The sequence below is a fragment of the Lolium perenne genome, chromosome 6 (assembly GCF_019359855.2).
Source record: "Lolium perenne isolate Kyuss_39 chromosome 6, Kyuss_2.0, whole genome shotgun sequence".
NCBI classification, from domain to species: Eukaryota; Viridiplantae; Streptophyta; class Magnoliopsida; order Poales; family Poaceae; genus Lolium; species Lolium perenne.
The window spans coordinates 2,373,647-2,445,735 of NC_067249.2; the positions used below are offsets into that span (position 1 = coordinate 2,373,647).

Here is a 72,089-nt window from a genome sequence, read left to right on the forward strand (position 1 = left end):
TTCAAGAGCGGCTCCCATGAATTTTATTTTTGGGTGGCACTCCTTCCAACCTTTCTTTCACAAACCATGGCTAACCGAATCCTCGGGTGCCTGCCAACAATCTCATACCATGAAGGAGTGCTTTTTTTATTTTTATTTTATTATGATGATGACACTCCCCCCAACCTTTGCTTACACAAGCCATGGCTAACCGAATCCTTCGGGTGCCTTCCATCAATCACATACCATGGAGGAGTGTCTATTTTTGTTAATTAGTTCGGGACTGGGAATCCCATTGCCAGCTCTTTTTGCAAAGTTATTGGATAAGCGGATGTGCCACTAGTCCATATGAGAGTCCGTCAAAAGTAAATGACAAGGTTGAAAGCTAAACACCACATACTTCCTCATGAGCTATAAAACATTGACACAAATTGAGAAGCATTTTGAATTGTTTAAAGGTAGCACTCAAGCAATTTACTTTGGAATGGCAGGAAATACCACATAGTAGGTAGGTATGGTGGACACAATTGGCATAGTGATTGGCTCAGGGATTTTGGATGCATGAGAAGTATTTCCTCTCGATACAAGGCTTAGGCTAGCAAGGTTGTTTGAAGCAAACACAAGTATGAACCGGTACAGCAAAACTTACATAAAAACATATCGCAAGCATTATAATACTCTACACTGTCTTCCTTGTTGCTCAAACACTTTTACCAGAAAATATCTAGACCTTAAGAGAGATCAATTATGCAAACCAATTTTAACAAGCTTTACGGTAGTTCTCCACTAATAGGTTTAAACTACATGCAAAAACTTATGATCTACTTGAGAGCTCAAAACAATTGCCAAGTGTCAAATTATTCACAACATACGAGGCATTTTCTGTTTCCAACCAAACAATAAGTATTGTAGCTTCCAACTTTTATCATTGAACATTAAAAGTAAAACGAAGAACAAGTGTTCATATGAAAAAGCGGAGCGTGTCTCTCTCCCAATCAAGGATTGCTAGGATCCGATCTTATTCAAGCAAAAACAAAAATAAAAGCACACAGACGCTCCAAGTAAAACACATATGATGTGACCGAATAAAAATATAGTTTCAGGGGAGGAACCTGATAAGTTGATGAAGAAGGGGATGCCTTGGGCATCCCCAAGCTTAGACGCTTGAGTCTTCTTGAAATATGCAGGGATGAACCACGGGGGCATCCCCAAGCTTAGACTTTTCACTCTTCTTGATCATATATCATCCTCCTCTCTTGACCCTTGAAAACTTCCTTCACAACAAACTTCTCATAAACTTCATTAGAGGGGTTAGTACTCAAAAAATTTGAATCCACCTTGGTCCTGTAGTGGCACATTGCAAGAACTCAATAAAACATTAGCTATAGCTCTCTACGTCTAGAAAACCTCGCTTAAAGTCACACAAGAGACAATGCAAAAAACAGAGACAGAATCTGCCAAAACAGAACAGCCAGTAAAGACGAATTTTAATAAAATACTTCTGTTGCTCAAATCAGAAAACTCAAAACTAATGAAAGTTGCGTACATATCTTAGGAACACGCACGTAAATTGGCATATTTTTCTGATTTTTCTACAGAGGAAACAGCCCAGATTCGTGACAGATAGAAATCTGTTTCTGCGCAGAAATCCAAATCTAGTATCAACCTTCGATTAGTGGCTTCACTTGGCACAAAACTAAGATAAGGAGAGGTTGCTACAGTAGTAAACAACTTCCAAGACACAAATATAAAACAAAGTACTGTAGCAAAATAACACATGGGTTATCTGCCAAGAAGTTCTTTTCTTTATAGCCATTAAGATGGGCTCAGCAGTTTTGATGATGCACTCGCAAGAAATAGTATTTGAAGCAAAAGATAGCATCAAAAGGCAAATCCATAACACATTTAAGTCTAACATGCTTCCTATGCATAGGAATCTTGTAAATAAACAAGTTCATGAAAAGCAAAGTAACAAGCATAGGAAGATAAAATAAGTGCAACTTCAAAATTTTGAGCGCATAGAGAGGTGTTTTAGTACCATGCAAATTTCTACAACCATATTTTCCTCTCTCATAATAGTTTTCAGTAGCTTCATGAACAAATTCAACAATATAACTATCACATGCAGCATACTTTTCATGATCCACAAACATATAATTTTTATCAAGTTCAAGAATAGTGGAATTAAAACTTTCAAACTTTCTTTTATTAATAATATAACAAGGTAGTTGATCAATCTCAAGAGATATGGGACACATAGATAAAGTCAATAACTCTCCAATCCCACTTTCATTAGTAGTACAATTAATAGTATCAAGTAACATAGGACCATCATCTAGAGCTTTATCATAAACATTTGCCAAGCAAAATTCTTTAGTACCATGCATTTCGACATCAGGCACAAACAAAGCATTATCATAAGATTTATCAAAGTAGCATGGATTATCATATATAACAGTAGCATAATTATTCTCACAAGTTTTACTTATAGGAAATATTTCAAGAGAGTCCACAGGAACATAACATTCAACCTCTTTTGGTAAGCATGGAGGACAATCAAATAATGTAAGAGATAAAGAGTTACTCTCATTAGAAGGTTGGCATGGGTAGCTAATCCATTCTTCCTCCTTTTGTTCGTCGCTCTCCTCTTCTTTTTCATCCAATGAGCTTTCAGGTTCATCAGTTTCTTCTTCCACAGGTTCCTGCAAATTGTGAGTGCATTCTTGTGCATTAATGTGTCTCTCTTTATAATCAAGGATATAAGGATTCCTACTGTAGCATTCTATGCAAGAATTAAGGATAGTAGAGACATAATCTTTAAGGTCCTTACAAATAGCACAAGTTTCATAATTCTCAACCATGAAGGATTCTATCTCGGAGGCTCCCATAAATAAGACAAATTGTTCTACCTCTTCGAACCCATAATGAATATAGCAATTCCGATTATAGCTCTTAATAAAATATTCCTCACTAAAGCCACATTGAAATTTAAGATGTTTAGTATCCTGTTGAGAGCAACAGTTTATATCATGGCGTCTAAGCAAGATTCTAGCAATTGTATTTAACTTTTCTATCATAGCACTCATTATTTTACCAGTTCTTGATTCTCTATAACAATTGTAACATTCCATAAGCTCCAAGTAGGTTGTTGGTTCTCCCATAACAGCAGTTTTTAATTTTTTGGTTTTTCAAATTTTTATGGATTTTTGGGTATATGAGGAAAAGTAAAACAAGACAAAAATAAACTAAGCAAAAGTAAACTACGCAAAATAATACTAGAAAGAAATAAGCTAAGCACAAATAAACTAGACAAAAGTAAACAAAGCAAAACAAAACAAAATAAAGCAGAGAGAGAGGTAGAGTGTACTCCCCAGGTGAACTTATGAGTAGAGCTATGCCTCCCCGGCAACGGCGCCAGAAAACAGTCTTGATGACCCACAAGTATAGGGGATCGCAACAGTCTTCGAGGGAAGTAAAACCCAATTTATTGATTCGACACAAGGGGAGGTAAAGAATACTTATAAGCCTTAACAACTGAGTTGTCAATTCAGCTGCACCTGGAAAAGCACTAGCAACAGGGGTGTTGTGAAAGTAGCAGTAATATGAGAGCAATAGTAACAGTAACACAGCAGCAGTAATAGCAATATGAGAGCGATGGCACCAGAAAATAGTTGATACTACTTCCAATGACATGTAGAACAAGTATATTATGATGAGAGATGGACCGGGGTTCCCAGCGATCTACACTAGTGGTAACTCTCCAATAAGTGACAAGTGTTGGGTGAACAAATTACAGTTGGGCAATTGATAGGAATCAAAGCATTAAGAAAGAACATCAGGCTTATTAATTATGTAGGCATGTTTTCCATATATAGTCGTACGTGCTCGCAATGAGAAACTTGCACAACATCTTTTGTCCTACCAGCCGGTGGCAGCCGGGCCTCAAGGGAAACTACTGGATATTAAGGTACTCCTTTTAATAGAGTACCGGAGCAAAGCATTAACACTCCGTGAAAACATGTGATCCTCACATCACCGCCATCCCCTCCGGTTGTCCCGATTTCTGTCACTTCGGGGCCTTTGGTTCCGGACAGTGACATGTGCATACAACTTGTAGATACAATCTAAGCAATAAGTATAGAGCTCAAATCTAAGATCATGCCACTCGGGCCCTAGTGACAAGCATTAAGCATAACAAGATTGCAGCAACAATAACTTCACAAACTTTATAGATAGACTAATCATAATGTATCATCCATCGGATCCCAACAAACACAACACCGATTACATCAGATGAATCTCAATCATGTAAGGCAGCTCATGAGACCATTGTATTGAAGTACATGGGGGAGAGTATACCGACATAGCTACTGCTAGAACCCGTAGTCCATGGGGGAACTACTCACGGAGCATGATGGAGGCGATGGCGTCGATGGAGATGGGTTCCGGGGGCACTTCCCCGTCCCGGCAGGGTGCCGGAACAGAGAGTTCTGTCCCCCGAATTGGAGTTTCGCGATGGCGGCGGCGCCCCTGGAGTCTTTCTGGAGTTTCGTCAATTCGTACTGCGTTTTTAGGTCGAAAGGGCTTTTATAGGCGAAGAGGCGGCGCAGGGGGGCACCTGGGGGCGCCACACCCTAGGCCGGCGCGGCCAGGGTCTGGCCCGCGCCGCCATGTGGTGTGGTGGCCCCCTGGCCCCTCTCCGACTCTTCTTCGGTGTTCTGGAGCCTTCCGGGAAAAATAGGAGGTTTGGCGTTGATTTTGTCCAATTCCGAGAATATTGCCCGAACAGCCTTTCTGGAACCAAAAACAGCAGAAAACAGGAACTGGCACTGTGGCATCTTGTTAATAGGTTAGTTCCGGAAAACGCATAAAAACATTATAAAGTGCAAGCAAAACATGTAAGTATTGTCATAAAACAAGCATGGAACGACAGAAATTATGGATACGTCGGGGACGTATCAACCATCTTGGTTGAAACCGATCATGGAATTTCTGGTCAATGGCGGTTTACCGGTTGAAGAAGATGTGGCCAGGAGAATCCAGCGGAGAGCAAAAGCTTACACCATCATCAATGGCAAGATGTACAAGAGAAGCGTTACAGGAGTGTTGCAGCGCTGTGTGGAGCCAGAAGAAGGCAAGGAAATACTACGAGAAATCCACCAAGGAGAATGTGGGCACCACGCCTCGTCAAGAGCTTTAGTCGCAAAGTCTTTCCGGCATGGGTTTTACTGGCCTAGTGCGTTGGAGGATGCGGAAGATATGGTGCGCACGTGCAATGGATGTCAAAGATACAGCAAGCAAACTCACACTCCAGCTTCCGGCTTAAAAACAATCCCAATAACTTGGCCGTTTGCCGTATGGTGCCTTGATATGGTTGGACCTTTCAAGCCGGCAAGAGGGAACATGACTCATATCTTAGACATGGTGGATAAGTTTACCATGTGGGTGGAAGTCAAGCCAATCCGGAAATGCGACAGCCACACATCGGTTAAGTTCTTGAAGGACATCATCTTGAAGTATGGATACCCGCATGGCATCATCACGAATAACGGAACGAACTTTGCCCAAGGAGAGTTTGCCAATTTCTGCCAGGACATGAACATCCGGCTTGATATTGCATCAGTAGCACACCCTCAGACAAATGGACAGGTGGAACGGACCAATGCCTTAGTGCTGTCCGGAATAAAACCATGGCTAATTGAGCCTCTGGAAAAAACGCCAGGATGTTGTCTTGATGAACTACCATCAGTATTGTGGAGCTTGAGAACCACGCCAAATCGGTCTACCGGATATACGCCATTTTCATGGTATATGGAGCAAAAGCGGTTATTCCAACCAACATCATCCATGACTCACCACGAGTGCAACTCTATACAGAGGAAGAAGTCAAAGAGACCCGAGAAAATGATGTCGATCTCCTCGAAGAAGGAAGAGAATTGGCGCTCGCCAGATCAGCTATTTACTAGCAAAACCTCTGACACTATCATAGCCGGAAGGTGAACCCGCGAGTGTTCCAAGAGGGGGACCTAGTGCTACGTCTGGTGCAACGCACTGCAGGACATCATAAACTCGCACCCCCATGGGAGGGACCGTTCATTGTGAGAAAAGCTTTGCACAATGATGCTTATTATCTTATAGATGCGCAGGAGGAAAAGAAAGATGTAGCAGATAAGTCGGGTGAGGAAACCAAACGCCCATGGAATGTAGCTCTCCTTCGCCCTTTCTATTCCTGAGGATGTAATGTAAGGTGTCCTTGTACCCTTTTCAATGTTGCTATAAATGAAATGCCGGCATCCCGAATGAAACCCGGGGACTGCCTTTGTCATACTCGCATGTTATATGTTTATTTTTTCTGTGTGTGCCGGTTGGCTTATTGGAAATTTTCTCTTCCGGTTTAGTAATGTGTTTAAACCAAAGGTAGATCTTCGACTTAGCTGCTGTCCACAATCCGGCTTCATGGCAAGCAAGAAAAGCCGGAGGAATTTGAACACATGAAAAACGAATAAGAAAACAAAAATAAGTGATCCGGAATAAAATTTAACTAACCCCGGTTGTACCGGTTTTTTGCAAAATTTTCGGCTTACTCAAAGCTTTTTTCTCTAAGTTCAAAGAAGTGCATGCTTCGCTCAATGATTTTGGAACTCATACGTTAAACGCCCAAAAGAGGTAGACAGAGCCAAATATCAGGAAAGCAAAATGGGCATGAAAACGAACTCGGGGACTGAGCCCAGAGCTTCAATTAAAACGTTTAAACGATATGTCTTAGCGGTATCAACGAGCCAAAAGGACTTAATTGTATCTTACATCATCAACCTAGCATATCGGGCTTTTAACGAATTTAACGTTTTGAGGCACCAGATAATAGTTTTTCAAGCCTCACCGGCTTCGGGGGCACCAGGAGGAGAGCTTCCGGAAACTTGGCTCGAGGAAGCCGGATCTTGAGGTGCAGGATCAACCGAAATGGCAGAAGGATCCTCGACGGCAATCTCTTCATCCACGGCTTCTTCATCAATCTCTTCTTCATTGCTCTCTTCGTCTTCCACGTCTGGCGGCGCCGGAATGAACTTGCTGACTGAAGCATACCGGGCGATCTGGTAGGCCCGGTGTTGGCGTCGCTCTTGGAGAACTGGATCAGTCATAGTCGGAGCAGAAGCGCGAAGCGTGGCCAGGGCGTCAAGGTCGATGCCCTCATACCAGGAGCACACAAATTAAAGCGCCATATCGGCCCCGGCACGTGCAGCAGAGCGCCGCCATTTGGCAAGCCGGGCACCGCTTTCCATTAAGCGGCCGGCAATGACCTCGACACGATCCGGTACCTTCTCGCCGGGCCACAAATTGGCAAATGCGCGAATGGCGGCGTCAGGCAGGAGCTTGCCGAGTTTACCCATGTATGAAACACGGACAGACAAAGCCGTCAGACGCTCCTCGGTAGTCCAGGCGCTGGCACTAGAATCCGGGTCTCCATGCCGGACCTTCGCGACGGCCTCAAGGGCTCGTGCTTGGGATTCTGGAAAGGTTGCTGCGGGAAATAACAAGTAAGGCCACTATGAGAAAAAGCCGGTATGACAAAGAAACTTAGAAAAGAAGACGGAAAAACTTACTCCGGACTTTCTCGTCCAAGTCAGCGATTATCTTTGCCTGGCTGTCCCGGACCTCCTGGAGGGCATCATTGCGCTTCTTCTCCAATTCGCGCAGGTCCTTCTCGGCTTTGAGCTCCCCATGCAGATGATCTTGTACCTCCTTCTCTTCGCGAGCATGCAATTCACCAAGTTCTTTCCGGGCGTGGTCCAGCTCAGATTTGCCGGCATCAACGGCTTGCTTCAATTCAGTGTTGTGCGTCAGCTTGAGCTGGATCAGCTCCTCCTTCAGGCGAGCGGTTTCATCCCTCTGCTTTTGCAATTCAGCCTGATGCTGAGAAGAGAGAGTTTCCTTTTCACCTGAACCGGAATAATCAATATGAGCACGCGTAAAATTGAGAAGTGCAAACACAAAGCACAACGAAACAAACCTTGGAGGGCTGACACACGGCCGACAAGTTCTTCCAGCTGGGAGGTGTCCTAGGGCTTAGCTGCACAAAGGTGAAACCGGTAAATCCTAAACCGGTATGAAAAAGATGCCGGTAAAAGAAAAGGATGAAAACAAAAGCTAACTGTGGGCAATCTGAAGTGCCTTGTGGGCGTTTGAAAGTTGTCGGTGTTCCCACAGCAGGTCCTCGAACAACTTCTTCCGGGACTCCAGCACCACCTGTGGAAGTTAAGCCGGAAAGACAGTTATACCGCAGAAAACTATAAGTAGTGAAGTTTCAAAGAGTTTTGGCTTAAGAGCTACGCGCTCAACCCGAAACTCGGGGGCTATGAGTTTTGGATTTTACAAAGATTCGCGCTAAGTGTTGCTCACTTAACCCGAACCTCGGGGACTATGAGTATATATATGAGAGTTCATGGATGAACCGGTAATGATTAAAATCATGCTATGTAAATGCAAAAGTTAACTCAGCAGAATGTAAACTGAGATGTTCTTGTCGACGTCGTACCACGCCATGCCATAATCTCACATGCAGCGTTTAAGCCGGTTCATCTGCTGGACCGTGCTGCAAAGCCCACGAGGATCTATGATGGGCTGGCCGTCCTTCCCCAGCCCGGAAGTCACTTCGGTCAAATCCGAGTTATTCCAATCATCGGCATACTTCTGCAGCGAGCCCAGGTCCTCATCATCTCGGCTCTTCTCAGTTATCCGGCCTAGCTGCATCATTAGCTTGTCGCCAAAAGAAGCAGCCACCCGGCTAGTGTGCAGTGTTATGGCCTGGGAGCTGGTTGGAGGGCCCAGAGAGGCTTGAAGAGCGCTGGAAAGCTGGTCAGCAGTGACCTCAGGAGCTTTCCGAGAGGAGAACTTCTTCTTCGTACCGGCGCTGGGAGCAACCGGAGGTTTGCTGGTAGAAGAAACCGTTGGTGGTGCAGTAGAGCTTTTAGCTGGCGATTTGACAGGTGGAGCTGGCGGAATAACAGAAGAGCTCGCCGGCCTTGAAGCTGCCGGCAGAGGGGAAGTCGAAACCGGTATTGAAGAAACCTGTGGTACATCAGAGGAGCTTTTGTCGGAGGCCGGCAGAACCACTAAGGGTTCCGACGACCCGGATTGGTCAAAACCGGAGCCCATGTTACCGGCGCCGGGGTCTTCATGTCTCTCGGGAGGCGATGTGAAATCCCTCTCATCACGGTGATCGTCAGTTCTGGGGGCCGTGTTCCCCTCACTAGTTATTCGCCCCTCGGGGGCGGGGCGGGACCCGCCAGCATCAAGCTCTGGCGAGGTAACCCGGGCAGCACTGTGTTTGCCCTTAGAAGGGCTGGGCATCTGGAGAGGCGCTTGTTCTTCTTCTTCGGCGTCATCTTGCGGTATGTTGGTGGTCTTGGGCGGCAGACGAATCCTACCGGAAGCGCTCCAGTTAACCTCGAGCGCAGGCCTGAAGAAACAAAGACAGAGTTAAAACACTGAAAGCAGAAAGATACCGAAAGTAGAGAAGTACCGGAAGAAGTCTTTAGTAAAGGCTCACCCGGTGGAGGTCGGGATAGCCCTTGACCTTTTCCTGTTTCCGGCTGGGCCTGTGCCTGAGGTTTTCCGGCGCTTGGCGGTTGGAGCAATGTTGGAGCTGGCATCCGGAAGAGCGGCTTTCCCGGCGCGAGAGGCCGGTGGCACTGTTGTCCTTACATCCGCGAGCGGAACAACGTCCTCCACCACCTGAGTTTCCGGATCAGCTGAAGCCGGATCCGCGGGATATGCGTAGGAGATGGGCACGGGGTCATATACCTCTAAGATTGTGCAGTCATCATCACTGCCGGTATCATCGGCTCGGGCTGGAGATGAGGAAGGCGCAGAAGTCTTACCGGAACCCGAGTCAAGGATGGCGTCCATCTCGTGCACTGGGGTGTTCTTCACGGAATCCGAATCCTCTTGATCCCACTCGGTCCGATCGGCGGTGAACTCGGCAGGAACCTCACGTGCCTGGCGGGTGAAGTTCTGAAAGAAAAATCATTAGTTAGACAAATGCATATATGAGCATTCCGGAAAAGGTATTCCGGAGCCCCGCAAAGCCCTTACATCGGGGGGCGGATTGGCGCGGGAGAAGGGTTCCAAGCCCCATTTCCAGTCAACCGGCATCTTGGTTTTCGCGATGGCCTTGACCTTGATGACCACATCCGGTTTCGATAGTTCGAAAGTTGAGATCCGGGTGGGGTCCAGTGGCCCGCTCATCTGGCAAATCTTGTGAACACGGCGCTGAAGCGGCAAAACCCGGCGCGTAATAAAAGTGCGCACGATGTCATCTGCCGTCGGCTCTTGATCCTTCTGGAGCCCCTCGATATACTGAACAATCCGGTTGGTCTCCATGTGGGAATCCTTGGGGTTGTATAGCCAGTTGGCCCGAGAAGGTTCACCAGGGACGTAGGCCGGAAGATTAATCAGATCGGCCTCGCCGGTGTTCTTGACATAGAAGAAAGTTCTCTGCCATTTCCGGCATGATTCCAAGCCAGACATCTTCACATGTGGGCTCTTCTGGCGAGGAACCACTATGCAGGCCCCGCACTGTACAACCGGCTTAGGAAGCGGTACATTGCAGTCCTGGATCGAATTAATCCGGAGGATGTATAAACGGGCCCAAAGCCGGAGAGAGGGCCAGAGTCCAACGTACCCTTCGCAGAAAGCCACGAAGGACAAGAGGATAAACACGGCGTTTGCCGAAAGATGGTGCGGTTGAAGTTCGTAAAAGTCAAGGAAATTCCGGAAGAAATCGCTAACCGGTAAACCTACGCCGCGGACAAAGTGGGCCGTAAAAACTACCATCTCGCCAGATTCCGGTATCGGCGTTAATTCCTCCCCGGGAATCCGGCATGCAACACCCTCCGGAATGCGCCGAGTCCGGTATAACCACTCTATCTCGGCCTCGGTGAGGTCGGAACCATCCGATCGGCCGCGGGAATAATCCGCAGAGCTAGGCCCGGCTTCTGCCTCCTCCGTGACCACTATCTCCTGCTCCTCGGGATCCATCTGAGTGAGGGGTGAATCCGGAAGGCGATAAACTACTTCCCCTCAACTCTAGGTGCAAGTGAAGATCTAAAAGAAGAAAAGAAAAGAACGATAAATGATAAGAAAATGGTTTGAGTTCTAACGGGACGCAACGATGAACACGAAGAACATAGAGAACCACAGGAAGATCAGAGGAAGAATACGGATCGGATCTACTGACCAAGGAGCGGTGGCGCCGGCGGAGAGACTGTACGCGGCGTCCGAGGGCTCGTCGGTGAGAAGGGAAAGGAATGAGCAGCGCTGGTGCAGCGGCGGCGCGCGGCGTCGGAGAAGCTCTCGGGAGCGGTGCGAGGAAGGAGAAATGAGGGGGAGGACGAAGAGGAACCGCCCCACACCCATTATAGCCACAAGGAGATCGTGGGCCGTGGAACCGCACGGCCCACTACGCGTGCAACTGCCCTCGTGGCACGAGGGTACACGCCAACCTACGGCCACATAGGTGGCCACACGGATCAAATGCACCGCAGTTAATGCGCACAGTAAACGGGGCGACGCGACCTTTGGTCTGACGGATTTGACCCCTGCTGACCGCTGCGCTGTCAGGAACAGTGGCGCATGTCTCTGACAGGTGCAAGTTTCAAAATATTCTCGACACTTCTGAGGATGTATTGATTAAGGGAGCCTACCGGTTAAAGATCGGATAAGTTATGGGTGTATCCAGTTTAGCGCAGTCCTGCGTTGGAGGTCTGCGAGCGGAGTTCGGACCGGCAAAAATGGAAACCGGGATAATTAATCCGGTACGAGGTTTGGGTGAACCTGGTATGGCCCATCAGCTAGCACCGCTGAGCCACACCAGCTTCGGGGACTAATGTCGGGGGGATGACCCCCGGTAGGTCAAGAGTACGGCAAACTTGCCTAAGTAAGGTGACCAGAAACCGGTTTACACAGGTAATCCGGACATGGTGAATACTTGTCAAAGATAAGGGTGACCGGATTAAAGGTCTCCTAGGTTGTGCGATCCGGTATACCGAAGGAGTATGCCGGAACTGGTGATACTGGCGCAAACTAAGCCGGTAATATAAAGATTGAGTCAAGCCCTTAGGGGCGACAGAAGGTCAGCCTCCGGTTTACTCCGGATAAAACTACAATGGGTCCGGTATGAGTCCAACGGCTACATGCCGGTCCAGGGTCAAAGATTCCTCCCTGGCGCTACAGGACATCGAGGAGATACGCAAGATCAACTTTATGATGAAGCCCCGCTAACATCCAACTGGGGGCAGAAGACAGAGATGACGAAGGTGCTACAGTGCGTAGACCAGCAGAGGTCAACGCACAGAGGACACAGGGAAAGGACTTCACGAGCTGGCGGTCGGAGCTACAATCCGAGATCAGCTGACCAAGGCCAAGATTCCCCCTTTTCCCTAGTTCCTTCCCTTGTAAGCCTCCTCTCCCCTATATAAGGAGAGGGGCAGCTCCCTTGTACAGGGGTTCCCCATTAGCTCTACAGTGCTTCTCTCTTAGGGTTTTCTCCCTCTAGCTTCATCTTCTACCTTTGGCCAAGAGCTGAAGAACACCATTGTAGTTCCCTGTTGAGCTCATATAGTACAGACATGCAGGAGTAGGGGTGTTACCTCCACACGAGGGCCCTGAACCTGGGTAGATCGGGTGTTTGTGTGCTTGTTTCTCTCATCTTTCCCTCCTCCGGGTCCCCTTCACTAGTGGAAAACAGGCCTTTAGTCCCGGTTTATTTGGGCCTTTAGTCCCAGTTTTGCAACCGGGACTACGACTTCGGGACTTAAGGCCCCCCCTTTAGTCCTGGTTCAAAAATAAACCGGGAATAAAGGGTCCTCCATGTGGTGCGGCCAGAGGGCTCGTGGTGGAGGCCCTTTGGTCCCGGTTCGTCATACGAAGCGGGATTAAAGGGTCTCTGCCGTGGCAGAGAAATGGCCGTTTCCCTGCCGCGGCAGAAGTTTAGGGTGGAGCAGCGTTTCTCTGCCGCGGTAGAGTTTCAGGGTTTTATGTTATTCATTCAAATCTGCAATGCATACATCATTCAAGAAACCACAACATCGTCATGAATATATAGACATCGTCATGAAATATGTACAATACACGTAACACATGTTTACAATATAAATTAAGTCGATCCCCTTTACCATATCTCTATTTTTTTTTATCTCTAATGTCATATATGATCTCCCGATGGTATGCTCCAGTTGGAGCTATGACCTCCCTAAGTAAGAATCCCGCAATTTCCTCTTGAATTGCTCGTATGCGATCCTCCGTTAGGAGAGAGTCCCGCACGCGTTCCATCTAATTTGAAAAAAAGGAGACCAATATATATGAATGGACCTCAATACAATTGGTGGTAATAAAATAAGATTGTGAAATATTGTTCACGTACATGAAGGGCATGTAAAATCTTTTCCGGCTCCCGGTGAACGGCCATCTCGCGAATGAACTCGCAGACGTAGTATCCACATAGGTTATTCCCAGGTTCCTGCTTCAAACACTTTACGAAAAATAGTTCGATCAAACTAATAATCAAGCATGATAATGCATGGTAATGAAACAAAAAACAAAGAGATTCGCGAACAGAGCTATATATAGTAGTACTTATAGGAGAATCTTTAAATGTAAGCTCCGGTTTCCATTCACCCCTAGCAGTCTTGATGAACCGTTTCCAAGCCCTGCCCGGCAAAGGAAAAAATGAGTAAATGATCGAGTTATTAATTAGTTGATATCATGAAATGAGAACAGAAGATGCCGAACAGAAGATACCTCTGGAGCATGGCACGCAGGTTCGCCCATTGCCCATGCTCTTTACATTTCGAGTCCATGACAAGTACTACTCCTTTGTCAAGCTGAATGATTAGGAGAATATAGTGGAAGCTGCACATGCATAACTCGCCGGATTAGTTAGACTTCACATCGAGTAAGCGAAATCGAATGTATGCAAGAGAGTTATAACACTCACTCAAAGTTGTAAGGAAAGAATATTTCCGATTTGTTTTCTTGCTTCTGTAAAAACCTTAGCAAGTTTTCCTCTGTGTCTTGGGGAATTTGTTTACCATAAGTTCATGAACGTTGTTTGGGTCAATGAACCCAATGTCATATAGTCCGCCTCTTCTGCATTCGAGCATCTTCATTCTACACAATATATAGCGTATAAAATAATATAGTGGGGATAATTAATTGTTAGTGCATTGAACGAGCTGAGCTAGAGACTTAATTACATAAATAAATCACTTACAGACAGTAGCAACTCATGAGACTTTTGTCGAGCACGTCTTGATTGAATAACTGAAATAGTTCTTCAAACTCAATGTTTATCTCCTCTTTTCCCCGGAAGTAATGCTCATCTTTAATTCCCACTACGAGGTAGCCCTCCGAGTTATGAGAGGCTTGCATGTATCAGTCATGCAATTTTCGCATTTGAGTTTGTAGAAGCGGGAGCTTGTCGTTACTGACGAGAGGCATACTGTATTTGTATTTGTATACGGGTTCAGCCATGGGGAAGTAGTCATCGTACTCAACGGTTGCTCCAAGATGTCTAGCCGACCATTCGATCAATTCTCTAGTCTCCGGATCATCATAGGAGTGCACGACCAAGGGGGCTATAGATTGGTTTTCCTGCTGTCCGAGCTGGGGAATTGTTCTCCCTGTTAAGGGTGTACTACCATACTTTCTCTCGTAATCCGCTCTAGAGGACTGTCCAAGAGAGCGGTCATAGTCAGTTGCCAACTCAGCTTGCTTTGCTCTCGTCTCGGCAAAGTGCCTCACTGTATTCGGTGGTATAAACAGCTTTGCCTGAGGCTTCTTCGGTGCAAAATGCTCCTTCATCTGGGCCTTTACGCATTCATCGGTTTGCTCATCAGTCATCTCGTACGGTAACAACTCAGGAGCTTTAGTCCTCTTCGGAGCTGATGATCTCTTATTCGGGGCAGTCTTCCTCTTTTGCTGATTCTGCTTAGTGTCCTGACGAGGAGGAGGCGGCGGAGTATGCTCATGCGGAGGAGACTGCTGAGGCGGTGGAGACGGCGGAGGTGGTGGAGACGGTGGAGGCGGCGTAGAATGAGATGGAGGTGGCCTGCTTGGCTTCGACCCTGGAAACACAATGTATTCCTTTCGCCATAGAACGGTGGTTCTAGCGGCTTCTCCCAGTTCAGTCAATTCCCGATCTTCACCTGCAGGATGGTCAAGCATCACCGGCTCATATCCTGGCATCACTTCATCCACCCCCACAATAGCATAGCCATCTGGAACCGGACCGGAATGGTAAGTTGTTGTAGGTGAGACATAGCCGACCGCCGCCTTCATGGACATGTTCACAACTTTTACATGCAGCTCACAAGGATGGCTCTCTGTGATATCATCCACGGGGTAGCGAGGAGCCAACATCACCTGATCATCACCTGCGTCGAGCTGCGTGGAAGCCACGCTGCTTTTTCGGTGCTGAGATTGCTGCGGGTCGATGGCAGGATCTTCATGCTGCCCTTGAGATCGCTGGGCGCTAAGAACTTCATGAATTTCGGCTCTAAGGGCGCTCACAGATTCCTCTAAGGACGATATGCGGTCTGCTTCCCTTGCCTTTCTCTTCTCATGGCTTTTATAAGGAAATCTCTTCCTTTCCTCGGGGAAGCCATACTTCCATGGAACGGAGCCTGTTGTGCCTCGTGTTCATCCGCCATGTTCTTTATTCCCAAGGGCGCATGTCAGCTCGTCGTTCTCTCTATCGGGATGGAACCTCCCCTCCCGCACGTCCTTATGTGCAGCTACAAGCTCTTCAACATGTTTTTTGAGATGTTCTTTTGTATAAATACACTTCCCTATTTTTGGGTCCAACTTTCCCCCAACCCCGTAGAACCACTCCTTCGCCCATTCGGCCCAACCCTCTGTCCCTAAACCGATCCCTTTGTTGATTAGTTCCGCCTCAGATTTCTCCCACTTAGGCCTGTTAGCCTTGTAGCCACCTGGACCCGTAACTTGGTGATATTTCTTCAACGCATCATTTTTTTTATTTGTTTCCGACCTTTTCTTAGCTTCATCTGAATGCTTGAACTTCACGAATTCGGGCCAGTGATCTTTTAACTTCTGATACGCTCCAGTGAAGTCCGGAGTCTTGTTTTGCTTGACAAACTGCCGGTACAATCTTTTCTTGTGGTTCATGAATAGTTTGGCCATCTTCTTTAGAGCAAACTCCTTGACTTTCTCCTCCATCTTTCTGGCTATATCGGGATTCTCCTCTGGAGGTAGGTTGAAATGTGCCATGAGTTGACGCCAAAGGTTGTTTTTGGCTACATCATCGACATAAGTACCTTCTACAACCTCTCCAGCCTTTGGCTTGTGCCAGTCTCGAACGGTGATCGGGATGCAGTCCCTAACAATCACTCCGCATTGAGTTACAAATAATTGTGCCACCTTCTCGGGAGCAATCGGTCGGCCATCGGTAGCGATTCCGACGATGTCGAACCTAGCACCATTGGTCAACTTTTTGGCCGGGCCTCTCTTCGACTTTACAGAAGATTGGCTCGATCCGGAGGGCTAAAAAAGAAAGAACTCATCGTTAATATATATGTATAAATCGGTTAATGCATCTAGTCAGCAGCGGCTTAATTTATATACCTTGGCGGACTTTGAAATAACTAAGGTCCCGGAGCCATTATCTTCTCCCACACCAGAGCCGTCATCTTCTCTTCGCTCATCCTCCACTACCTCACCGGAGTCATTGAAATACGTTGCGGTGACATCGGCATCTTCACCGGCTATGAGGTCCGCCATCAATTTTTCTTGTTCTTCGTCTCTGTGAGCGTCCATAGTTTCTGCAACGACTTGCAAGTTATAGAAACCATCATATAATCACATATATATATATTAATTAAGGATAATGTAGTGCTCAAAACATAGATTGCAGTTACATATATAGCTATTAATTAAGGATAATGTAGTGCTCAAAACAGAGATTGCAGTTACATATATAGCTCGATCGGGTCCATTTTTTATTTAACCCTAATACATCACTACAAACGACTCCCACGCATGAACCTATCAACGTCGACCGGGTGCTGAGCCGCAGGGTGCTGAGCCGCGGGCAGTGGACGACCACATATACGGAACAGCCACAGGATCATAGCTCACGTGAGATCCCTGCATAACCGCCCATCCGCTCCTATACATATTGTCGAACACATGCCAGTAACGGCGAACGTGCTCGTCCTCCTCTCTAATGCGCCGATGTACCACCTTCTCGGGGGCCGGCTCCCTCTGCACCGATCGTGGCCCACGCGACCGCCACCAAAGAAGATCCGGGTCGACGACGGGACCCGGATTCCGCACCAAGGTGCGCGCCCCGGAAGGTAACACCTCCCAGTGCCAGCCCGGCGGAGCCCAGTCTCGAACTTCGGTCATCATCATCTGGTCCAGTACGTTCCCAGAGCCAAGTCCACGACGCGGGTGGGGGCGCGGCATCGTGTAGCTATGAAAATATAACATACTACAAATATAACATACTACGAATATAATATTTACATACTAAAAATATTTACTAACCACTATATTTTACTAACTATTTCTAATTAACATATTATAGAGTTCTAACTAACATTATTTTTACTAACCACTATTTCTAAAAATATTTTACTAACTATTTTTACTAACATATATTATAGTAAATATTTACTAACTATTTCTAATTAACATTACTAACCACTATATTTTACTAACTATTTCTAATTAACATATTATAGAGTTCTAACTAACATTATTTTTACTAACCACTATTTCTAAAAATATTTTACTAACTATTTTTACTAACATATATTATAGTAAATATTTACTAACTATTTCTAATTAACATTACTAACCACTATATTTTACTAACTATTTCTAATTAACATATTATAGAGTTCTAACTAACATTATTTTTACTAACCACTATTATAGTAACAAATATTACTAACCACTATTATAGTACGAATATTACTAACATTACTAACATATATTATAGTAAAAATATTTTACTAACTATTTTTACTAACATAGTAAATATTTACTAACTATTTTTACTAAATATAATTACTAACATTTCTAAAAAAAATCTAACTATTTCAAACAATAGAGTTCTAACTAACAAATTATATATCTAACAAATTAAAAAAGTAAAAAAATAAAAAAAGGCAATGTGGCCGGCCGGTTGGCCGGCCGGAGGAGAGAAGAGGGCGTACCGAAGATGGCGGCCGGGGGCGCGCGCGCGAAGGGAGATGAAGCACCGGCGGCAACGGCGGTGGTCGGCGGCGGTCGGCGGCAACGGGAGGAAGCGGCCGGGGTCGTCGCACGCGCGGAGGGAGAGGAAGAAGCGTCCAGCGGCGCGGCGGCGAAAGGAGGCGGTCGTCGGCGGCGGCGACGGTGGGCGGCGCACGCGAATCGGCGGGCGGCGGCGCGGTGGATTTTTGGCAGCCTGGCGGCGTATGAACTGCTGTCTCCGCGGGATTGATCTCCGTGGAGACGAAGAGGAGAGGTTATAGGGGACGATCCTTTGGTCCCGGTTCGTCACATGATCCGAGACCAAAGGCCCCCCTTTGGTCCCGGATCATGCGATGAACCGGGACCAAAGGCCTTTTTTTGGCTGCCCCTGTTTCCTACGCGCGCAAAACACCCTTTGGTCCCGGTTCGTGCCACGAACCGGGACCAAAGGTCTATTTCTATGTGCCTTTTCAAATTATTTTGTTTCCCGCCTTATTTCAAATCAAAAAATACATATGGTATATCAAAATGTTCAGAAAAAAATTTCTATGTAATAAAAGTATAATTTATTCATTATGAACATTTAATTATTTAAATTCCTTATGAATATGAAATTGAATAACTTATGTATAATTTTGAATGTAACAAAACTATCAACATGAAAAGTGTTTTAATTTAGATAATTAATCTAAAACCATTTTATGTTTTTTTAAATAATTATTCTAACTATTCAAACTACTAACCATTTTGCCATTTTTAATTTAAAATGCATTAATTTATATCTTTTGCATAATTTCTATTACGATGATGATGAGGAGGAGGAAGAAGAGGAAGCCTAAGCTGGTGGCTTCATCATGGCTGATGCCGATGATGATGAGGAGGAGGAAGAAGAGGAAGCCAGAGCTGGTGGTGAGCAGAGGAGGAAGAAGAGGAAGCCATAGCTGGTGGTGAGCAGTGGAGAAAGAAGAGGAAGCCAGAGCTGGTGGTGAGCAGAGGAGGAAGAAGAGGAAGCCAGAGCTGGTGGTGAGCAGAGGAGGAAGAAGAGGAAGCCAGAGCTGGTGGTGAGCACAGGAGGAAGAAGAGGAAGCCAGAGCTGGTGGTGAGCACAGGAGGAAGAAGAGGAAGCCAGAGCTGGTGGTGAGCAAAGGAGGAAGAAGAGGAAGCCAGAGATGCTGGTGAGCAGAGGAGGAAGAAGAGGAAGCTAGAGCTGGTGCTGAGCAGAGGAGGAAGAAGAGGAAGCCAGAGCTGGTGCTGAGCAGAGGAGGAAGAAGAGGAAGCCAGAGCTGGTGGTGAGCAGAGGAGGAGGAAGAGGAAGCCAGAGCTGGTGGTGAGTAGAGGAGGAAGAAGAGGAAGCCAGATCTGGTGCTGAGCAGAGGAGGAAGAAGAGGAAGCCAGAGCTGGTGGTGAGCAGAGGAGGAAGAAGAGGAAGCCAGAGCTGGTGGTGAGCAGAGGAGGAAGAAGAGGAAGCCAGAGCTGGTGGTGAGCAGAGGAGGAGGAAGAGGAAGCCAAAGCTGGTGGTGAGCAGAGGAGGAAGAAGAGGAAGCCAGATCTGGTGCTAAGCAGAGGAGGAAGAAGAGGAAGCCAGAGCTGGTGGTGAGTAGAGGAGGAAGAAGAGGAAGCCAGAGCTGGTGGGTGCAACCAGGACTAAAGGTGGTTTTTTGTGTCATCTAACAAAACTGTCGGTGGGATAAGGACGTGTGGGCAACCATTAGTCCCGGCTGGTGGGTGCAACCGGGACAAAAGGTGGTTTTTTGTGTCATCTAACAAAACTGTCGGTGGGATAAGGACGTGTGACAACCATTAGTCCTGGCTGGTGGGTGCAACCGGGACTAAAGGTGGGTTTTTGTGTCATCTAACAAAACTGTCGGTGGGATAAGGACGTGTGGGTAACCTTCAGTCCCGGTTGGTGTGTGCAACCGGGACTAAAGGTGGTTTTTTTTGTGTCATCTAACAAAACATTCGGTGGGATAAGGACGTGTGGGCAACCATTAGTCCCGGCTGGTGGGTGCAACCGGGACTAAAGGTGGTTTTTTGTGTCATCTAACAAAACTGTCGGTGGGATAATGACGTGTGGGTAACCTTCAGTCCCGGCTAGTGGGTGCAACCGGGACTAAAGGTGGTTTTTTGTGTCATCTAACAAAACTATCGGTGGGATAAGGACGTGTGGGTAACCTTCAGTCCCGGCTGGTGGGTGCAACCGGGACTAAAGCTATCGGCAGGATAAGGACGCGTGGGTGGACACACTGCTCGATGAGATAAGGCATGTAGCGCACGACGCCATGTCAGAGGAACAAGACGAAGGAAAAGTGGCGCCGTGCCTATAAAAGGAGCGTCGATAATCGCCATGTCAAGCAGCTCAACAAGCCAACCTAGAAGGTAGGGAGCTTCGTCCCCATGGCCGGAGGAAAGGGTTGGGAAATCTCCCGTGGCGGAGTTTCTCGAAGATGTCGTTGGTGCACACGCCCTAGGACATCTTCGGAAACTCCGCCTCGGAAAAATTTCCCCGCAAGCCTGTGAAAGCCTCCATCTCCCGTAACATTGTTGGGGAAAGGGTTGGGAAATCTCCCATGGTGGAGCTTCTCGAAGATGTCTTTGGTGCACACGCCCTAGGACATCTTCGGAAGCTCCGCCTCGGAAATTTTTTCCCGCAAGCCCGTGAAAACCTCTATTGAACTAGTAAAAACAAGCCAACCATCTCCGCTGTTAATATCTTACATACAGTTACATTATTACACAAAAACAAATGGGAAATTGATTGCCATATTGAGATACACATGTGTGACATGAACCTTGTTTGTGTATGCCCTTGTTATGATCGCTTCGGCCGTAACCATGGAGCATCTTCATCATTTAACTTGATGCTTGGGTCAATGTTCACTGTGAAGGGCGGAATTCCATCAAACTTATTATAATCTTCTGACATGTCTGTCTTGTCCTCCACTCCCACGATGTTTCTTTTTCCTGAAAGAACTATGTGCCGCTTTGGCTCATCGTATGATGTATACGTTTGCTTATTCTTTCTTTTTCTCGGTTTGGTAGACATGTCCTTCACATAGAAAACCTGGGCCACATCCTTGGCTAGGACGAATGGTTCGTCTCTATACCCAAGATTGTTGAGATCCACTGTTGTCATTCCATACAACTTGTCTACCTGAACCCCGCCTCCTGTTATCTTGACCCATTTGCACCTAAACAAAGGGACCTTAAAAGAAGGTCCATAGTCAAGTTCCCATATCTCCTCTATGTAACCATAGTATGTGTCCTTTTGTCCTTTGTTGTTTGTTGCATCAAAGCGGACATCACTGTTTTGGTTGGTGCTCTTTTTATCTTGGCCGATCATGTAAAATGTATTCCCATTTATCTCGTACCCTTGGAAAGTCAATACAGTCGAAGATGGTGTCTGGGCCAACAAGTACAGCTGATCTCCAACAATGGTGTCATTCATAAGATGTTTTTGCAACCAACCGCCGAAAGTCTCCATGTGTTCACGTATAATCCTGTTGTCCGACTGCCCTAGGTTCTGGGAGCGTACAAAATTCTTGTGTACAATGATATACGGAGCCACCAAGGTGGAACTTTATAGAACTGTGTAGTGTGCTTGAGTGAAAGAATGCCCGTCCATACTTATCATTGCTTTCTTTCCTAGCGTGCCTTTTCCACCAAGTCTCCCCTCGTGCCACGATTCAGGAACACCAATCGGCTTAAGGTCAGAAATAAAGTCAACACAGAACTCAATGACCTCCTCTGTTCCATAGCCCTTGGAGATGATTCCTTCTGGCCTAGCACGGTTATGAACATATTTCTTTAAGACTCCCATGAACCTCTCAAAGGAGAACATATTGTGTAGAAATACAGGACCGAGAATGGAAATCTCATCGACCAGGTGAACGAGGAGATGCGTCATAATATTGAAGAAGGATGGTGGGAACACCAGCTCAAAACTAACAAGACATTGGACCACATCATTCTGCAACCTCTGTAGACTTTCTGGATTGATTACCTTCTGAGAAATTGCATTGAGGAATGCACATAGCTTCACAATGGGCACTCGAACATTTTTCGGTAGAAACCCTCTCAATGCAATCGGAAGCAATTGCGTCATTATCACGTGGCAGTCATGAGACTTCAGGTTCTGGAATTTTTTCTCTGCCATATTTAGTATTCCCTTTATATTGGAGGAGAAGCCAAACGGGACCTTGATACTGCTCAGGCATTCAAAAAAGATTTCCTTCTCTGCTTTTGTAAGAGCGTAGCTGGAGTAATGACATCCTTTATCTGTCTCATGAAGTTTGCTTGGGTCTTTCATATGTTGCTGGTCCTCCCGTGCTTTTGGTGTATATTTTGTCTTCCCGTACACGCCCAGGAAGCCTAGCAGGTTCATAAAAAGATTCTTTGTCATGTGCATCACGTCGATTGAAGAGCGGACCTCTAGGACTTTCCAATAGGGTAGCTCCCAAAATATAGATTTCTTCTTCCACATGGCCGTGTGTCCAGCAGCGTCATTCGGAACAGACTGTCTGCCAGGACCCTTTCCAAAGATTACTTCTAGATCCTTGACCATACCAAATATGTCAGCACCATCACGGTGGGCAGGTTTCTTCCAGTGATCTGGCTCACCTTTGAAATGATTGCCTTTCTTTCTTACCACATGCGTCTTCGGAAGAAAATGACGATGCCCCAGGTACATGACCTTCTTAGATTTATCCAAATATATATTGTCAGTCTCATCTAAACAGTGCGTGCATGCATTGTATGCCTTGTTTGACTCTCCAGAAAGGTTACCAAGAGCATGCCAATCGTTGATGGTTACGAAAAGCAGCGCTCGTAGTTCAAATTCCTCCTATTTGTGCTCGTCCCACACACATACACCTGTTATGGCCCATAGCTGTAGAAGTTCTTCAACTAATGGCTTCAGGTACACATCAATGTCATTGCCGGGTTGCTTCGGGCCTTGGATGAGCACTGACATCATAATGAACTTCCGCTTCATGCACAACCAAGGAGGAAGGTTATAGATACATAGAGTCACAGGCCAGGTGCTATGACTGCAGCTCTGCTCTCCAAAAGGATTCATGCCATCTGTACTTAGACCAAACCTTAAGTTCCTTGCGTCCTCTGCAAAGTACGGGTACTTTCTATCGATTTTTCTCCACTGTGACCCATCAGCAGGGTGTCTCAACATCGCGTCCTTCTTATGGTCTTCTTTGTGCCATCGCAACAACGTGGCGTGCTCTTTATTTCTGAACAAACGTTTCAGCCATGGTATTATAGGAGCATACCACATAACCTTGGCAGGAACCCTCTTCCTGGGGCGCTCGCCCTCAACATCACCCGGGTCATCTCATCTGATCTTATACCGCAATGCAGTGCACAATGGGCATGCATCTAAATTCTCGTACTCACCGTGGTAGAGAATGCAGTCATTAATGCATGCATGTATCTTCTGCACGTCTAATCCTAGAGGGCAGACAACCTTCTTCGCTTCGTACGTACTGGCGGGCAATTCGTTACCCCTTGGAAGCTGCTTCTTAATTATTTTCAGAAACTTTTCAAACCCCGAGTCAGTCATACCGTTCTCTGCCTTCCATTGCAACAATTCCAGTGTGCTACCTAGCTTTTTCTGGCCATCTTCGCAAGTTGGGTACAACAATTTGTTGTGATCCTCTAACATCTGGTCGAAGTTCAACCTTTCCTTTTCAGTTTCACAGTCTCTCCTTGCATCAATAATGGCCCGACCAAGATCATCAGCAGGCTCATCTGATGCCTCTTGATCTTCTGCTTCATTGTCTTCATTGCCTTCTGATGGAAAACGACCCCCCTTTGCAGTATCACCGTATTCAGCGAACATGGGATAGTTGTCATCATCCTCTTCTTCTTCATTGTCTTCCATCATAACCCCTCTTTCTCCGTGCTTGGTCCAACAATTGTAGTGGGGCATGAAATCGGACCGCAACAGGTGGGTGTGAATGGTCCTCGAGGAAGAGTAATTTATGATATTCTGACAGTTAACACATGGACAATATATAAAACCACCCCGTTTGTTTTCCTCAGCCACATCGATAAAAGATTTCAGGCCCGAAGTGAACTCGTGAAGGCGTCGGTCAATGTACATCCATTGCCGATTCATCTGCATGATATAATTAAGCTTATCAAAAACCATTACATAACATCATGATTAGTGAAGCGATGTATATATATACACATGCATTTCATCAATGGAGATGAAAGGATAAGTGTGGCTTGTTTTGTGTGAACTCAAGTGGCAAAAGCTCTTAGGCATTTCATCAAACACCTCTTGTGCATAAGAAGAGAGCAAAGCAACATACACCTCTCTTGTGCTAAGAAGTGGAAAATGGTAAGTGTGGCTCACACTTGGGCAGGCGAAGGCTATATATATAGAGATGGGCCTTTAGTCCCGGTTGGTATTACAAACCGGGACTAAAGGTTAGCCTTTGGTCCCGGTTTGTAATACCGACCGGGACTAAAGGGGATCGAGGCCTGCCACGGCCTGAGGCGCTCTGACATAGGACCTTTAGTCCCGGTTTTTAATACAAACCGGGACCAAAGGCCCCAAACGAACCGGGACTAGAGGGTGGCATCGCCCCGCATCGAACGAACCGGGACCAATGCCCCCCATTGGTCCTGGTTCGTTTTTTACCTGGGACTAAAGCTTCCAGGGGCTTTCGACCAAAGGCCTGTTTTCTACTAGTGCTTGCGTACATTCGGCCCCAACTTAAGCCTACCTATGGCATCTGTTTGTTCACCACGACGACAACGCAGTTCCCCGGTTGATCCGTGACCCAAAGTGAAACGGTGTACCTATGGCTTATGTGTTATCACCAGAATTTGACCAAGTCAGAGGTGGGCCGCGATCAAGATGGACTTGAAGAATATACATAGAAGAAATACGTGAATCGGCCTGTTACGCAAAGTTTGGGCTAGTTTGCCCGTGTATCTGTAATATATTAGGATACATGTCGGTTGGTTAGAGTTTGTCTCGTGCACGGTTGGGATTATTCCCACGTTAGAAAGTCTACGGACTATAAATATGTATCTAGGGTTTATGAAATAAACAACAATCACGTTCACCACAAATCAATCTAGGCGCATCGCCAACTCCCTTGTCTCGAGGGTTTCTTCCGGGTAAGCATCATGCTGCCTAGATCGCATCTTGCGATCTAGGCAGTACAAGTTTATTCGCTGTTCATGCGTTGCTCGTACTGAAGCCTTTTTGATGGCGAGCAACATAGTTATCTTAGATGTGTTAGGGTTAGCATTGTTCTTCGTATCATATGCTGTCGTAGTGCAACCCTTAGACATCTAGCCGCCCTTACACCTATCTTAGGTGTAGGGGCGGCACCCCGCTTGATCGTTATTTAGTAGATCCGATCCGTTATGGTTGCTCCTTGTTCTTCAAGGATTAGTTTAATATCTGCATAGTTAGGCCTTACAAAGGGTTGGAGGATCCAGCGGCGCGTAGGGTGTAGTTTGCTAGCCCTAGACAGGATGTTCCGGGGATCAACCTCGTGTTGGTTTTTAGGCCCTGTCTAGGATCGGCTTACGATCACCGTGCGCGGCCGCGAGGCCCAATCGTGAGTAGGATGATCCGATTATGTGGTGAAAACCCTAAATCGTCGTAGATCGTTTTAGCTTTATCTTGATCAAGCAGGACCACCATATATTCGTACACCTCGTGCGAATCATGGGTGGATCGGCTCTTTGAGCCGATTCACAGGATAACCTGAGAGCCGATCGAGGCTCGTATTTAATGTTTACGTGTATGCCATGCAGGAAACTAAGCGAGGCATCTTCATCACCTTCCTGACCAGGTATAGGTCAGGTGGCACGCCCTTGCACCAGCATCGGACGTGCGTGCCGGAGTCTTTGCGGGCCGTCGCTCGGAGGGACCAGGGCCAGCCGCAGCCCTAAGTTGCTCCCGGCTCTCCTGTGTTGCCCGTCGTTGCTCGCCGGTGGGTTTCTGGCCGCAACACATTCTGGCACGCCCGGTGGGACAATCTTCGACATCAACCACATCGCCATCTACATCTGAGATGGCAGACGGCACCCCAGTCACGTACGAGGATCTGACCGAGGAGCTCAAGAAGAAGTATGACGAGGTCAAAGCGATCCTCGAAGCCGACCTCATCGGCTCTTTTCACAGAACCCGTTCACATGGCATCAGGTTTAAAGGGTTCTCGCCTGAAGGTGCGCTCGACGGAATAGACCTATCCGCCCCGTCAGAAGAACGCACCAGGTCCCTGCGTTAGGAGATTAACTACATGGTGGCTCACTCGCTACACCGCCACTCTGAGAACCGGGTGAACACTTTGGAGCGTGTCGCTCTTCGGGTGATCCAGGAGATCATGAGGCACCAGTACTCTCCGTCAGGACCAGCTCTCGGGACATACCAAGGAGAGATGCCACTCCAGTCCCGTCCACCGCTGCCATTCGCGTTGGCAGCACCAGAAGTGCCGAATTCACCGGCATTCATCGTCTACAAGATCGGTGGTGACCCTAGTGACTACCAGTTCTTGCACGAGGCACCTAAGGAGATCCCTCACGGATACACGTGCACATACGTGCCAGACTGCGGTAACTGGGTGCTCACAAACCAGGCCGCAATAGCAGGGACTTCTGGAAAAGCAGGAGGAACATCAGCGACAGATCTTGAGAAGCAGACGTGGCTAGCTAAATATGCCACTCCGACAAACCTCCAGAGCTCAGCTCCTGCAGTTGGCTCAGAGCTGGAAAAGCAAGCATGGCTGGCTAAGTATGCCACTCCGACGAATCTTCAGAGTTCGACTCCTGCAGCCAGCACCGTGGATCAAATCAGTACGATCCTGAGAGACCAGTTCGGCATGGTGCCGAAAAGGAGGACAATCGGCTATTCCAAGCCGTACCCCGACGAGTACGAGTTGGTCCCGCTACCACCCAAATATCGGCTCCCTGATTTCTCCAAATTTAATGGATCAGATGGTTCCAGCTCCATCGAGCATGTGAGCCGATATTTGGCACAGCTAGGAACGGCCTCAGCATCGGATCCACTACGCGTGAGGTTCTTCGCACAGTCCCTCACGGGATCGGCTTTCGGGTGGTATACTTCGTTGCCACCGGACTCGATCCGGACTTGGAAGCAGTTGGAGGAACAGTTCCACATGCAGTTTCACTCAGAAGCTTCCGAGGCCGGCATTGCCGATCTAGCTCAAATACGTCAGAAGCATGGAGAAACCGTGGCAGAGTACGTCCAGCGCTTCAGAAATCTAAGGAACCGATGTTATTCGGCTCGTGTGACTGAAAAAGAAGCAGTCGAGTTGGCAGTGGTGGGCCTTGCATCACCAATCAAGGACATGGCCTCCCAAGCAGACTACCCTTCACTGGCGCACATGGTTCAGAAACTGTCGGCATATGAACAGCGCCACCCGGACTTGTACCAGGACAAATTCAAGCGTGCGGTAGTCCTGGTTGAGGCAGATGAAGACGAAGGTTCTGCGGGAGATCAAGAGGTAGCAGTGGCTGAATGGACTCGGGGGGCAACCCCCGTGTCCTGCAAATGGGTTAAGCCACCAGGTCCACCCAGAGGGTTTGATTTTGACGTGACTAAAACTGAGCAAATCTTCGATCTCCTACTCAAGGAGAAGCAGTTGAAGTTACCCGAAGGCCTCAAAATCCCCACGGTACAAGAGCTGAATGGAAAGCCATACTGCAAATGGCATAACTCGTTCTCCCATGCCACCAACGACTGCAGGGTGTGGCGTCAGCAGATCCAAATGGCGATAGAACAAGGACGTCTGATTTTTAACCAGTACGCCATGAAGGTCGACACCCACCCCTTCCCCGCCGTTAACATGGTGGAATGCACTTACCCTGAAGGTTGCCAGCCAGGATTCTCGTTCAGCATCAACATGGTAGGACCTGGGCACCACTCTGGCAAGGATGGAGACGAGGGCAGCTGCTCTCGTAGCAAGGACACAGAGGAGGCCGCTCCACGCGATCGGCTCCGGCACGATGGCAAGCGCTACATCACAGAGGGAGAAGTGAGGAATGTAAGATATCAGCGACCTCTCTCCGATCACCTCCTCAACAAGTACGTGAGTCAATATAGCCAACGCCGACGATCCAGCAACGATGATGATAGAGACCGTCTGGCTAGGGACGCCAGGAGACATCGTCGGCATGATCGCGATGAGGAGGAGTACGAGCGCCGTGCCAAGGAAAAATCGAGGGAGCAAGATGACGAGGATAGGCACTGGGACTGCCCCTTCTTCAGACACTGCTGGGATTCAGGAATGAGCCGATTGCCTACAATCGGCAACTGCCCAGAATGTAAGCAAAAGAGGAAGGATGCAGCTAACGTGTCCGTATTCAAACGTCTAGGGCCTCTCCCACTTCGGAACAAGCACGCTGAGTCCCCTCGGGTGGAAGATCTCGAGGATTTGGAAGACGATGAAGAAGAAGAAGACAGGTACCACCGGCCAAGGTGGTGCCCTGATGGACTCAGCCGTTCCCAAAAGCGTAGGGTTCAGCGACTGCGCGGCTTGGAGGAAGCCGAAAGGTTATACCTGCACACCCTAAGGAAAGCGCGGCCTGATCTGGCCGCGAAGGTCCAGCGAACCCTGGATGAAGAGGGTCGACCACGAAAAATGGAGTGGCGCCCCAAGCAAAGGAAAGCCGATGATGAAACATCGGCTGGCACAAACATGGTGTTCATCCTTCCTTCGGAGTTCAGTGCTCCAGGATTAGACGAGGCACCTGTGGCACAACTTGACTGCGGCCCACGGCCGGTTATCTTTGAGAAGCCACGAGAAAGAAGCTACAGACATCTGAAGGCCCTGTACTTGCGAGGTTATATCGATGGGAGGCCTGTCAATAAGATGCTGGTGGACACCGGAGCGGCAGTCAACATTATGCCATACTCTATGCTACGTCGGTTGGGACGCTCTAGCTCGGATCTGATCAAGACCAACGTGACATTGAGCGATTTCAACGGCCAAGCGTCTGACGCCCAAGGTGTTCTGAACGTGGATCTGACCGTAGGAAGGAAAACCATCCCTACGATGTTCTTCATCGTCGATAGCAAGAGCACCTATGCTGTTCTGCTAGGAAGAGATTGGATCCACGCCAACTGTTGCATTCCCTCCACGATGCACCAATGAGTAATACAGTGGGATGGAGATGAGGTAGAGGTCGTCCAGGCCGATGACTCAGCCGAGATTTCAACGGCTGGCATGGACGCTTGGGAAACAGCAGGCCAAGAGCCACTCTCAGGTATCAATTTGGACGACTGCGAGCGCATCGACGTGACGAAGGGCAGGGTTAGGCTGGTCTTATCCACCGGCCTGACCGTGTAGCAAGAACGAACTGATGAGCAAACGTGGCGAGGCCGATCCTTGGGATCGGCCACAGAGATATATGGAGGGACATTGCAAAAACCTTCATTAAGCGCTTCGATCAATATGGAGGCCGATTCCAGCAGTCGGCCAAAATTATCCTCACCACATGTTCTGCTCGTGTTCAACATCGATTTATTGGGCAGCGGTTTTGCGTCGGCTGATGAGTTAGGAAATATCAACATTGGTCCTACCGGAGCCGACGTGCAAATACATGTGCCTTGGTTAATTACAGAGCCGATATCTGCAGTTCCCTGACAGATTCGGCTCGGGGGGCACCTAATCAGATGAACATGTGCAGGTGAACATGTGTGCAGTGAAATGTTGGGGGCCGATAGAAAAATCGGCCAGTAAAAAAAAATTTCATGATATACAGCCGATGCAAGGACATCGACTTTAGAACTAAGAAACGAAGCCGATGCGCAGCCATCGACTCTAGTACAATTACACAAGATCTACTGCCTGCGGGTTCAAGACACGGATTTCGACCAAGTCCAGTTCATCTGTGAGGGCCTCTGCTTCCTCGAGGGGGCAAACAATGAGAGCTTCCTCAGCTGCAATGAGCCGATTGCAACAGTACTGTCAGAAGTCAGTTTTGGCGTGCAAGGCTGCCTTTTGCTCGTTAAGCCGTTAGTGTTTCGTCTACAATATCGGCTTTCAACGGAGGAAGAAGCAATCGATGGGGTCAAGAGCGACTGGTTCGGCATGGTGGCTGTCTCAGAGTTACCTGGGTTCAAGGCCCTTAGTCTGATCTGTGCATCCTCACCAATATTCTCGCCATGACTGAGGCTCGGGGGGCAGCTGGCCTGGTAGATGCTCTGTTTTTTAGAAGCCGATTGAGGTGTCATCGGCTGATCCTTCATTGCAACCTCCTTCAAAAATGGTGAGTTCTTGCAGAAGAAGATCATTGGGCCTGGTTGGAAGAATTTAAAGGCTCTCTTGAAGACTCCATATTATCCACCAGATCTCAAGGTCATCAGTTGAAGAATTGGAGGATGGATCGTAAAGGGCCGATGCGTTGCTATCGGCTCATTAAGCATTGGCTAAGGGGACGAATCGGCAAAATCAGTATGAGGGGAAATCGGCTAAATTGGCTCAAGGGAAATCGGCAAAATCAAATTGGGGAAATTCTTCATTGATAAGCAAGATTTCTTACATAAAGAGCTGATTGCTCTCGAAAGGAAGTACTAGGGGATACATTGCCCCGTCTACTACTACTGATCCTATGCTAATGGTCCTATCTATGGGCCGTCGCTGCCCTCGTTGCCGCCGCTGCCGCCGCTGTCGGCGCTACTCCCGGCGGGCTCGTCGTCGCTGCTCCAGCGGCCGCCGACCGGGCCTTCATTGTCCTCATCCTCCTCGTCGCCGTCGTCGCCGCCGCTGTCGAAGTCGCTGAGGTTCCCCGGCCAGGGGCAGAAGCGCTTGGCCGGCGGCTCGTCGGAGGAGGTGTCATCCTCCTCCTCCTCCTTCTCCTCCTCCTCCTCCTCGGGGGAGGTGAAGTCATCGCAGGAGAAGCGATCGTCATCGCTCTCCTCCTCCGTTTCCCCGTCGGCGAGGAAGCGGAGGTCACTTTCCCCATCGGTCGAGGACTTGTCGTCCTCAGACCAGACGGAGAAGTCGTGGCTAGACTCCTCCCCGGCTTCGATGGCACGGCGGATGTTGGCCGCATGGACCTCCTCCGGGTTCGGCTCCGGCATCGGCTCGCGGGAAGAGGAGGACTGGGTGGAAAGATCCGATGAAGCAGAGGAGGAAGAAGACATGGTGGCATAGGAGGGCTTTTGGAGTGCTAATGCGAAGGGGATGCGGAAGTAAACTGTTTGGAGCGGTTAAATAAAAGGGGATATAGTGGAAATTCAATGCCACAGCAGTTTCCGAGGAAGTGGTGCCAAAAAAAAAAACTGCCAGGTCACGCGGAGAAGTTGAGAAGGCAAGGCATCATGATGAAGGATACTGCGACGGTTCTGCTCTGCCACGACATGACCCGACGAAGAAAAAGCAGAGTGATTTTGGAATTATCAATTCCAAAACCAGGGGGGCATGTGTTATCACCAGAATTTGACCGAGTCAGAGGTGGGCCGCGATCAAGATGGACTTGAAGAATATACATAGAAGAAATACGTGAATCGGCCTGTTACGCAAAGTTTGGGCTAGTTTGCCCGTGTATCTGTAATATATTAGGATACGTGTCGGTTGGTTAGAGTTTGTCTCGTGCATGGTTGGGATTATTCCCACGTTAGAAAGTCTACGGACTATAAATATGTATCTAGGGTTTATGAAATAAACAACAATCACGTTCACCACAAATCAATCTAGGCGCATCGCCAACTCCCTTGTCTCGAGGGTTTCTTCCGGGTAAGCATCATGCTGCCTAGATCGCATCTTGCGATCTAGGCAGTACAAGTTTATTCGCTGTTCATGCGTTGCTCGTACTGAAGCCTTTTTGATGGCGAGCAACGTAGTTATCTTAGATGTGTTAGGGTTAGCATTGTTCTTCGTATCATATGCTGTCGTAGTGCAACCCTTAGACATCTAGCCGCCCTTACACCTATCTTAGGTGTAGGGCGGCACCCCGCTTGATCGTTATTTAGTAGATCCGATCCGTTATGGTTGCTCCTTGTTCTTCAAGGATTAGTTTAATATCTGCATAGTTAGGCCTTACAAAGGGTTGGAGGAACCAGCGGCGCGTAGGGTGTAGTTTGCTAGCCCTAGACAGGATGTTCCGGGGATCAACCTCGTGTTAGTTTTTAGGCCCTGTCTAGGATCGGCTTAAGATCACCGTGCGCGGCCGCGAGGCCCAATCGTGAGTAGGATGATCCGATTATGTGGTGAAAACCCTAAATCGTCGTAGATCGTTTTAGCTTTATCTTGATCAAGCAGGACCACCATATATTCGTACACCTCGTGCGAATCATGGGTGGATCGGCTCTTTGAGCCGATTCACAGGATAACCTGAGAGCCGATAACCTGAGAGCCGATCGAGGCTCGTATTTAATGTTTACGTGTATGCCATGCAGGAAACTAAGCGAGGCATCTTCATCACCTTCCTGACCAGGTATAGGTCAGGAGGCACGCCCTTGCACCAGCATCGGACGTGCGTGCCGGAGTCTTTGCGGGCCGTCGCTCGGAGGGACCAGGGCCAGCCGCAGCCCTAAGTTGCTCCCGGCTCTCCTGTGTTGCCCGTCGTTGCTCGCCGGTGGGTTTCTGGCCGCAACATTATGTCAATAAAAGAAGATGTTTGTGCAACAGATTTATGCGCAGACTCGTCGTGTTTGAGGGAAAGCACAGTGGCCACAGAATCTACGGCTATCACTTCTTAACCCCATAGTGCCCGCACCTGTTATGGATTAATCGGCTGCACTTGAATCAACAACAGCAAGCGTTGGTCCAACTAGGAAAGGAAACTGAAGAAGTGGGCCATTACTACGACCATGAGGAGTTGGAGAGGGAGGAAGCCACAATACAACTTGGTGATTCACTAGAGGCGATTCGAGGAACCTGCGAAGTGTTGTTCGAACCTCTAGAGACAATTAGGGCTAAATCTTGTCCATCCGAATCATTCAAACTCACTCGTAGCTACTAGCTTTTGTTGCAAATAGAACCGATATTCTACCATGCACGATATGCAACACGAACCAGCAGGCTAGATGCAAAGCTGATCGACCGGTAGCTACAAAACATAATCTCCAGTGCGGCATTTGCACACTGCGCGAGCCCCGGTCTTGCCCAACCAGCTACAGCATAAACAAGTAGGACGAGTGGCGCTGCCTGCGGGCGGACGAGCTCCTGCAGGCGAAGTTTGGGCGAGCTCTTGTGGGCGGGAGAGCGGTGGGAGGGCAAGCTCCTTTGGGCAGGCGGGTGATACGTCTCCGACGTATCGATAATTTCTTATGTTCCATGCCACATTATTGATGTTATCTACATGTTTTATGCACACTTTATGTCATATTCGTGCATTTTCTGGAACTAACCTATTAACAAGATGCCGAAGTGCTAGTTCCTGTTTTCTGCTGTTTTTGGTTTCAGAAATCCTAGTAACGAAATATTTTCGGAATCGGACGAAATCAACGCCCAAGTTCCTATTTTCACCGGAAGCATCCAGAACACCCGGGAAGGACCAGAGGGGGGGCACTGGGCCCCCAGACCATAGGCCGGCGCGGCCCAGGCCCTGGCCGCGCCGCCCTATAGTGTCGTCGCCCCTTCGACCCTCCTGCGCCGCCTCTTCGCCTATATAAAGCCCCTGGATCGAAAACCCTGAAAAGTTCGACGAAAACCACAGAAACCTTCCAGAGCCGCCGCCATCGCGAGGCCAAGATCTGGGGGACAGGAGTCTCTGTTCCGGCACGCTGCCGGAGCGGGGAAGTGCCCCCAGAAGGCTTCTCCATCGACACCGCTGCCATCTCCACCGCCATCTTCATCACCGCTGCTGCTCCCATGAGGAGGGAGTAGTTCTCCATCGAGGCTCGGGGCTGTACCGGTAGCTATGTGGTTAATCTCTCTCCTATGTACCTCAATACAATAATCTCATGAGCTGCTTTACATGATTGAGATTCATATGAGTTTTGTATCACAATTTATCTATGTGCTACTCTAGCAAAGTTATTAAAGTAGTTCTATTCCTCCTGCACGTGTGTAAAGGTGACAGTGTGTGCACCGTGTTAGTACTTGGTTTATGCTATGATCATGATCTCTTGTAGATTGCGAAGTTAACTATTGCTATGATAATATTGATGTGATCTATTCCTCCTACATATGCATGAAGGTGACAGTGTGCATGCTATGCTAGTACTTGGTTTAGTCTTTTGATCTATCTTACACTAAAGGTTACTAAAATATGAGCATTATTGTGGAGCTTGTTAACTCCGGCATTGAGGGTTCGTGTAATCCTACGCAATGTGTTCATCATCCAACAAAAGTGTAGAGTATGCATTTATCTATTCTGTTATGTGATCAATGTTGAGAGTGTCCACTAGTGAAAGTGTAATCCCTAGGCCTTGTTCCTAAATACTGCTATCGCTGCTTGTTTACTGTTTTACTGCGTTACTACTGCTGCAATACTACCACCATCAACTACACGCCAGCAAGCTATTTTCTGGCACCGTTGCTACTGCTCATATATATTTATACCACCTGTATTTCACTATCTCTTCGCCGAACTAGTGCACCTATTAGGTGTGTTGGGGACACAAGAGACTTCTTGCTTTGTGGTTGCAGGGTTGCATGAGAGGGATATCTTTGACCTCTTCCTCCCTGAGTTCGATAAACCTTGGGTGATCCACTTAAGGGAAAACTTGCTGCTGTTCTACAAACCTCTGCTCTTGGAGGCCCAACACTGTCTACAGGAAAGGAGGGGGAACGTAGACATCAAGCTATTTTCTGGCGCCGTTGCCGCGGAGGAAAGGTAAAAGGTACTCACACTCCGGACCTCGGCTACCAAGCTATTTTCCGGCGTTGTAAGTACTCAAAGCTATTTCCTTTAGATCCTGCAATTGCATCTTTTTGTTTCTTGTTTACACTAGTTTGGCATAATGGACAAAAATGAGCTTCTTGTTCTATTTCCTGATTTAAAACATGGATTGTTTGATGCGAAAATTAAAAAACCTATGGAATCTTATTTGCATGCTGGTAGTAATATTAGTATGAACGCTTTGAACACCATTGTTGATAATAATATAGAAAGTTCTAAGCTTGGGGAAGCTGGTTTTCATGATCTTTTTAGTCCCCCAAGCATTGAGGAGAAAATTTACTTTGATGATACTTTGCCTCCTATTTATGATGATTATAATGATAGTAGTCTTTTAGTGCCGCCTACTATGGAGGATAAATTTGATTATGATTACAATATGCCTCCTATATTTGATGATGAGAATAATAATGATAGCTACTTTATTGAATTTGCTCCCACTGCAACTAATAAAATTGATTATGCTTATGTGGGTAGTAATAATTTTATGCATGAGACTCATGATAAGAATGTTTCATTTGATAGTTATATTGTTGAGTTTGCTCATGTTGCTACTGAAAGTTATTATGAGAGAGGAAAATATGGTTGTAGAAATTTTCATGTTACTAAAATGCCTCTCTATGTGCTTAAATTTTTGAAGCTATACTTGTTTTATCTTCCTAATCTTGTCACTTTGCTCTTCATGAATTTATTTGTGTACAAGATTCCTTTTTATAGGAAGCATGTTAGACTTAAATGTGTTTTGTATTTGCCTCTTGATGCTCTCTTTTGCTTCAACTACTATTTCTTGCGAGTGCATCATTAAAACTGCTGAGCCCATCTTAATGGCTATAAAGAAAAGAACTTCTTGGGAGATAACCCATGTGTTATTTTGCTACAGTACTTTGTTTTTATTTTGTGTCTTGGAAATTGTTTACTACTGTAGCAACCTCTCCTTATCTTAGTTTTGTGTTTTGTTGTGCCAAGTAAAGCCGTTGATAGAAAAGTAAGTACTAGATTTGGATTACTGCACAGTTCCAGATTTCTTTGCTGTCACGAATCTGGGTCCACCTCCCTGTAGGTAGCTCAGAAAATTAAGCCAATTTACGTGCATGATCCTCAGATATGTACGCAACTTTCATTAAATTTGAGCATTTTCATTTGAGCAAGTCTGGTGCCATTTTATAATTCATCAATACGAACTATTCTGTTTTGACAGATTCTGCCTTTTATTTCGCATTGCCTCTTTTGCTATGTTGGATGAATTTCTTTGATCCACTAATGTCCAGTAGCATTATGCAATGTCCAGAAGTGTTAAGAATGATTTTGTCACCTCTGAATATGTTAATTTTTATTGTGCACTAACCCTCCAATGAGTTGTTTCGAGTTTGGTGTGGAGGAAGTTTTCAAGGATCAAGAGAGGAGTATGATATACTATGATCAAGAAGAGTGAAAGCTCTAAGCTTGGGGATGCCCCGGTGGTTCACCCCTGCATATATTAAGAAGACTCAAGCGTCTAAGCTTGGGGATGCCCAAGGCATCCCCTTCTTCATCGACAACATTATCAGGTTCCTCCCCTGAAACTATATTTTTATTCCATCACATCTTATGTGCTTTTTCTTGGAGCGTCGGTTTGTTTTTGTTTTTGTTTTGTTTGAATAAAATGGATCCTAGCATTCACTTTATGGGAGAGAGACACGCTCCGCTGTAGCATATGGACAAGTATGTCCTTGGTTTCTACTCATAGTATTCATGGCGAAGTTTCTCCTTCGTTAAATTGTTATATGGTTGGAATTGGAAAATGATACATGTAGTAATTGCTATTAATGTCTTGGGTAATGTGATACTTGGCAATTGTTGTGCTCATGATTAAGCTCTTGCATCATATGCTTTGCACCCATTAATGAAGAAATACATAGAGCATGCTAAAATTTGGTTTGCATATTTGGTCTCTCTAAGGTCTAGATAATTTCTAGTATTGAGTTTGAACAACAAGGAAGACGGTGTAGAGTCTTATAATGTTTACAATATGTCTTTTATGTGAGTTTTGCTGCACCGGTTCATCCTTGTGTTTGTTTCAAATAAGCCTTGCTAGCCTAAACCTTGTATCGAGAGGGAATACTTCTCATGCATCCATAATACTTGAGCCAACCACTATGCCATTTGTGTCCACCATACCTACCTACTACATGGTATTTTCCGCCATTCCAAAGTAAATTGCTTGAGTTAGGGTGGCCCATAGTTGGTGGTGAGGCATGTGGCCCATCGGGCTGCCCAGTTGCTGTAGATCATGAAGGATGAAGTCCAGCCCAGGAACAAGGAGCCGGATCCTAACCAACCTACGAAGGAGGCCGGATCCGTGAAGGCCCATGAAGTATCCGGATCCAGCGTGACCTAGAAGGAAGGCGGATCCTTGAAGTACACGGCAAGACTTTGTACCGTAGTTAGGCAACTTGTATTCCGGCTAGGACTCTCCGTGTAAACCCTAGATCCGAGCGCCTATATAAGCCGGATCTCGGGAGCCCTAGAGGCACAACCACAACTCATTGTAACAACGCGAAAGCGCCCAGATAATTCCAGACAAGCAGCAGTAGGCCCTGTCATCGTGCAGGTGTTCCGAAGCTGGGTAACTCGCGTACCACCGTCCCGTGTGCACTCCGCCCTATGGCCCCTACTTCTTCTCCCCCTCGTGAGGATCCCTCCTCCGGGGTACCGTCGATTAGGCAACGACAGTTGGCGCCCACCGTGGGGCCTGTGGCGTCTGGAGGCCGGAACCGGGAGGGTTCCGCCATGGGAAGCTACGATGACACCATCGCTGTGGGGCGCGTCCTCTACGCCGGAAATCTGCCGATCGTCCCTCCGGATGAGTGCTGGATTCCGGCTAGGACAAACCCCGTCAAGCTCTCCATCGTCCCAATAGGCGGCATACACATCTTCATCGGGGAAACCATCGATTCCGACGGAAACCCACTGGTAAGTAACGCAGACGTGACCGCCGCAGAGCTGGACGCTGTCGCGAAGATCCGATCTGAGATGCAGGAGCTTCCCAAGGAAGATTCCGCCTTGGATCTGGAAATTTCAAAGCCCACCCAATCCGCCCCTGAGCAGGAAACAACGGTGGAAGACCAATGCAGATCCGCCTGGGTCTCCCAGGTGTTAGAAAAGCAGAGGTGCCACTTCGTACACTTCTTGGCCCATACCGCCGGAACCGCCCCTCAAGAAGTCGGAGCTGGTCCTGAGCAGGTAGAGGCACCGGAAAACGGCGCAGATCCGGATCAGGCTGAGCCTGTCGGAGAAAGCGAAGCTCCGGTTGAAGAGTCGATTTTGGGCAATCTGAGCCCAATTTCCGGAGATACCCCCTCCATGGATACTGACGAGTTTAACCGCAAGCTAGGGGAGTACGGTTTCGGCGATCAGCCTGAGGTCGACTCCGCCCAGCCTAAGCAGGTTCTCGCAACTATAGCAGCGCTGGGACAAACTGGATCTGAAGAGCCAGCCAGCCAATCTGACCCCCAGCCATCCCACCAAGGATCTCCAATGTCACGGGAGCGACCTCGCAGGGATTCTTCCTCGGAGGAAATCCTGCCGGCTGAAGAGATGGTTGCGCGAGCAGTTCTCAACACACCTATAACCCTGGGCGACGCCGCAGATCTGGAGGCTCTAGAAGCCACTAGACAGGAAATGCTGGCCACTGCCAAGAAGCTCGCTGAGACCGAAGCCACATTAAGGGAAGAAAGGGAACGAGCTGCAGGTTTGGCGGAAGATTTCGACAGACAGGATCGCGAGATTACTGCTACACTCGAGCAGGTCAAGGGCATGGCGAAAGAGTGGGAAGTAAAGATGATTTATGTGCAGGCGGAGGCCGATCGAATTGTTAGAGAAGCAATTCCGCCTCGCAGGATACCCTTCAACACGCCCGCAGATCACCAGCCGCTGGAAACCCCAAAGGACAACTTGCAAAAAGCTGCGGAACTGTTGAAGAAGAAGGACGAAGAGGTTGATATCAACTACCTCCGCACACTTGTCGCTTCAGCAATGCAGCAGCAAAGCAAGGCGGATACTTCGCGCAGGCTGGAATCCAATCCGGATAACTGTGTATCCACCGCGCAGAAGGACGCCCGTGCCGATCGGCATCCCGATGATGAATCACACACCGGATCCTCGGAGCGCAGAAGAAGAGTCAGGGAACACCCAAATCCGATCCCTGTTCCGTCAAAGACGCCTTCGTCAGATCCAAGAAAGGGAAAGGACGCGATGTACTCTGGGCGAGACAAATATCGCAACCCCTCCCCTCCACCCAATGGTTACCCGCGACCCCCTCGCCGCCGTAGTCCAGTCGGAAACACCAGGCCCCCAGGGCATGGTGGGATTATTATCCGCGACAACGTGCTGCCAAGAAACAGAAACAGGGAGCGCTCGCCGGAACCACGCCGGAACCAGAACAATGTTCGTGAGCCCGAGCCCAGGAGGGGTCGGAATTAAGACCGCGGCCCAGAGCCTCGCCGGAACCGCGACCCAGAGCCTCGCCGGAGCCGTGACCCAGAGCCTCGTCGGAGCCGTGACCTAGAGCCTCGCCGGAGCCGTGACCCGGAGCCGCGCCGGAACGACCAGGGCAGCCAGCGCCAGGGCGAAGGCAGCCACAGGAGCCGGAGCCATCACCAGGAAGGCAGAGGAGAATCAGATGGCGGAAGCAAGAAATCAGACCGCCCACCTCGCAGGTCTCCCTCACCACCACCTAGCGGTGGCGGTGGAGGTGGAGGCGGAGGCGGTGGCCGGAGATCTCGCTCTCGCTCACAATCCCCCCGCCACGACCCGCGCGACGCACGGGATCGCCTTAACGAGTACAGAACCGACAACATTGGTCCGAAGTGCTTTGGCAGGATGATTCGAGAGGAACCAAAGCCAAGGATGAATCTCAAGCTACCCGGAAATCTGAAGAATTATGATGGCACGGAAAGGCCGGATACCTGGATTGAGGATTACTATAATGCTGTAACCTTCGCCGGAGGAACCCCTAACATCGCCTGCCGCATGCTTCAGTTGTACCTTGTAGGTCCAGCCCGGATCTGGCTCAGCGACCTCGAGAAGAATTCCATCTTTTGCTGGTTTGACCTGAAGAACACTTTCGAGAAACACTTCAGGGGCACCTACAAGAGACCTGCCACAACAAGCGACCTGCAGGCTTGTATCCAGAAGAAGGGCGAAACATCGAGGAATTTCCTCACCCGATGGTTGGCATGCAGAAACGAGTGCGAGAACGTCGACAACCGCACAGCAATGCACGCTTTCATTGGGGGCTTGCAGCGAGGAGGATTGCTACGACACAAGCTAACTTGCTTGGTCAATGCAAACAAACTGACGTTGGATGACATGATCACCATCGCCAGCGATCACACTGCCGCCGATGATGACGCGGGCGGTGATCTCGCAGCTACAGCAATCCCCCTGCATCAACAAAAGAAGAACCGTGACAACGGTAGCAGCAGCAGCCATAAGCGCAAGAACCCTGATGACCAGAAGAGTGGCGGATCCGAGATGGTCGCCATGGGGTTTCAACGCAGAGGTCCAGGAGGCGGAAGAGGACGCGGACGTGGAGGCGGAGCCGGCAGGGGTCAGCAGCATACCTCTGAGGTCACTGCTGGCGGATCCCGCGCTCCGCAAACCTACGAGGAGTACAGAGACATGCCCTGCCTGGCCCATCTGGATCCGGTTACAGGGAAGTCCACTCACACCAACCGCAACTGCAAGTGGGTCAATGATCTAAAGAACGACCCGGAGGCAGGATACAAGCGCGCCCGGAAGCACCGCCCACGTGGCAAAGGTGGCAAGGGAAAGAACAAGGACAAAGAGGATGATAGTTCCGAGGCGATGGATGAGGATGATAACTCGCCGGATCCCAAGGCAGGATCCGCAGGAAAATCCAACCTATTCGACAAAAAGAGCGTGGGGGCTTACCACACTTTCCTCGGGACTCCAACAGTACGCACCTCCAAGTCAGCTACCCGGATCCTGAACGCCATAGTTCCGGCTGTGCCGCAGTACGTCAGGTGGTCGGAAATCCCTTGCACATTTGATAGGAAGGATCACCCCGCAATTGTGCCAAAAGAATGCTACGCCTTGGTTGTAAGTCCCCGCATAGATGGGTATGACTTCTCCAAGTGCCTTATGGATGGCGGAGCCAGCTTGAACATCATGTACCTGGAGACTCTAGAGCGGATGAACCTCACCAAGGAGCAGCTGAAGCACAGCAACACTGAGTTTCATGGCGTGGTTCCGGGTAAGAAGGCGAACTCCCTCGGCAGCATCACACTTCCCGTGGCTTTTGGCGATGTTCATAATTTCCGCGAAGAGAAGAACACGTTTGAAGTTGTGCCCTTCAAGAGCTCCTACCACGTCATCTTCGGCAGGCCCACCTACCACAAGTTCCACGCAAGAGCGTGCTACATCTACAACAAGCTCAAGATTCCGGGTCCTAAAGGTATGATTACCGTATCCGGAGACTACAAAAAGGCTCATGAGTGCGAGTTAGGCGAAGCCGCCTTCGCAGAGTCTGTGATATCTGGAGAAGAGCTGAAAGGCTACAGTGCCGCGGTGGATCCGACTGAGATGCAGACCACCAAGAAGCAGATCTCCGAGCAGAAAACCTCCTTCAAGGCCGCGATAGAAACCAAGAAGCACGACCTCATCAAAGGCGACTCTTCCAAGCAGGTTTCAGTCGGAGCCAACATGGACCCCAAATAGGAAGACGCGCTCGTCGAGTTCCTCTGCGCTAACATGGACATCTTCGCATGGCAACCTTCTGACATGTCCGGAGTACCTAGGGAACTCGCCGAGCACTGCCTCAACATAAATCCGGGGGCTAAACCAGTGAAGCAAGCTATGCGACGCTTTGGAGATAAGAAACGCCGTGCCATAGGAATGGAACTAGCAAAGTTACTAGAAGTAGGTTTTGTAATAGAAGTTATCCACACCGATTGGGTCGCGAATCCCGTCCTTGTACCCAAAAAGAACACTGAAATACTAAGAATGTGCATCGATTACTCTGGCTTGAACAAGCATTGCCCGAAGGATCCGTTCCCCTTGCCGCGCATTGACCAAGTCATTGATTCGACGGCGGGGGCCGAACTTCTGTGTTTTCTTGATGCGTATTCCGGGTATCATCAGATCCGGATGAAGGAATCCGACCAAAAGGCGACTTCATTCATTACCCCGTTTGGTACTTACTGCTATGTTACTATGCCTTTTGGTTTGAAGAATGCAAGTGCTACTTACCAACGTACGATGCAGCGGTGCCTGAAGGACCAAATTGGCCGGAACGTGCACGCTTACGTCAACGACATCGCGGTCATGACCCGGAAAGGATCCGACTTGATCAGCGACCTCACAGAAACCTTCGACAACCTCCGCAGGTACAAGATGATGTTGAATCCGCTGAAGTGCGTCTTTGGCGTGCCAGCCGGAAAACTCCTTGGCTTCATAGTCTCTCACAGAGGCATTGAGGTTAACCCGGAAAAGATCAAGGCAATCCTGTGTATCAAACGGCCAACTTGTCTCAAAGATGTGCAACGACTAACTGGTTGCGTCGCAGCAATCAGTAGGTTTGTTAGCCGTCTTGGCGAGAAGGCGCTACCTCTGTACAAGTTGCTGAAGAAAACAGACAAATTTGTGCAGGGACGCCTTGGCGCAGCTCTTCGGGGGTTGAAGGAAATACTCACCTCCCCACCTATCTTGGCAGCTCCAGCAGAGTCAGAGCCAATGCTCCTTTATCTGGCAGCTACCAACAAAGTCATCAGCCTCGTCATCGTGGTGGAACGAAAGGAAGAAGGTCATCAATATGACGTCTGATGGCGTGTAACTCACACGTTCGTTGGGAACCCCAAGAGGAAGGTATGATGCGCACAGCAGCAAGTTTTCCCTCAGAAAGAAACCAAGGTTTATCGAACCAGGAGGAGCCAAGAAGCACGTTGAAGGTTGATGGCGGCGGGATGTAGTGCGGCGCAACACCAGGGATTCCGGCACCAACGTGGAACCTGCACAACACAACCAAAGTACTTTGCCCCAACGAAACAGTGAGGTTGTCAATCTCACCGGCTTGCTGTAACAAAGGATTAACCGTATTGTGTGGAAGATGATTGTTTGCAGAAAACAGTAGAACAAGTATTGCAGTAGATTGTATTTCAGTAAAGAGAATTGGACCGGGGTCCACAGTTCACTAGAGGTGTCTCTCCCATAAGACAAACAGCATGTTGGGTGAACAAATTACAGTTGGGCAATTGACAAATAAAGAGAGCATGACCATGCACATACATATCATGATGAGTATAGTGAGATTTAATTGGGCATTACGACAAAGTACATAGACCGCCATCCAACTGCATCTATGCCTAAAAAGTCCACCTTCAGGTTATCATCCGAACCCCCTCCAGTATTAAGTTGCAAAGCAACAGACAATTGCATTAAGTATGGTGCGTAATGTAATCAACAACTACATCCTTAGACATAGCATCAATGTTTTATCACTAGTGGCAAAAGCACAACACAACCTTAGAACTTTCACATCCGTCCTGTGTCAATGCGAGGCATGAACCCACTATCGAGCATAAGTACTCCCTCTTGGAGTTACAAGCATCTACTTGGCCAGAGCATCTACTAGTAACGGAAAGCATGCAAGATCATAAACAACACGTAGATATAACTTTGATAATCAACATAACAAGTATTCTCTATTCATCGGATCCCAACAAACGCAACATATAGAATTACAGATAGATGATCTTGATCATGTTAGGCAGCTCACAAGATCCGACAATGATAGCACAATGGGGAGAAGACAACCATCTAGCTACTGCTATGGACCCATAGTCCAGGGGTAGACTACTCACACATCACACCGGAGGCGACCATGGCAGCGTAGAGTCCTCCGGGAGATGATTCCCCTCTCCGGCAGGGTGCCGGAGGCGATCTCCTGGATCCCCCGAGATGGGATCGGCGTTGGCGGCGTCTCTGGAAGGTTTTCCGTATCGTGGTTCTCGGTACTGGGGGTTTCGTCACGGAGGCTATTTGTAGGCGGAAGGGCAGGTCAAGAGGCGGCACGGGGGCCCCACACCACAGGGCCGCGCGGCCAAGGGGGGGCCGCGCCGCCCTAGGTTGTGGCCCCCTCGTGGCCCCTCTTCATCTCTCCTTCGGACTTCTGGAAGCTTCGTGGAAAAATAGGCCCCTGGGCTTTGATTTCGTCCAATTCCGAGAATATTTCCTTACTAGGATTTCTGAAACCAAAAACAGCAGAAACAAAGAATCGGCACTTCGGCATCTTGTTAATAGGTTAGTTCCAGACAATGCACGAATCTGACATAAAGTGTGCATAAAACATGTAGATAACATCAATAATGTGGCATGGAACATAAGAAATTATCGATACGTTGGAGACGTATCAGCATCCCCAAGCTTAGTTCTGCTCGTCCCGAGCAGGTAAAACGATAACACAGATAATTTCTGGAGTGACATGCCATCATAATCTTGATCATACTATTTGTAAAGCATATGTAGTGAATGCAGCGATCAAAACAATGTATATGACATGAGTAAACAAGTGAATCATAAAGCAAAGACTTTTCATGAATAGCACTTCAAGACAAGCATCAATAAGTCTTGCATAAGAGTTAACTCATAAAGCAATAATTCAAAGTAAAAGCATTGAAGCTTCACAAAAGAAGATTAAGTTTCAGCGGTTGCTTTCAACTCATAACATGTATATCTCATGGATATTGTCAACATAGAGTAATATAATAAGTGCAATAAGCAAGTATGTAGGAATCAATGCACAGTTCACACAAGTGTTTGCTTCTTGAGGTGGAGAGAAATAGGTGAACTGACTCAACATTGAAAGTAAAAGAATGGTCCTCATAGAGGAAAAGCATCGATTGCTATATTTGTGCTAGAGCTTTGATTTTGAAAACATGAAACAATTTTGTCAACGGTAGTAATAAAGCATATGCATCATGTAAATTATATCTTATAAGTTGCAAGCCTCATGCATAGTGTACCAATAGTGCCCGCACCTTGTCCTAATTAGCTTGGACTACCGGATCATCACAATGCATTGTTTTTACCAAGTGTCACAAAGGGGTACCTCTATGCCGCCTGTACAAAGGTCTCAGGAGAAAGCTCGCATTGGATTTCTCGCTATTGATTATTCTTCAACTTAGACATCCATACCGGGACAACATAGACAACAGATAATGGACTCCTCTTTTATGCATAAGCATGTAACAACAATTAATAATTTTCTCATTTGAGATTGAGGATATATGTCCAAAACTGAAACTTCCACCATGGATCATGGCTTTAGTTAGCGGCCCAATGTTCTTCTCTAACATATGCATGCTTAACCATAAGGTGGTAGATCTCTCTTACTTCAGACAAGACGGACATGCATAGCAACTCACATGAAATTCAACAATGAATAGTTGATGGCGTCCCCAGTAAACATGGTTATCGCACAACAAGCAACTTAATAAGAGATAAAGTGCATAATTACATATTCAATACCACAATAGTTTTTAAGCTTGTCCCATGAGCTATATATTGCAAAGGTGAATGATGGAATTTTAAAGGTAGCACTCAAGCAATTTACTTTGGAATGGCGGAAAATACCATGTAGTAGGTAGGTATGGTGGACACAAATGGCATAGTGGTTGGCTCAAGTATTTTGGATGCATGAGAAGTATTCCCTCTCGATACAAGGTTTAGGCTAGCAAGGCTTATTTGAAACAAACACAAGGATGAACCGGTGCAGCAAAACTCACATAAAAGACATATTGAAAACATTATAAGACTCTACACCGTCTTCCTTGTTGTTCAAACTCAATACTAGAAATTATCTAGACCTTAGAGAAACCAAATATGCAAACCAAATTTTAGCATGCTCTATGTATTTCTTCATTAATGGGTGCAAAGCATATGATGCAAGAGCTTAATCATGAGCACAACAATTGCCAAGTATCACATTACCCAAGACATTTATAGCAATTACTACATGTATCATTTTCCAATTCCAACCATATAACAATTTAACGAAGGAGAAACTTCGCCATGAATACTATGAGTAGAAACCAAGGACATACTTGTCCATATGCTACAGCGGAGCGTGTCTCTCTCCCATAAAGTGAATGCTAGGATCCATTTTATTCAAACAAAACAAAAACAAAAACAAACCGACGCTCCAAGAAAAAGCACATAAGATGTGATGGAATAAAAATATAGTTTCAGGGGAGGAACCTGATAATGTTGTCGATGAAGAAGGGGATGCCTTGGGCATCCCCAAGATTAGACGCTTGAGTCTTCTTAATATATGCAGGGGTGAACCACCGGGGCATCCCCAAGCTTAGAGCTTTCACTCTCCTTGATCATGTTGCATCATACTCCTCTCTTGATCCTTGAAAACTTCCTCCACACCAAACTCGAAACAACTCATTAGAGGGTTAGTGCACAATATAAATTGACATATTCAGAGGTGACACAATCATTCTTAACACTTCTGGACATTGCATAATGCTACTGGACATTAGTGGATCAAAGAAATTCATCCAACATAGCAAAAGAGGCAATGCGAAATAAAAGGCAGAATCTGTCAAAACAGAACAGTTCGTATTGACGAATTTTAAAATGGCACCAGACTTGCTCAAATGAAAATGATCAAATTGAATGAAAGTTGCGTACATATCTGAGGATCATGCATGTAAATTGGATTAATTTTCTGAGCTACCTACAGGGAGGTGGACCCAGATTCGTGACAGCAAAGAAATCTGGAACTGTGCAGTAATCCAAATCTAGTACTTACTTTTCTATCAACGGCTTTACTTGGCACAACAAAACACAAAACTAAGATAAGGAGAGGTTGCTACAGTAGTAAACAACTTCCGAGACACAAAATAAAAAACAAAGTACTGTAGGTAAAAACATGGGTTGTCTCCCATAAGCGCTTTTCTTTAACGCCTTTCAGCTAGGCGCAGAAAGTGTGTATCAAGTATTATCAAGAGACGAAGTGTCAACATCATAATTTGTTCTCATAATAGAATCAAAAGGGTACTTCATTCTCTTTCTAGGGAAGTGTTCCATACCTTTCTTGAGAGGAAATTGATATTTTATATTACCTTCCTTCATATCAATGATAGCACCAACAGTTCGAAGAAAAGGTCTTCCCAATATAATGGGACAAGATGCATTGCATTCAATATCCAAGACAACAAAATCAACGGGAACAAGATTATTGTTAACGGTAATGCGAACATTATCAACCTTACCCAAAGGTTTCTTTTTAGAATGATCAGCAATATTAACATCCAAATAGCAATTTTTCAGCGGTGGCAAGTCAAGCATATTATAAATTTTCTTAGGCATAACAGAAATACTTGCACCAAGATCACATAAAGCATTACAATCAAAATCTTTAACCTTCATCTTAATGATGGGCTCCCAACCATCCTCTAGCTTTTTAGGAATAGAGGCTTCGCGCTCTAGTTTCTCTTCTCTAGCTTTTATGAGAGCATTTGTAATATGATGTGTGAAAGCCAAATTTATAGCACTAGCATTAGGACTTTTAGCTAGTTTTTGCAAGAACTTTATAACTTCAGAGATGTGGCAATCATCAAAATTCAAACCATTATAATCAAAAGCAATGGGATCATCATCCCCAATGTTGGAAAAAATTTCAGCAGCTTTATCACAGGCAGTTTCAGCAGTTTTAGCAGTTTCAGGCAGTTTTTCGCGCTTTGCATTAGAAGTGGAAACATTGCTAACACCAATTCTTTTATTATTATTAGTAGGAGGTGCAGAAACATGTGTAGCATTAGCATTACTAGTGGTGGTAATAGTCCAAACTTTAGCTACATTCTTCTCTTTAGCTAGTTTTTCATTTTCTTCTCTATCCCACCTAGCACGCAGTTCAGCCATTAATCTTATATTCTCATTAATTCTAACTTGAATGGCATTTGCTGTAGTAACAATTTTATTATGATGATTTTCATTAGGCAAAACTTTTGATTTCAAAAGATCAACATCAGCAGCAAGACTATCGACTTTAGAAGCAAGTATATCAATTTTCCCAAGCTTTTCTTCAACAGATTTGTTAAAAGCAGTTTGTGTACTAATAAATTCTTTAAGCATGGCTTCAAGTCCAGGGGGTGAACTCCTATTATTGTTGTAAGAATTCCCATAAGAATTACCATAGCCGCTGCCATTATTATAAGGATATGGCCTATAGTTGTTACTAGAATTGTTCCGGTAAGCATTGTTGTTGAAATTATTATTTTTAATGAAGTTTACATCAACATGTTCTTCTTGTGCAACTAATGAAGCTAACGGAACATTATTAGGATCAATATTAGTCCTATCATTCACAAGCATAGACATAATAGCATCAATCTTATCACTCAAGGAAGAGGTTTCTTCGACAGAATTTACCTTCTTACCTTGTGGAGCTCTTTCCGTGTGCCATTCAGAGTAGTTGATCATCATATTATCAAGAAGCTTTGTTGCTTCACCAAGAGTGATGGACATAAAGGTACCTCCAGCAGCTGAATCTAATAAATTCCGTGAAGAAAAATTTAGTCCTGCATAGAAGGTTTGGATGATCATCCAAGTAGTCAGTCCATGGGTTGGGCAATTTTTAACCAGAGATTTCATTCTTTCCCAAGCTTGAGCAACATGTTCAGTATCTAATTGTTTAAAATTCATTATGCTACTCCTCAAAGATATAATTTTAGCAGGGGGATAATATCTACCAATAAAAGCATCCTTGCATTTAGTCCATGAATCAATACTATTCTTAGGCAGAGATAACAACCAATCTTTAGCTCTTCCTCTTAATGAGAAAGGGAACAATTTTAGTTTAATAATATCACCATCTAAATCTTTATATTTTTGCATTTCACATAGTTCAACAAAATTATTAAGATGGGCAGCAGCATCATCAGAACTAACACCAGAAAATTGCTCTCGCATAACAAGATTCAGTAAAGCAGGTTTAATTTCAAAGAATTCTGCTGTAGTAGCAGGTGGAGCAATAGGTGTGCATAAGAAATCATTATTATTTGTGGTTGTGAAGTCACACAACTTAGTATTTTCAGCGTTGGCCATTTTAGCAACAGTAAATAAAGCAAACTAGATAAAGTAAATGCAAGTAAACTAATTTTTTTGTGTTTTTGATATAGCAAACAAGATAGCAAATAAAGTAAAACTAGCAACTAATTTTTTTGTATTTTGATTTAGTGCAGCAAACAAAGTAGTAAATAAAACTAAGCAAGACAAAAACAAAGTAAAGAGATTGAGAAGTGGAGACTCCCCTTGCAGCGTGTCTTGATCTCCCCGGCAACGGCGCCAGAAAAAGAGCTTGATGGCGTGTAACTCACACGTTCGTTGGGAACCCCAAGAGGAAGGTATGATGCGCACAGCAGCAAGTTTTCCCTCAGAAAGAAACCAAGGTTTATCGAACCAGGAGGAGCCAAGAAGCACGTTGAAGGTTGATGGCGGCGGGATGTAGTGCGGCGCAACACCAGGGATTCCGGCACCAACGTGGAACCTGCACAACACAACCAAAGTACTTTGCCCCAACGAAACAGTCAGGTTGTCAATCTCACCGGCTTGCTGTAACAAAGGATTAACCGTATTGTGTGGAAGATGATTGTTTGCAGAAAACAGTAGAACAAGTATTGCAGTAGATTGTATTTCAGTAAAGAGAATTGGACTGGGGTCCACAGTTCACTAGAGGTGTCTCTCCCATAAGACAAACAGCATGTTGGGTGAACAAATTACAGTTGGGCAATTGACAAATAAAGAGAGCATGACCATGCACATACATATCATGATGAGTATAGTGAGATTTAATTGGGCATTACGACAAAGTACATAGACCGCCATCCAACTGCATCTATGCCTAAAAAGTCCACCTCCAGGTTATCATCCGAACCCCTTCCAGTATTAAGTTGCAAAGCAACAGACAATTGCATTAAGTATGGTGCGTAATGTAATCAACAACTACATCCTTAGACATAGCATCAATGTTTTATCCCTAGTGGCAACAGCACAACACAACCTTAGAACTTTTACATCCTTTGTCCCTGTGTCAATGCAGGCATGAACCCACTATCGAGCATAAGTACTCCCTCTTGGAGTTACAAGCATCTACTTGGCCAGAGCATCTACTAGTAACGGAAAGCATGCAAGATCATAAACAACACGTAGATATAACTTTGATAATCAACATAACAAGTATTCTCTATTCATCGGATCCCAACAAACGCAACATATAGAATTACAGATAGATGATCTTGATCATGTTAGGCAGCTCACAAGATCCAACAATGATAGCACAATGGGGAGAAGACAACCATCTAGCTACTGCTATGGACCCATAGTCCAGGGGTAGACTACTCACACATCACACCGGAGGCGACCATGGCGGCGTAGAGTCCTCCGGGAGATGATTCCCCTCTCCGGCAGGGTGCCGGAGGCGATCTCCTGGATCCCCCGAGATGGGATCGGCGTTGGCGGCGTCTCTGGAAGGTTTTCCGTATCGTGGTTCTCGGTACTGGGGGTTTCGTCACGGAGGCTATTTGTAGGCGGAAGGGCAGGTCAAGAGGCGGCACGGGGGCCCCACACCACAGGGCCGCGCGGCCAAGGGGGGGCCGCGCCGCCCTAGGGTGTGGCCCCCTCGTGGCCCCTCTTCGTCTCTCCTTCGGACTTCTGGAAGCTTCGTGGAAAAATAGGCCCCTGGGCTTTGATTTCGTCCAATTCCGAGAATATTTCCTTACTAGGATTTCTGAAACCAAAAACAGCAGAAAACAGCAACTGGCACTTCGGCATCTTGTTAATAGGTTAGTTCCAGAAAATGCACGAATATGACATAAAGTGTGCATAAAACATGTAGATAACATCAATAATGTGGCATGGAACATAAGAAATTATCGATACGTTGGAGACGTATCAACGTCCAAAGACATGTCTACTACATTAGCGAGGTGCTGACGGAATCAAAACAAAGATACCCTCACTTTCAGAAGCTAGATTATGGAGTGTTCCTGGGCAGCCGGAAGTTGAGGCACTATTTCCAAGAGCACCCAGTAACAGTTGTGAGCAAGGCTCCGCTGTCAACAATTCTCAACAACGCTGATGCAACAGGACGTACGGCTAAATGGGGCATCGAATTATCTGCCTTCGACATCGCTTACAAGCCTAGGACTGCGGTTAAATCCCAAGTCTTGGCAGATTTCGTCGCAGATTGGACAGAAGCTCCGAATGCAAGTCTGGAGCCGGAACCAGAGACATGGGTCATGCACTTCGATGGATCCAAGCAGCATCAAGGCTCAGGAGCCGGAGTCACCCTGAAATCCCCTACCGGAGAAGAACTGCAGTACGTTCTGCAGATCCACTTCGAAGCTACAAATAACATGGCGGAATACAAGGCTCTACTACACGGTCTGCGCATCGCTAAGGAAATTGGGATCAAGCACATCATATGCTGTGGAGATTCCGATCTGGTGGCACAACAAGTAGCCGGAACCTGGAACGCCAGAAACTCCGTCATGGCGGCCTACAGAGACGAAGTTGATGAGATCGCCAAGTGCTTCCTCGGATACGAAGTCAAGTACGTCAGGAGAGACGATAACACAGCGGCAGACATGCTATCCAAGCTCGGATCCGGCAGGAAGCAAATTCCGCCTGGCATTTTCCTGGAGCATCTCCGGATACCCTCGGTAAAGGGCGCTAACCCGGAAAACCCAGAAGTGGCAGTGTCTCCGGCTAGGGAAGTGATGGCTATCATTCCGGCTTGGACACAGCCTTTCCTGGATTACCTCATCGATCAGAAGTTGCCAGAGGACGAGGTCCTCGCAAGACAGATCGTCAGACGAGCAAGATCCTACACAATTGTTGATGGACAGCTCTACAAACGAAGTGCAGCAGGGGTATTTCTCAAATGCGTCTCCAATCAAGATGGCATTGAAATCCTCAGAGAGATCCAAGCAGGAGACTGCGGGCATCATGCCGCCCCCAGATCGCTCGTTGCAAAAGCTTTTCGGTTAGGTTTCTACTGGCTCACAGTTAAAGAAGACGCTGACAAAATAGTCAAGACCTGCCGAGGTTGTCAGTATTACGCTACTCAACCAAACGCTCCAGCCCAAGAGCTGAAGACCATACCTATCACCTGGCCATTTGCGGTCTGGGGGCTCGATATGATTGGTAAGTTAAAAAGATCATCTCCTGGCGGTTTTGAGTACCTCCTGGTCGCTGTTGACAAGTTCAGCAAATGGATCGAGGCTAAGCCAGTGAGAAAAGCCGATGGTGCTACGGCACTAAAATTCGTCTGCAGCCTCGTGATGAGATTCGGCATCCCACACAGCATAATCACAGATAATGGCACAAACTTCGCTCAAGGATAATTGAGGGATTATTGTGAAACGATGGGGATACGGCTGGACCTTGCATCTGTGGCTCACCCACAATCCAATGGTCAGGTCGAAAGGGCTAACGGCCTCATATTAACAGGAATTAAACCACGCCTTGAAGGACCACTGCGACGAGCAGCTGGAGCTTGGGCTGATGAGTTGGAAGCTGTTCTGTGGAGTTTACGAACTACCCCTAACAGATCAACAGGGTTTACCCCATTTTTCCTGGTATACGGATCCGAAGCCGTGCTTCCCTCCGATATCATCCACGATTCACCGCGAGTTTCCGCCTACAATGAAGAAACAGCTGACGAGGCCAGACAGCTATCTGTGGACCTGATCGAGGAAGCTCGGAACTTAGCTGACCAGCGCTCCGCCATCTACCAGCAGAAGCTCCGACGTTATCACAGTCGTCGAGTTCGGAAACGCTCCTTCATGGCAGGAGACCTGGTCCTCCGCCTTCGACAGGTGAAAGACCATAAGCTGCAATCTCCATGGGAAGGACCCTTCGTCGTTAGCAAAGTGCTTCATAACGGGTCGTACTACCTTGTTGATTTCCGCGAGCTAAGGGATAGACCTGCTAACTGGCACCGGAAACGCAAGCGTGAGGATCCGGATGACATCTACGACGAAACAGATCGCCCTTGGAACATCGCACAGCTACGTCCTTTCTACACTTAGCATATTTTTTCCGAGTTATAAACTCTGTAATAGTTATATACATGATCAATCAAATAAAGCTTCTGGTTCACTCTTTGAGTCTTTTACCTCCTTTACGTGTTCATTTTAGATCGTGTATGTTTTTTCCGACTAAAACCGCAGAGCTGGATGTTTCCGCCTAGGCGTGTATGAAAGTTGTGATTTTCAAAATCGTCCTTTAGGACGTGAGCTTAAGTTTTCTGGTGGAAATTTTTTTCGTTGCGAACTTGTGGATTCCTGGTAGCGATTTCCGGCACCTAGGCTGGGGGCTTGTTTCCGCGGTTATGGACGGACGCCATTGGGCTTCGTCGCCGCAGGCGAGCGTTTCCGGCCAAAGGTTTTCCGGCTCGTGGAAGGTCAAATGAGTAAGCCGGAAAATTAACAAACCAGCACTTGCTTTTTACAAACGAAACATGCAAATAATTCAAAAGGATAGCAGGATAAGTTTTCCGCCCATGCATATTTGTTTCGTCCCTAGATACTTAAGAATTTAAAGTTATATTACAAACCCTCGCTGGGGCCAAAATGATGCATTGTCTTTCCCGCAGGAATAAAAGTTTTCACTCCCCCTTAGCCGGAGAAGTCTTGCCCTCTGAATCTTTTTTCTCGGCGTCTTCGGCCGGAGATGACACGTCTTCGTCGCTTTCTTTTTCTTCATCGGAAGCTGCAGTGCTGGTCTTGGGTTCTTCTTGGGGAGCGTCCTTGGAGCTGGTCCAGGTATATTGGGTTCCGGATTCCGCAGGTCGCGCCTTCGCGGCGAGCTCCTTCTGAAGTTCCTCTTCCAAGGGCTCGTCTGCCGGAAGAACGACCTTGTCGTAGAATTCCTCATGCTGGATCCTGCGCGCAATGCGGGTGTCGTAGCCGCTCACTGCATCCAGGAGCGCGTCAACATTCGCATCCGGAGGAACGCCCGTGGTTACCACATCCAGATCAAGATCCGGGTTATGTGCTAAGCACATAGCCAACGTCATTGCAGCTGCGCCTCGGGCTGATGATGCTTGCAGATCCGTCACCAGCTCCGGCAGAACATCCATCTTTCCAACAAGCTTGCGAACGTTGCATGTGCGACTCCTCTTGATGGATAAGTTATAGCATATCTTGCGGGAGGCGGAGATGAGATCTTTGCAATCGTCGCCTGCGAGTTGGAGAAGGTTATCCCGTGGGAACAAATTCCGGCGCTGCTCCGGATACCCAAGCGGCTCTGCATAAAGATAACCAGGGTATAAGCATGCAGTTTGAGCGCAAAGTAAAAAGTCGGAGCAAATATCTGGACAAGGTTCCGGTATCGTACCCAAGATGTTCTCGTTGAGCAAGTCCCAGTGATGCTCTGCGGTCTCCATGTATTTCCGGAGACCATTGAGCTCTTTTTGCTGCCTCTTGATGGTTTCACTGTCAGCATTTTTCTTCAGTAACAGCTCGCCCTTTTCCCTGATATGTTCGGAGTTTTTCTCCGCCAGCTGTTTCTCGGCCTGCTCCCTCTTTAGTTCCGCCTCCTTTAATTTCGTTTCCAAATCTTGGTACGAGGAGCGCAGGTTCTCAAGTTCAGAAGAGGCTGTAGCAAGAGAAGAGGATGCGCCTATAATAACATAAGTTAACAACAAGTTCTAAGTCGGAATATGACTAGTGACGAAGAAGGCGGAAACCAACCTTGGGCGTCCGCCAGTTGCTTGGTCAGTTCCGCATTCTCATCCTTCAGAGTCCGGATATTTTCCGCCTGATTCAGAGTAACGCGGCGCTGAAGCGCAATGTTCTTGTGCAGCTCATAGTGCAGTGCCTGCTGTTCCTGTAAAACATAGACAGAGCAGGAGTAAAAATTCCGCCTGTAAAAAGTGGTTTTCTCCAAAGCATTATCGCCGGAACTTTTCCGCCATAATGCTTGGGGGCTACTGATCCAATTTAACAACCTTCCCGGAAGTAATCTTTCTCTAAGCATCTAAGCGCTAACTACTTTTTGAGTTTCCGCCTACATGCTTGGGGGCTACTGGGGAGTACCTTTTGCTTGCAGATGAGCTGGTCCAAGAACTGGCCGACGTTCTTCTTGAAATCTTGGATTTCCGATGTCCTGGAGTCAGGCTTCCCCCAGGCGTTGTTCAGCATGGCGTTGAGCAGGTCTTGTTCAAGTTCCCACTTCTCCGCCTCGGACAGCTTGTTGAAAAACTTGGTAGCATACGCCTTGGGAGTGGAAGTGGTGTCAGCCGGATCTCCAAAGTTCTTCGGAAAAACGACCATGTCGCCAGCGCCCTCTCCAGCCTTCTCGGAAGAAGTGACTTCAGCCTCTCCTTGGCCTTGTACTTCCGCGTCTTCTTGGGCAGGGCCCTTGGCCTTAGGATCTTCTCCGCCAGCATGCTCGCTGCTAACCGGAATTATTTCTGGTGGAGTATTTGCGGCAGGAGGGGGAGATGGATCAGCCTGAGGGGGAGACGGTTGAGGAGTTGGGTGGGAGGCACTTGGTGGAACTGGAGTAGAAGGACCAACAGCCGGAGATTTTTTCATATATTTCGTGATGGGTTCCTGGCTGGTGGTCCGCGTGGCAGCGGCACTCGGATTCCTGCAAACAAGTGAAAGGGTTTAGACGAGAGATAATTTCGCCAAGATAAAGTTGCATCATGTTCGGAAACTTACGGGGCGCCGGGGATGATGGGGCGCGTGCGCTGGCCAGCTGTTGAAAGCATCCTTAGGCGCGCACGCTCCGCTTTCCTCGAGTCTAGCGGAGGTGGTTTTGTCGTCTTGGGCTTCTTGGCGGAGGCCTCGCCGCTAGTTCCGGCTTCAGTGCCGGAAGCCTTGGCGCGGGGACGCTTTGTAGGTCGAGGGGCCGCCTTGCGGGGTGCCTGTTCCTCTTCCTCCTCGTCGTCTTCCGGAGCCTCCTCCGCCGCGTCGCCACTGACGGGGACACGAAGAATGGTGCGGAAGTTTTCCTCCGGCAAAGTGTTGAGCTGGAGGGAAATAAACAAGAGTTAGAGTTAACATCAGAAAACTCGCGAAGTTTGAAGCAACGAAAAGAACAAAGCTTACCGGAGGACACTGGTCGTTCGTGTAAATGTCCTTGATCAGTTCCGGGACCTGTTGGCCCCTCGGAATCTTCACCAGCGTCTTGAACCTTCTCTTCAGAGAGTCGGCCGGAAGATCGTGGCGGGTAACCCGGAGAAGATCGTCCGCCCCGGTATAAGCGCACATCAGGCGCGCGTTGTAGCGTAGAGGCTGGATTCTCCGGGAGAACCAGCTAAGTGTGAGCTGGGCTCCGGTCAGTCCGTCGTGGACTAGCCAGGAGATTCTCCGCGCTGCCTTCTCCAAGATTGGGGTCTGGGCGAGCGAAGGAACGAAGCTCCAGCTTGCGAGCTCTTCCGGAGGCTCGTTGATGAACTGGGGCAGGCCTTCGTGGACATCCGGAACTGGAGCGTTCTTCTCATAGAACCATCCGGCGTTCCAGTACCGGACGGATTCGTGCGAATCGTGGGGAGGGTACATGCGGCTGGGGCGGAGCATAAACATCATGCTTCCGCAGTTCACCATTGCTTTGTCCTTGGTTTCCTTCTTCACCCGGAAAAAGAATTGCCATAACTTGACATCTGGCCGGATCCCAAGATGCCCTTCGCAGAGAGTCACGAAGTTGGACAGAAGAAGATATGAGTTTGGGCAGATGTTGTGGGGCTGGAGCCCATATGTGTTGAGGACGGAGAGAAAAAACTCCGAACAGGGAAGTGAAAGTCCGCGTTCCACCCAAGCTTTGGTCATAACAATTTCTCCGGCTTCGGGCTTGGGGACGTCGGAGTCACGCGTGAAACTCCAATGAGTGGAGATCATGCCCTCGTTCTGGAGCTCTCTAAGCTCCACATCAGTAGTTGCACAGGGCCACCACTGACCCCGCTCTCCTTCGCGGATCCGGGCTTTGGACGCCCTCTTGTTTTCCACCTCCTGCACCTTTGCTGCCATCCGAGCTTGTCCCTCGAGTTCTTCTTGGAGCTCTTGGAGGGAAGGAATCCGGCCTGGAGCGGTGCTGGAAGATGCGGAAAAAGGTTGAGCTAGTCTAACGTCGGAAACATATGGTGGCAGGAATGATATGGGATCCGGGCATATGGGTTCTATTTGGTTGGGATCTGGGCTACTCGGAGAGCTGCCAGTACAGTGCGACGATTCGAGTGGCATGCTTTCGGCTGCGCCCATACAAAGTATTTAAGTACCCGGATCACTAAGTCTATCTTCTACACTAGGTTATCTTCTACGAGGCCGGCGCACTTACCGCTAATGGCGCGGTGGCTCGACGGAGCTCCGGTGAAGATGAGGTCGCCGAACTTGAAGGAAATCGTCCCGCGTGACCACGAATCGGCGGCGGAGAGAAAATCCCGTTCAACCGCAGGAATCTTGGCGCGAGGGGAGTCTTGGTTTGGCGGCGCACGAAGCTCACCGTGGCGAAGTTCGCCGGAATCGAGATCCGTTGGGCGGCGCGGCGCGAGGAGGAAGACGAGGTGGTGAGGAGAGGTGAAAGAATGAGGATTTACCGAGCCGCGGAGTATTTATAGGCCGCGCGCGGAGATTCGGGATCCGGATCCGACGGTGGAAACGGAACGGTCGCACCGTTGGATGGATGACACGTGTTTTAGGTCAAGTGCGGTAAAATGACGTAGAGGTAACTTAACCATGCACTCCCGAAAATTCCGGCTAAAGATTTGCATCTGCGAAAATTTAGCGCGGGAAATGAGGAAGTTGTGTGCGGGAAAAGTGGACTTTCCGTTGTTGTGCATGATCTGAAGATGAAGGATTTCCGGAGGAGCGAACCCGGAATCAAGTAAGAAGTTTTGAAGCTCTTCAAGATTCTCTTCGTTTTCGAGCTGTATGAAGTCGGAGGAATGATGAATCTCGGAGAACTTCGGGGGCTACTGTTGTGGGTATACTTTATGGGTATATCAACGGCATGGCCTAGATCCGGCAAGCCCGGGTGGCCCATAGTTGGTGGTGAGGCATGTGGCCCATCGGGCGACCCAGTTGCTGTAGATCATGAAGGATGAAGTCCAGCCCAGGAACAAGGAGCCGGATCCTAACCGACCTACGAAGGAGGCCGGATCCGTGAAGGCCCATGAAGTATCCGGATCCAGCGTGACCTAGAAGGAAGGCGGATCCTTGACGTACACGGCAAGACTTTGTACCGTAGTTAGGCAACTTGTATTCCGGCTAGGACTCTCCGTGTAAACCCTAGATCCGAGCGCCTATATAAGCCGGATCCCGGGAGCCCTAGAGGCACAACCACAACTCATTGTAACAACGCGAAAGCGCCCAGATAATTCCAGACAAGCAGCAGTAGGCCCTGTCATCGTGCAGGTGTTCCGAAGCTGGGTAACTCGCGTACCACCGTCCCGTGTGCACTCCGCCCTATGGCCCCTACTTCTTCTCCCCCTCGTGAGGATCCCTCCTCCGGGGTACCGTCGATTAGGCAACGACAGCTACCTTTAAAATTCCATTCACCTTTGCAATATATAGCTCATGGGACAAATAGCTTAAAAACTATTGTGGTATTGAATATGTAATTATGCACTTTATCTCTTATTAAGTTGCTTGTTGTGCGATAACCATGTTCACTGGGGACGCCATCAACTACTCTTTGTTGAATTTCATGTGAGTTGCTATGCATGTTCGTCTTGTCTGAAGTAAGAGCGATCTACCACCTTATGGTTAAGCATGCATATTGTTAGAGAAGAACATTGGGCCGCTAACTAAAGCCATGATCCATGGTGGAAGTTTCAGTTTTGGACATATATCCTCAATCTCAAATGAGAAAATTATTAATTGTTGCTACATGCTTATGCATAAAAGAGGAGTCCATTATCTGTTGTCTATGTTGTCCCGGTATGGATGTCTAAGTTGAAGAATAATCAATAGCGAGAAATCCAATGCGAGCTTTCTCCTTAGACCTTTGTACAAAGCATAGAGGTACCCCTTTGTGACACTTGGTCAAAACATGTGCATTGTGATGATCCGGTAGTCCAAGCTAATTAGGACAAGGTGCGGGCACTATTAGTATACTATGCATGAGGCTTGCAACTTATAAGATATAATTTACATGATACATATGCTTTATTACTACCGTTGACAAAATTGTTTCATGTTTTCAAAATCAAAGCTCTAGCACAAATATAGCAATCGATGCTTTTCCTCTATGGAGGACCATTCTTTTACTTTCATTGTTGAGTCAGTTCACCTATTTCTCTCCACCTCAAGAAGCAAACACTTGTGTGAACTGTGCATTGATTCTTACATACTTACATATTGCACTTGTTATATTGCTTTGCATTGACAATTATCCATGAGATATACATGTTACAAGTTGAAAGCAACCACTGAAACTTAATCTTCCTTTGTGTTGCTTCAATGCCTTTACTTTGAATTATTGCTTTATGAGTTAACTCTTATGCAAGACTTAATTGATGCTTGTCTTGAAGTGCTATTCATGAAAAGTCTTGGCTTTATGATTCACTTGTTTACTCATGTCATATACATTATTTTGGTCGCTGCATTCACTACATATGCTTTACAAATAGTATGATCAAGGTTATGATGGCATGTCACTCCAGAAATTATCTGTGTTATCGTTTTACCTGCTCGGGACGAGCAGAACTAAGCTTGGGGATGCTGATACGTCTCCGACGTATCGATAATTTCTTATGTTCCATGCCACATTATTGATGTTATCTACATGTTTTATGCACACTTTATGTCATATTCGTGCATTTTCTGGAACTAACCTATTAACAAGATGCCGAAGTGCCGCTTCTGTTCTGCTGTTTTTGGTTTCAGAAATCCTAGTAACGAAATATTCTCGGAATCGGACGAAATCAACGCCCAAGTTCCTATTTTCACCGGAAGCATCCAGAACACCCGGGAAGGACCAGAGGGGGGGCACTGGGCCCCAGACCATAGGCCGGCGCGGCCCAGGCCCTGGCCGCGCCGCCCTATAGTGTCGTCGCCCCTTCGACCCTCCTGCGCCGCCTCTTCGCCTATATAAAGCCCCTGGATCGAAAACCCTGAAAAGTTCGACGAAAACCACAGAAACCTTCCAGAGCCGCCGCCATCGCGAGGCCAAGATCTGGGGGACAGGAGTCTCTGTTCCGGCACGCTGCCGGAGCGGGGAAGTACCCCCGGAAGGCTTCTCCATCGACACCGCTGCCATCTCCACCGCCATCTTCATCACCGCTGCTGCTCCCATGAGGAGGGAGTAGTTCTCCATCGAGGCTCGGGGCTGTACCGGTAGCTATGTGGTTAATCTCTCTCCTATGTACCTCAATACAATAATCTCATGAGCTGCTTTACATGATTGAGATTCATATGAGTTTTGTATCACAATTTATCTATGTGCTACTCTAGCAAAGTTATTAAAGTAGTTCTATTCCTCCTGCACGTGTGTAAAGGTGACAGTGTGTGCACCGTGTTAGTACTTGGTTTATGCTATGATCATGATCTCTTGTAGATTGCGAAGTTAACTATTGCTATGATAATATTGATGTGATCTATTCCTCCTACATATGCATGAAGGTGACAGTGTGCATGCTATGCTAGTACTTGGTTTAGTCTTTTGATCTATCTTACACTAAAGGTTACTAAAATATGAGCATTATTGTGGAGCTTGTTAACTCCGGCATTGAGGGTTCGTGTAATCCTACGCAATGTGTTCATCATCCAACAAAAGTGTAGAGTATGCATTTATCTATTCTGTTATGTGATCAATGTTGAGAGTGTCCACTAGTGAAAGTGTAATCCCTAGGCCTTGTTCCTAAATACTGCTATCGTTGCTTGTTTACTGTTTTACTGCGTTACTACTGCTGCAATACTACCACCATCAACTACACGCCAGCAAGCTATTTTCTGGCACCGTTGCTACTGCTCATATATATTTATACCACCTGTATTTCACTATCTCTTCGCCGAACTAGTGCACCTATTAGGTGTGTTGGGGACACAAGAGACTTCTTGCTTTGTGGTTGCAGGGTTGCATCAGAGGGATATCTTTGACCTCTTCCTCCCTGAGTTCGATAAACCTTGGGTGATCCACTTAAGGGAAAACTTGCTGCTGTTCTACAAACCTCTGCTCTTGGAGGCCCAACACTGTCTACAGGAAAGGAGGGGGAACGTAGACATCAGCGGGCGGCGCACGGGTTGGGCTAGTTCGTGCTGGGGATAGAAGGAAATCTGGGGGAAAACTGTTCGGTCCGACGGTGGCACTTCTACCGCAATATGCGTGAAAATTAGGGCTATTTTCGTGTGCCTTTTCGGGTTTAACTATTGAGAAGCTCGGAAAGCTACTCTCAGGACGCTTCTCCATGCCGCCAAATTTGCACTATAAGCCCTAATAACGGTGGGAAAAAGCTGCCCATAAGGAGACACTTTCTTTAGGCTTCTCCGATTGAGAACCTATAAGCCACTCTAGAAACCCAAAAGAAGGAAACCTAATAGTCATGTCACTTTCAGGAATTTTACCCTTGTACTCCCTCTATCCCAAAATGTAAGGCGTCTAAGGATTGGTCAAAAGTCAAACTTTACTAACTTTAACCAAATACTTAGAAAAATATATTTACATCTACAATATCGAATGGACATATTAAGGAAATATACTTTATGGTGAATCTATTCATGTTGATTCAGTATTGTAAATGTCTATATTTTTGAGTATAAACTTGGTCAAACTTAAAAAACATGAACTTTGAGTATAAACTTGGTCAAACTTAAAAAACAATATCGAATGGACATATTAAGAAAATATACTTTATGGTGAATCTATTCATGTTGATTCAGTATTGTAAATATTTATATTTTTGAGTATAAACTTGATCAAACTTAAAAAATATTAACTTTTGACTAATCCTTAGGCGCCTTACATTTTGGGACGGAGGGAGTACCTCCGTAAGAGGAAAGGTAATTAATTAGTTTTGCGTAATCGGCAAACAGAAGCTGCCGGGCCCATAAGATAATCAGCCGCCACTAGTTTCTACTCCGTGAGAGGAAAGGTAATTAGTTTTGAGTAAATCTTAAACAAGCAGGACTTGATATCAGTGTAGCGCCACCAATGATTTTGAAGGAATCAGCATGAACCACCCTGTCCTTGTTGCCCAATTTGTACCAGGTTTTTATGACCACAGTAAGCTTAATAATAATGGCGCCGCGCGCTGAATCCTGGTATGTCCGGCGGCAAGTTATTAAGCAGTCGTGGGTAATTAATTTGCCCATCCATCTTTGTTTCGATGCAAGCCTTGTCTTTGTTTCACACACGCAAATGGCTACAGAAAACTGGCGAGCATGCAACACCTAATAAGACAGGATATGCCATCAAATAAAAATTCGCGCCACTAAATCAACATAGGTATCTGTCTCCTACGTCTACTTTGATATTCATTCACAATTTGCATTATTCCATGGGGCGATCGATGGGTGTGACCAGCGTCATGTATGTTTGTTTTACTTTCAGTTTGTGCTCCATGTCACCGTGAGAGTGAACCGCCAGCATCTATACCCCTTAAAATCGGTCAGTCGCCTAGTCGATACAGACATAATACTCCCACTATGTCATCATGTAAATCTCACGCCACCAGACGAATGCATGATCCTGCGCTAGCGTTGAAGAGTTCTGCATCTGCTCGGTGTATCCATCCCACACTCATCCAAGCCCGCTTGTCGCTTTAACTTGTTTTGAATCCGCTACTCTGCTGCAATCTCGGTTCCCGCGATAACAACCGGACAATCAACGGCCCACTAGCACGCGTGCCGCTGGCAGGGCCGTTCCTGAGGTTTCAGGGGCCTAGAGCGAAATTAAAATTTAGGACCCCTTAGTATACACAATTTTGTTTTTAATATATGTCTATTAAATGCTACCAGTAAAGACTTTAAGTGTATGCATAACAATACTTGTATCAAATAACGTATAAATCTTACCTTAAAATTTTCTCCTTACGTTCCTAGATGCAAAGTTAGTGATGATGAAATCAATATCATCTCATTCAAGAGCTTCTTCTCGATACATAGAGTTTTTTTTTTTTTTTGAACCTTGAGCAGTAGCTAGGAAAGGCTCATACCGCTTTTCTATATTAAAACACACACTAGTGGAAAATGGGGCATCCATCTAAGCCATTAGTACCGGTTCCCTTACGAACCGGTACTAATGGGGTCATCTGCACCGGTTTAGGGGCTCAGGCGGGCGAGGAGCTCTGGCTCCGGTTCGTGAGGGGCTTTCGTACCGGTTCGTGTTAGGAACCGGTACGAAAGGTCTTCGGCCAAAATTCGGACGCGTGGTGGGGCCCGGGCTGGACCTTTGGTACCGGTTCGTAACACGAACCGGTACCAAAGGGTGCCCCCTATATCACCAGTCGCCAGCCCGTCCCTGGCTGGTGCTTCATCTCATTTTTCTCTTCTTTCTCTCACACAAAATTTCTTTGCACCTCTCACACTCCAACAAACCTCTATTTTTTCTCCACCATTTTAACAAGATTAAGGGTTACATCTATCCAAGTGTTAGCAATATCATCCTTTCTTCCGGCGTTCCTAATTTCGCATATTTCTTTGGTAGTTTTAACTCGTACTATTTTTCTAGTGCTAGCAAGGTGTTCGATGAAATGCCTAAGTTAGGGATTTTACTTTTTTTATAATCAATTTAAGCTGAAATTATGGTATATTTTGTAGGTTTTAATTAGTATCATCCCCGTCCTCACCGTCGTCGATCGCCAGCGTCGTCCCCTAGCCGGCACCGTACAACCTCGGTGAGCCTCTTCTTTTTTATAAAAAAACTTAGTTTTATGTGATGAACTTGAATATTAATTAAGTTGTTCGCTCATATATCCACGATGTTGTGTAATTAATGATTTTTGATATACATATAAAATGCAGATGAGTCGACAATGGATGTACGGTGACCGGTGCCATCCCGACTTCATTAATGGCATGCATTATTTTCTCAACGTGGCTGAGGCAAATAGGCAGTCGAATGGTTTCATCTATTGTCCATGTAGTTCCTGTAAGAATACGATAAATTACTCTACCTCAAAGACCATTCACGTCCACCTGCTGCAGAACGGTTTCATGCCCAGCTATAATTGTTGGACCAAGCACGGAGAAAGAGGGGTTATATTGGAAGACAACGAAGAAGAAGAGGATAGTGACAACTATCCTATGTTCACTGAAGACGGTGATAGTAGAATGGGGGAAGACGAAGCTGAAGAAGAGCCCATTTTTGATGAGCCGATTTTTGATGACCCCGATGACGATTTGGGTCGGGCCATTCTTGATGCGAAGATAAGCAGCGGAAGTGAAAAGGAGAGGTTGAAGTTGGAGAAAATGTTAGAGGATCACAAGACACTGTTGTACCCAAATTGCAAAGATGGCCAGAAAAAGCTGGGTACCACGCTGGAATTGCTGCAATGGAAGGCAGAGAATGGTACTTCTGACAAGGGGTTTGAAAAGTTGCTGAAAATAATAAAGAAGATGCTTCCAGGGGAGAACGTATTGCCCTCTAGTACGTACGAAGCAAAGAAGGTTGTCTGCCCTCTAGGATTAGAGGTGCAGAAGATACATGCATGCATCAATGACTGCATCCTCTACCGCGGGGAGTACGAGAATTTGAATGCATGCCCGGTATATAGTGCATTGAGGTATAAGATCATGCGAGATGACCCTGGCGATGTTGAGGGCGAGTCCAACCCCAGGAAGAGGGTTCCTGCGAAGGTGATGTGGTATGCTCCTATAATACCACGGTTGAAACGTTTGTTCCAAAACAAAGAGCATGCCAAGTTGTTGCGATGGCACAAAGAGGACCGTAAGAAAGATGTGATGCTGAGACACCCCGCTGACGGGTCGCAGTGGAGAAAAATCGACAGAGAATTCAAGTCATTTTCAGATGACGCAAGGAACTTAAGATTTGGTCTAAGTACAGATGGCTTTAATCCTTTCGGTGAGCAGAGCTCCAGTCATAGCACCTGGCCAGTGACTCTATGTATCTATAACCTTCCTCCTTGGTTGTGCATGAAGCGGAAGTTCATTATGATGCCAGTGCTCATCCAGGGCCCGAGGCAACCCGGCAACGACATTGATGTGTACCTGAGGCCATTGGTTGAAGAACTTTTACGGTTGTGGCGTGACGAAGGTGTACCTGTGTGGGATGAGCACGAACAAAAGGAATTTAACCTACGGGCATTGTTGTTTGTAACCATCAATGATTGGCCTGCTCTTAGTAACATTTCAGGGCAGTCAAACAAGGGATACAATGCATGCACACACTGTTTAGGTGAGACTGACACTATATATTTGGGAAACAAGAATGTGTACCTGGGGCATCGTCGATTTCTTCCAAAACAACATCACGTAAGAAAGAGAGGAAAGCATTTCGGAAGTGAGGCAGATAACCGAACGAAGCCTACCCACCCTACTGGGGAAGTTATATATGATATGGTCAAGGATTTAAAAGTGATCTTTGGAAAGGGTCCCGGCGGACAATCTGTTCCACATGATGTTGACGGACACGTACCCATGTGGAAGAAGAAGTCGATATTTTGGGAGCTACCCTACTGGAAATTCTTAGAGGTTCACTCTGCAATCGACGTGATGCACGTGACGAAAAATCTTTGCGTGAACCTGCTAAACTTCTTAGGCGTGTATGGGAAGACAAAAGATACACCGGATGCACGGCAGGACCAGCAAAATATCCACGAAAGAAACAACCTAAATCCAGAGAAGTATCAAGGTCCTGCCAGCTACGCTCTTACGAAAGAGGAGAAGGAGATCTTTTTTGAAGTCCTGAGTAGCATCAAGGTCCCGTCTGGCTTCTCGTCGAATATAAAGGGAATAATAAACATGTCAGAGAAAAAGTTTCAAAACCTAAAGTCTCATGACTGCCACGTGATTATGACACAATTACTTCCGATTGCATTGAGGGGGCTTCTGCCGGAAAATGTTCGAGTACCCATTGTGAAGCTATGTGCGTTCCTCAATGCAATTTCTCAGAAGGTGATCAATCCACTTACTCTACAAAATTTACAGAAGGATGTGGTCCAATGTCTAGTCAGCTTCGAGTTGGTGTTCCCACCATCCTTCTTCAATATTATGACACATCTCCTAGTTCACCTGGTCGAAGAGATTGGCGTTCTCGGTCCTGTATTTCTACACAACATGTTCCCCTTTGAGAGATTCATGGGAGTCTTAAAGAAGTACGTTCATAACCGTGCTAGGCCAGAAGGAAGCATCTCCAAGGGCTATGGAACAGAGGAGGTCATTGAGTTTTGTGTTGACTTATTCCTGACCTTAAGCCGATCGGTGTTCCTGAATCGCGCTATGAGGGGAGACTGCGTGGAAAAGGCACGCTAGGAAAGAAAGCAACGTGTATGGACGGACATTCTTTCACTCAAGCACACTACACAGTTCTACATAATTCCATCTTGGTGGCTCCGTACAAAGAGGAACACAAGGATATCTTACGCTCTAAATACCCGGAGCAACGTGAAGATTGGATTGATGGAGAACACATGAAGACTTTCGGCGGTTGGTTGCAAACACGTCTCATGAATGTCACCGATGACGAGCAGCTGTACTTGTTGGCCAAGCAACCATCTTCTACTATATCGACTTTTCAAGGGTACGAGATTAATGGGAACACATTTTACACTTTCGCCCAAGACAAAAAGAGCACCAACCAAAACAGTGGTGTCCGCTTTGATGCAGAAGATGGCAATGGGAACAAGGTCACATATTATGGGTACATAGAGGAGATATGGGAACTTGACTATGGACATAATTTCAAGGTCCCTTTGTTCCGGTGCAAATGGTTCAACCTGAAAGACGGGGTACAGGTAGACCCGCAGTACGGAATGACTACAGTGGATTTCAAGAATCTAGGGTACGACACCGAACCATTCGTCCTAGCCAGTGAAGTGGCTCAGGTTTTTTATGTGAAGGACATGTCTAGCAAACCGAAAAAAAGAAAAGAAAGGCAAGAGGACACATCATACAATGAGCGAAAGCGGCACATAGTTCTTTCAGGAAAAAGAAACATCGTGGGAGTAGAGGACAAGACAGACATGTTAGAAGATTATAATAAGTTTGATGATATTCCACCCTTCAAGGTAAAAAATGACCCAAGCATCATCTTAAACAATGAAGATTGTCCATGGTTGCGTCGCAGTCAGAAGAAAGGTAAACAGACGAAGAAAACTCAGAAGACTAGCTAGATAGGGATCATAACTTGTGTATCTCAATATGGAAATCACTTTTGTGTAATGATGTTACTGTATGTAAGATATTAACAATGGAGATGGTTGGCTTGTTTTACTAGTTAAGTAGCTTTCACGGGCTTGCAGGGAAATTTTTCCGAGGCGGAACTTCCGAATATGCCATATATAGGGCATGTGCACCAAGGGCATATTCGAGAAGTTCCGCCACGGGAGATTTCCCAACCCTTTCCCCAACATTGTTAGAGGAGATGGAGTCTTTGACGGGCTTGCAGGGAAATTTTTCCGAGGCGGAACTTCCGAAGATGCCATAGGGCGTGTGCACCAAGGGCATCTTCGACAAGTTCCGCCACGGGAGATTTCCCAACCCTTTCCCCAACATTGTTAGAGGAGATGGAGTCTTTGACGGGCTTGCAGGGAAATTTTTCCGTGGCGGAACTTCCGAAGATGCCATAGGGCGTGTGCACCAAGGGCATCTTCGACAAGTTCCGCCACGGGAGATTTCCCAGCCCTTTCCCCAACATTGTTAGAGGAGATGGAGTCTTTGACGGGCTTGCAGGGAAATTTTTCCGAGGCGGAACTTCCGAAGATGCCATAGGGCGTGTGCACCAAGGGCATCTTCGACAAGTTCCGCCACGGGAGATTTCCCAACCCTTTCCTCCATCCATGGTGATGAAACTCTCCATCCATGTTGGCTTGTTGAGTTGCTTGCCATGGCGCATCGATGCTCCTTTTATAGGCACGGTGCCGCTTCTACATTGTCTTCTTCCTCCGACAGGGCGTCGTGCGCTACATGCTTTATCTCATCGAGCAGGGCGTCCTTATCCTGCCGACAGCTTTAGTACCGGTTGCACCCACCAGCCGGTACTAAAGGTTACCCACGCGTCCTTATCCCACCGACAGTTTTGTTACATGACAAAAAAATCACCTTTAGTACCGGTTGCACCCACCAGCCGGTACTAAAGGTTACCCACGCGTCCTTATCCCACCGACAGTTTTGTTACATGACAGAAAAACCACCTTTAGTACCGGTTGCACCCACCAGCCGGTACTAAAGGTTTGCCGCGCCATTGCGTTCCCGCCTATTTTCTTCCCGCGCTTTCCACCGGTTCCTGCCTCTGTCTTCCCGCCATTTTTTCACTATATATATGTAGGCTTGGCCTCCATTTACATATCACATCTAGACTCATATCTGCAAACCTCATCATTCTCTCCCATGGCTTCCATCGTATCTCTAACCCCCCGGGAGGCGGAGGCGCTTTGCGCCTCGAACTACCCCTGCCCGCCGGGGTACCGCGTCCCGATCGGCTGGTTGCTAAGCGTCGGAGGCGTACCGGTCCCTCCAGTCCCTCTAGGTGTGGCGCGCGAGATGGCCATCACGAACCACTACTACTTCGAGCTCACGCCAGAGCAGCGGAGGAATCCCCAGTGGCATCCCGACTACAGCCCGACTTGGGAAAGCTTCTTCATCAATCGGCGTGAGAGGGCGCTTGCCAGGTACGAGGAGGGCGGCCCGCCTCCTTCGAACTTCAACGAGGCCGGCCGTCGGCTGTGGTGGCGCGGCCGGACTCTCCAGGGCGTCATGGCCTACCGTGGTCCCCGCCTGCGCTACCCTCAGTCCCAGCCCACTCGTGCTCTCCCGCCGAGGTTCGACTACCGCGACCCCGATGCCAGCGATGATGATGACGGTGACTACGACGACTACAATGGCGAGTACTATAGGGCTAGGCACGAGTATGACTGAATGACTCCAACAGTCAAATCTGGCCATGTATCTTAATTTTCAGTTGAGCTATGTACTTTTAATTCGAGTTCAATCGTAATAAAATTTTATTCCCGCCCCTTTCTTTCCCGCCTTTTTTCTCCCACGCGCGGCGTCGTGTCGGGAAAGTTTCCCGCGCGACGTCGGGGCGGGAAACTTTCCCGCGCGGACGGCGTCGCGCGGGAAACTTTCCCGCGCGGACGGCGTCGTGGCGGGAGTAAAGAGAAGAAATAGAAAACAAATAGAAATGAAAAGGAAAAGAAAAAGAAAAAAGAAATAGAAAAGAAAAGAAAAAGAAAAGCAATAGAAAAAATAAATAGAAAAGAAATAGAAAAGAAAAGAAAAAGAAGAGCAATAGAAAAAATAAATAGAAAAGAAATAGAAAAGCAATAGAAAAAATAAATAGAAAAGAAATAGAAAATAAAAGAAAACGAAACAGGAAAAGAAATGAAAAGAAACAGAAAAGAAAAAGAAAAGAAAAAGAAACAACAAAAGAAACAGCAAAAGATAAGAAAACAGTAAAAGAAAAAACAAAAACCAAAAAAACCTTTGGTACCGGTTGGTACCACCAACCGGTACGAAAGGTCTTTCGTACCGGTTGGTGGTACCAACCGGTACCAAAGGGGGGTTCGGCTCGATTTCACACTTGGCCGCGGGCAAAATCCCCAAATCGTTCTCACTGTCGCCGTCCCCAAATCCGCAAACGACGCGCGCGAAGACGAAGCTCCGGCCGCTAGCTCGCCGTCGCCGTCGTCCACGCTGTCGCCGTCGACCGCGCCACGCCGTGCAGGCCGTCACCGTCGCCATCACCTTCGTCCACGGCGCCGCTCCTCTCCGCGCCGTCTGCAGGTATGTGCGCCGCCGGCCCGACCATCGCCTCCCTCCCCTTCTCTGGCACTGTCGCCGGCCGCCGATGCGTCGCCACCGCGAGACCGTGGCGGCCGCCGCTACGCGCAACACCGCGCGCGCCACCCGACACCGCATGGAGTCCGGTCGTCCGCGCCACACGCCGCCGCCCACCACCGCTCGACACCGCATACCAAGTGCTCGACGGAATGCAGCGATGAGGGAGAGGACGGCGTTGAATGGGCGGTCTCGGCACCTCCGTCCTCGCCGGCGTATGTGCGGCGGCCCCACTTGTTGGGTGGGTTATCCCCTCCGGCGGCGGCGGCCCCACGCGCAGCCCCGCCGGCGTTGCGGCAGCCAGAGCGCGCTCACTGTGGAGCTTGGCCGCGGGGAGCATCGCCATGCACCCGGTGAGGCACACGCCTATGTAGCCCGTGTCGACGGGAGGGTCGAGGCGGTCGCGGGTGTCGGCGAAGAAGAAGAGCAGCAGATCGTCGGCGGCGGCGAATGGCTTGCAGCGGGCGAAGCACGTCCATGCCAGCGCCACAATGGCGGCGAAGGCGGATGGCGGACGAGGCAGGGGCGTGCCGTGGGCTTCGCCGAGTTGGACGATGCGCTGCTTGAGGCGCTGGATGTCGTGCGCGTCCAAGGTGAACGTCCGGCGGGTGAAGCTCGTGAGGTCTTCTCCGATGGGCGATGCATGCCAACACGGAGCTGCGCGGCCGCGGACCGGTACAGTGTGCAGGCGAGAAAGACAGAGGCTGCGTGATTTCGCCGGATCCCGGCGAGCTGCCAATTCCCCTCGCCTTTCTCAAGCCCCGCGCGTGGCACATGACTGCATGCGCGTCGGGAGAGATGAGATTGCAGTAGTACTCCTACAGTCCTATTGTAGTGTTGTTGTTGTTCTTAGACTAACAGGTGTTCCTGATGTACACACACGCTGTAGAATGCAGAATGCACTTGGCTCTGGCAGGGGTGGGCAGGGTCTCGCCGTTGAGGAGGAGCATGACGGCGCGCTTCATGGCCTCCACCTTGGCGGCGACGTCGCTGCCCTCGAGATCCGCCTTGATCTCGTTGGCCATGGCGGCGGAGCCCTTGTCGATACGTCCACATATGGTCTCAAAAAACTGTAGTAGAACACAATGACAAACTTAGTTTCCAATTTTGATGAAGTTCAAATTTCAAATGGGGATTTTGATTATTAATCATATTTTAAAATTTTAGGCGGAGAAAAAATCAAGTTTTCAATGGGTAACTTTGAAGCTTTCCCTTGCATGCATCAACAGATCTTTTAGCACTAGCCCTTTTCGGTTTATTTTTCTTTCATTTAAATTACATAAAACAAAAATTACATCAATAGAGAGAAGAGCGAGAGGAGGAGCGCTGAGTGTTAGGGTTAGGGTCGAGAAAAAGAGAGAAGAGCGAGAGGAAGAGCGCCGAGTGTTAGGGTTAGGGTCGAGAAAAAGAGAGAAGAGCGAGAGGAGGAGTCCGTGGTGGTGCCGCCGCGACATAGAGAGAAGAGCGAGAGGAGGAGCGCCGAGTGTTAGGGTTAGAGTTTTTTGCTTTCTTCATTTCAATTGTTATCCATCTAGCAATCTGTTATATGATCATGAAATATAATTGCTTTTTTAATTTTGTAGTGACATTGAGGTATGGCGGACGGCACCTTCGTCCGAGATGAGGAGGGGGAAGAAGCGGTGCAGAAATTGATCTATGAGAGTGCCTGTGGTACGGAACCCGATGGAGATGAGAACGAGTTCCAAGACTTTCTGAATGATTTCGGCGAGGGACTTGAGTCTGAACAAGTTAGAAGAGACAACGAAGTGTCCATAACAAACTCGGGCGAGGTGTATATTTATGTATCAATTAGTCTATGTTCATCGATCCCTAGATGCATTCATTTATTTGTATTGCACTTATTAACGAATAATTTTTCTTTTAGCCTTCTGCATCATTGAGCAAGTCTGTTCAAACAAAACGAGGCCCGACGAGAGTGTTAAAGGGCGAGGGCAGGTTAGCCCTCACGGCATTTAAGGCTAATGGTGAACCGGAGCATCCCAAAGAGTACTGCCGCAAATTTACAAATCA

At 47.4% G+C, this 72,089-nt stretch overlaps 2 pseudogenes; one reads left to right on the top strand and one right to left on the bottom strand.

Moving 5' to 3' along the window:
* Window positions 1-15,001: 15,001 nt before the first annotated feature.
* Window positions 15,002-24,364, bottom strand: LOC139832036 (uncharacterized; annotated as a pseudogene).
* Window positions 24,365-64,064: 39,700 nt separating this feature from the next.
* Window positions 64,065-67,393, top strand: LOC139832037 (uncharacterized; annotated as a pseudogene).
* The last annotated feature ends 4,696 nt before the right edge of the window (window positions 67,394-72,089 follow it).